The sequence below is a fragment of the Gymnoscopelus microlampas genome (assembly GCF_963454915.1).
Source record: "Gymnoscopelus microlampas genome assembly, chromosome: 7".
In the NCBI taxonomy this organism is placed as follows: Eukaryota; Metazoa; Chordata; class Actinopteri; order Myctophiformes; family Myctophidae; genus Gymnoscopelus; species Gymnoscopelus microlampas.
In genome coordinates this window covers 53,761,921-53,834,009 of record NC_139944.1, presented here as the reverse complement: position 1 = coordinate 53,834,009, position 72,089 = coordinate 53,761,921, and the positions used below count along the sequence as shown (strand labels likewise).

Sequence of the window (72,089 nt, the reverse complement as noted above, 5' to 3'; positions counted from 1 at the left end):
ATATCACTATCATCTAAGATGATCTAGCTGATCTACATTCTCACGCCTAATAATACCTGCAGCGGTTCCGGTAGGACACAAAAAGAATCTCCTTTGTGTCTCCTATCGGAACCGGTCATCAAATTATTGTCTTAGGAATGTGACAAAAACAAAAAAATATCCATGAATTCAAGTCTCCATGGGGTGACTAATCCATAGAAAATACGATTTTTTGGGGGGTGAACTATCCCTTCAAAGGTTTGAGAACCACTGTTTTCTACACGAGGGTCTCCAGTCCTACCAGGTGCAGCTCCTGGACGGTCTCCAGTCTGGGGGGTGAGCAGGGCTGGGTGAACGTCCACTCCTGGCTGGTGACACATCCTCCTGGAAGGAGGAGAAAACACAAACACAGAGATAAAACACACGGCTTATCAGAGGAAGAACAGCTTGATGGTTTAAAAACAATGGTGGACTGTAAACAGAGTACGGTACATTTACTTGAGTACTGTACATACGTATACTTAAGGGGTTTCACTGTTCTTACAGAGTATACCACATCTAGCATGAGATCACCACCTACAGTACAATGTAATCGGGCGTAACGCCAGCGTGAAGTCACATCTTTATCTAATCCATTAAGACCGGGAAAGCATCTGTGTCATTTTAAGATTTATTTGGCTGTTCAAAAATAGCAGATATACAAGCTCATATATCTGCTATTTTTAGAGAAATCGTGGAAGATTTGTGCAAATCTTTGAATATATATATATGTTTTAAAGCAAACATTTTTAACTCCGATCTTCTGGGGGTCCCTGGAACAACTGGCCAAATACATATCATTTTGGTGGTCCTTGACATGGAAAAGTTGGAGCAACACTGACGTAGCAACATACTGTTAGGATTTAGAAAACAGTTTTAGATATGTATTTGGCCGCGGACACCCCATCTCAAAATGTTTTGTTCCAGGGACCCCCCAGAAGCAAAGATTTGAGTTACAAATGTTCGCTTTAAAAAATGTATATATTCAGAATTAGATTTGCACAAATTTTCAAGATTTTTCAAAAATAGCGAGGATTTAAGTGACATTTCACGGCCCAACCCAGTGCCTATAAGACCATTCTTCATTACAACTGTTGTAATACAGACTAAGAATTGATATAGTCGAATCTGATTGGCCAAATGTTGCTTATAGCCGACTGGTAGTCGAATCATGCGCAAACATTTGCATGATTCGGCTGAGAGATTGGCAGTCGAATCAGTCTGATTTCACTAAAAATCTCAGTCGAATCAGTCTGATTTGACTACAAATCTCAGTCGAATCAGTCTGATTTGACTACAAATCTCAGTCGAATCAGTCTGATTTGACTACTAAAGTATAATAAAATGTAGAGGATCATTCCATTTGGGCTGTGGGGGTGCTTAATGTCTGATTTAACATAATACACTTGCTTGGTTTCTCCCCAAAAATGATGATATATATCCTATTTTTGGCAAACCATTAGTTCATTAATATAAGAAATTAGGCCAATCTCTCAGTGAAATCATGCAAAAAAAAAAAAAAAGATTGCATGATTCGACTGAGGGATTGGCAGTCGAATCAGGCTCACTAATGGAGGTCAGGCCTATACTGTACTACTATAACGTTCAGATTCAAGGGTTAGCGTTTCCATTTGTCCTCCTGGTTCATTCTAGTTCATGTCAGTTCGTTCATGTGCCTGATTGTACCCGGAAAGAAGATTCAAATAAGAGTATTAGCGAACCAACTACTGTAGCATACACTTCCCACCCCAAGTCATTGTTTTTCATTATAAAGATGTTATATCTATACGGAGCCCCAGAGTGGCCTGCAATTGACAGAAAAAAATAATAACTTGTGGCGTATTTCGTGGCCTCGAAATACTATTTAGTGACCACAAGTTATTATTTTTTTATGTCAATGGCCACTCCAGGGCTCAATATATCTGACCGGTGCAAAAAAAAATAAACTGTTGTGTTTGTGTATGTGTGAGTTTCACAGCCGAGTCCGAGTGGGACTCAGCTTACGATAAAAAATGCATGTGTTGGAGAGGACTGGTTCCCTGAGCTGAACGCCAAGCTTTACAAAAAGAGGATCACGTTCTTAAGCTCAGGATGAAGCAAAAAAAAAGGAAAACATGCTTCAAAACTTTACTTTGCAAGGAAAGCAATAACAATCTCTCATGGAGGTGCACTATACTGTACAATATATATAATGTAGGTCTCACTCACACTTTCCACCAGAAAGTGTACTAAAAAACAATAACAGTACCTTCACCTCAGGGTCACTAAAACCCCCAAATCCCCAGAAAACAAACCATATTGAGGACATGACCTCAAGTGTCCTCAGTGCTACTGTAGATACAGTCCACAAGTCAAGACACATTTATTTATAATCCATTAAAGGTTTCATGACGTTCAGTTTTACCGCACATTAAAAGTCTTTGTCATGGTCCTTCCAACGTGTATAGAAAGTTTTAACAAAAGATTCCACTCCATTGATCCATGGCAGGTGTTTTTCTCTCATATTTCTAAAGCCTTTTCAACTGCAATGAAAAAATAAATCTTTGCCTGCGGGTGTCGCTGGTGAGGGATTTTGCCTGTCAATCATCGAGGATGAGAGTGGGCGGGATTAATCGGCTGTGACCTCACTGCCGAAGGGCCAAGCTCAGATTACTTTTCAGCCTAATTATTCAGAAAACCCCAGACCACAGAAAATCCACTGAATGTTCAAAGTTCCGATTTTTTGGATGTAATTGAGGTCATAAAACCCCCCAAAAAACATAAAAAATAAAAAAAAGTGAAAATGAATGTCATAGAACCTTTAAGACCTGAGGCCGATTCTACAAATGTCTTCTAAATCCTAACAGTTTTCTGAAAAACTTACGTTGCTATAGCCCAGGGTTACTCAAATGCAAATCTTGAAGGTCCACAAATAATTTTTTGAATAAGACAAAGGTCTGTTTATTAAAGTCGGTCAATCAAGCGAGCCAAGCTTATACAAATCGGATCCCCTCCCAACCAACCAGCCAACCAACTTAACAATACTGGGGTGCAGACTGCAGAGTATGAAAATGTCATTTTTCACTTTGACAAATATTCCCCTCCAAAGATCCTCTGTTAACAATCAGGAGAGGTATTGTGTTGTGGCACACTAAATTAAGAACACTTTTCATTATCAACCCAGACCAAAAGGACCCTAAGGAAGGAAGGAGGACAAATTGTAGTGCTGTTCTCCAGCTAAAGTTGAATAACAAACAAATCTCAGAATAAATGTAATAACTATTGCACACTGTGTCAAACACTGACTGCTTAATGAGAAAAATAGCACCTTTGGTCTGTTACCAAGACTTTAACTTTGTTAGATCTCAGAAAGAAGTAGTTTTATTTTTTCTTATCTAAAAAAAATAAAGAAACCTCAATAAAACAAAATACATCTTTTTAACAAAGAAAAATACTATTGCGTGTATAAATACTGTCCGTGGTCATGGGGCGGTCATAGCTGAGTGGTTAATGAGTCCGCCTAAGGAGCCAGAGGCCCTGGTTGCCGCAGGTTCGATTCCCGGCCAGGCCAGCATATGTGTCGATGAAATGAAATTTGTCCCTGAGCAAGACTCTTAACCCCAAATTGCTCACAGGTTCTCATTGGAAACAAGACCGCAAGGACTTTCATGAACGACCTGTTAAAAGGAATTATCCTTATCCTTATGCTTGTGTGTTAATCAGTTGCTAATTAGTTGCAGGTGTTTGTGCTACACACACACACACACACACACACATTCGGAGGGCTGCATTTGAAAACTATAATTTGCCCAGGGTCCGCAGAGAGGTGTGCCGCGGTCCGGTCATAAATAATAATAATAATAATAATAACTTGGATTTATATAGCGTCTTTCAGAAAACCAAGGACGCTTTACAGTACACGCAATATACAAATTAATTGCCAAAAGCTTGAGTAAATAAGTGTCTCTTCAGTGCGGACTTAAAGGAGTCCAGTCATGGGCCGCTATTGCGGACCTATGCTAGTATAGCCCGTATACATGGGCAACTGGCGGCCCGGGGGCCACATGCGGCCCCCACCTTCACTTAATTCGGCCCGCAGGTTAATATCGGAATAATGATATATTATTGATTTCAGCTGTTACAATTCAAAACCTGCAAACATGACCCGCTTTAATTACTTCAGTCTATATTAGTAGCTTAATGACTAGTATTACAATTCTATTGTCTTTTTTATGGCCAATGTATTTGTATTTAAGTTCATAAAGTTAACATAAGTATAACTAGATGCATTTGAAATTAAATAAAAATGTTATTTTTCAGGATTCCAATTTGAAAATAGCAAAAATAGCAGATCTACAAGCTCAAAACGCGATGCAGCGCGTTTTGAGCCCCCCCCCCCCTCTCAAAATGTGTTGTTCCAGGGACCCCCAGAAGCAAAGATGTCAGTTAAAATGTTGGCTTTAAAAAACATTATAGATATATTCAAAGATTTGCACAAATTTTCACAATGTTAAAAAAAAAAATGCAGATCTACAAGGTTGTATATCTGCTTTTTTAAAAACATAGTGGTTAAAGTGGTTACAATGATTGTGACGCTGTATTAACTACTTTAGCTGGGGACCCCCTAGGGTCCACGAACCCCACTTTAACCCATTAAGACCTGAAGCCGATTCTACAAAATAATGTCTTCTAAACAGTATTCTGAATAAGTGTCTATATCAGTGGTTCTCAAACCTTTTCATGTAAAGGACCCCCAAATATTTGGCCGCGGACCCCCATCTCAAAATGTTTTGTTCCAGGGACCCCCCAGAAGCAAAGATTTTGAGTTAAGCAGATCTACAAGCTCGTAGCGCGGCACTCGGTGCCGCGCTATGAGCTTGTAGATCTGCTATTTTTGAATAGCCAAAATGGGTTAAGAAACAATGTGATAAATATAGCTAAAATCTAAAATGACACAGATCATGCTTTCCTGGAATGGATGGGATAATAAAGCACATTTCAAAGTGTGCTACTGTAGCTATGAATCACAAATACAGAAATATTTGGATATAAACAATGTAAGACGCGTACTGTAGCGCTCAGAGGCACAAATAAACACTCAGCAATAAAAACAGCGAGAAGCATAAATAAACAGTTGAAGCAATAAAACAACCAGTGATTAATAATATCCACCACATCAGGGGGGGACCCAGAGGCTTTAGTGTATTAAATACAGTCTTGGGGTGCCACATAGTCTACACACACACACACAAAAAGAAAGGTACCGACTGGAACCGAAACTGGTTCTTCGGAGTGATGCCATAGAAGTATACTTGTATAGTGTGCAGGGACGCAGTGGGGGGTTTAGACGTATCCAGTTCCATTGGGGGGGGGGATATCACCCCCACTTCTGGGACGAAGAAAAAAGAAAAAAAGAGAAAACCTCCGACGAGTCGGTGGTTTTTCACGGGTGGAAAACGGAAAGCTCGTCCTAAAACACACTGCCCCATTTCTTTTTCCGCGGACCGAGGCTGCCGGATTAGACCCAGGGCGAGGGTGTTTTAGGACGACGGTTCTTGTTATCCATTTCTGAATGGAGAGGTGCGCGATGAGAGACGTTTCCACACATCTACACTTCATGGAGTACATTTATTTGTACCGAATTAACCGAATGAAAGTAAGAAAACCCGAAATAAAAGGGGGAAAAAAAGGCACAAAAACAAAAATTTTCGCAAAGTACGGACGGAACTCTGTCCACTTCGGTTGCAAAATGCTCTCTGCGTCCCTGATAGTGTGTACTTGTATAATAATACAAGTAAAAGCGACGCGTTGTGAGCTTGTAGATCTGCAATTTTCACTCGTTTGGGTCCCAGGCAAACGTCTGATTTCTCTTTTGGGTCTTGAGCTAAAAAGGTTGAAGTAAACTACTTCAGGGTAGTCTCACAGCTCTATTGACAGATTCCACATCCTCTGCATCACGTTCAGCAGCTTGGCCCGCAGAACTAATCGATCCACTTTTTATGATGACAAAACATGAAAGGTTAATGGAGACACTGATTGAAATTGTCTTTGATAAACCTCATATATTATGTTGGAAGCATCACACCACACACAGTGATGGGGAAAAGGGTGTAAATCAAAGTTTTTGGACGCGTTCCTAAATGCATTTTTATGACCGTCTTCAGCCTAAAAATGATGCTCAGCCGCGTGAAACTCAACGGAGAGCGGCAGAGTGAGAGAGAGAGAGAGAGAGAGAGAGAGAGAGAGAGAGAGCACGTAGACACACCGCCTCCCTCCCTCCTCCGCTCAGGGAAGAGATTAATGGCCTACGTTTTGTTCTTTGTGGTTTAAAACAATCTACATAAACTCTTGAGAGACGAGAAGGTTCTTTCGGGACCGAAACCACAATTCATGAACAGGAAAAAAAACGATATCGTCTCTGTCGGGGAGAAACCTCATATATGTCCAAAACTGTGACTTTTCAGGATTCAAATAACGAAAATATCAAAAGTATCAGATCTACAAGCTTGCGGATCTGCTACTTTTGTGTGACGCTGTAGTATATGATCAGGGCCTCCGCGCCTGTGGAACAGCCCTTCCTATCGATTTGAGATTACCGCATACCCTGGACTGAAAGGCCAGGGTACTGAAAGGTCCAGACACACGGGACGTAGAGGGGTCGTGGCCTCGTGGGATCACTGTGTGGGCGGCTTTGTAGATGATGGCGCTCAAGTGGTTCCACCAACGCTTGAAGTGGTTCAAGTGGTTAATTCAATTCCTTTCTATTTAGCAAGTAGGCGGCCATTATTTAATAAGGTCTGAACAATGTCCATTTGCTCTCTGTTCAATTTGTTCAGATGTTTCAGTTGTCTCACATGAAAGGACACGTTATTATCTCGGAGCACTTTGAGTATTCAACCATGAATAAAGTTCAATAAAGGACATTTATTATTAGATTAGTACCTTGGGAGTGCCTCTCAGAATGTGTGTGTTCTCGTCTGATTGAAACTTCAATTTGGGTTTTGTTCTATGAATTTAATTTAAAGTGAGTTACTGTAAGATTCACTTTGCAGCTTTCTTCAGAACTTCCTATGTCAGTGGTTCTCAAAGTGGGGTCCGGGGACCCCCAAGGGTGTCCTTGAAAGGGTTCCCAGAGGGTCCCCAGGTAAACTATTGATAGTTATTATTGATTTACCAAATTGACCCTTAAAAGGTCTGTAACTCTAAGAGTGTACACATGGACCATGGAAATGGACCATTATGGTTCCATTTGTACACTCTCATTGTGAGTTATGAGGGTCCGTGGTCCTAATGCATATCTCTGCTGTCGGAAACCAACTATGTTCAAAATATACACTTTTTCAGGAACTGAAAACATTACATTACATTACAATCATTTAGCAGACGCTTTTATCCAAAGCGACAATAAGTGCATTCAACATAGGTAGGGAACGAAAACTACTAATCACCAGAAGTCTTAAGTGCATTCTCATCTAAAACAAGCAACTAAGAGCATACCTAGCGCTAAGGTAAAACTGCAATAAATCAGCTACCTACTTTCTTAAACAGATGAGACAAATCATGAAAACAATCATGTTTTTAAAACAACACAACACTGCCTCATTATAAGTTGGTATGGTAACTTTATACATGGTCAAATAATTGAATGTGTTCTTATATTATCATCACTTTACCCACATACAGCTCAAGTGGAGTAAGGAGGTTTTTGACCGTTAATGTGGAGATAGTTGTTTTGTCCATCATTGATTAGAATGACCAAGTCAGACGGGGAAAAAACCTGAGTTGGAGTTACTGTAGGTGGTTTGAACGACAGTTTGGGGATCCGATGGAGTTTAGTCAGAAGACCTTTTTAATACTTTAATACTTTTTTTTATTGGTTCAATATTTGTAAAACCCACACACAGACGTAAAAAATAGAAAAACAGAGATAGGAGGTTTGCGCTCGACACTGAAGATATCAAACGGGGTCTCTTTGAAATGTAAAAGTTTAACCAGTTTTTACTCTCCAAATCCAAACCCAGAGGCAACCAGCTGTGGACACAGGGAGACATACTGTATCGTTGCTGTTGGGCAGAAGCCTCTTACGATGACAATGTGTTGTCATTGTACTGACACCGTAGACTGGCCTCCAAGTGGCTATGATAATATACTGAATGAGTAGTGCACCATAAGTACTTTTATTAGTCATATAATAATAAAAATAAACATTATTCGTACAGTATAGCACCTTTCCAAAACAAGGTTAGAGGAGCAGGCTTGTACATGGCACGATTGCCTCCGCCATTGGTGTGTGTGTGTATGTGTTTGTTTCTGTGTGCATAAATGTATACTGTATGTGTGAGTGTGCGTGTGTGTGTGTTTGATCTCAGTAAAGGCTACTGTTATTGATATATATATATAATTTATCACCAGCAGTCAATGCACAGAGGTACAGCAACAGCAGAAACTACAAGGTTTAAAACTACAAGGAAAGCTAGCTTGCCTTCCTGCTGCAGATCACACCGTCTCTCATACAATATTAAAACATTATGCGGTTTAAGAGGATATACAGGACAGTAGTCACCTTTACAGTCAAAGCCAGATTACAGGTCCTTCCTTCCAATGTTTCTCTGTGGTTCCCTAATACGTTTCCTCCTCATTGTCTGCACCATGACCACACTCCAGTCACTGAACCTCCGTCACATAATCTGAATGACTGTCTTTAAGGATGCTATTATACAGCTTGGTTACAAGTGTAAACTGCTTGCGTTCATATTTGGAAGCCCTCTGTAATGTCCATAAATCAGTTGTGAGAGGCCTGCAGATTGCAGGAATGGCCGAGCCAAGAGCTGATATAAGGCATTGGCTAACATTCTGTTCATTGTCTGTGATAATTGGCAGTCGCCACATTATGGAGGAGGCGGTGCTTCCTGTACCCGTGATCTGTATCCTGAAACACCTGTTGTTGAGTTTCACCAAGTTTGTGCGTCTACTATTGTTTGTGTTCAACAATTTCTTGTTAAATATGAACGCAGATAAAGATGTTAAATGTGTGCACGTGTGCGTGTGCGTGTGTGCATGTGTGTGTGAGTGTGTGTGTGCTACTGTATATAAATGCAACATTTATCATTTACGACGAGGAGCTAGCAGATCTAATAGCAGATCTACAAGCTCACAACGCGTGGCGATGCGACGCGTTGTGAGCTTGTAGATCTGCTATTTTCAAATAGCCTAGGTATAAAATAGGGCTAAAGTGGTTAATGTATGTTTTATAATGTAATAATGTATATCTGCAAAGTAGCTAGTAACTAAAGCTGTCAAATAATTGTAGTGGAGTAAAAGTACAATATTTGGATCAGAGATGTAGTGGAGTAGAAGTAAAAGTACTGGAAATTGGAAATACTCCAATAAAGTAAAAATACCAAAAAATTGTACTTAAGTACAGTATACTTGAGTAAATGTACTTAGTTACTTTTTACACCACTGTATTTACTGTAGAGCTATAAGCAGCGTTGTCACGCAACGAGCAGGCCAGAGTTATGATGGTTGTGATGGTAATGATCGGTGACATCACCTCGTTGTTCGCTCGGCGCTCTACGGTCAATGTTCTAATATACGTGCCGTCTGCTAAACAGAGCCGCTGGGCCCTAGAGACTCCAGATCCACTGGTAGATCCTTTAATCCAGTAAGACCGGGAGGAACGCATCGGTGTCATTTTTAACATTTTTTTTTTTTTTATTATTTCAGGAAAATGTGTGCAAATCTTTGAATGTATAATTATGTGTTTTAATGCAAACATTTTTAACTCCAATATTTGCTTCTGGCGGGGGTCCCTGGAACAACATATTTTGAGATGGGGGTCCACGGCCAAATACGTATAATTTTGGGGGTCCTCGACACGGAAAAGTTGGAGCACCACTGATATAGAAACATACTGTTAGGATTTAGAAAAACATTTTAGATATGTATTTGGCCGCGGACCCCCATCTCAAAAAGTTTTGTTCCAGGGACCCCCCCTGACTCCCCCACAAATGCGTTCCCGGTCTCAATGGGTTAATGATACAGCAGCCGAGACAAATGGAATTACATTTCTGCAACACGTGACATATTTCTCTCTGCTGTGCTTCAGCTCCACAATCTGAACATGGGACCAACAATAAAATGCCATTTTAACACTGGATTAATAATAGTGCATTTCAACACACAGTTAAACACACGATAAATAAGTGACATCACATTGCGACTGAACCAGTTTGTGGAAGAAGTATACAGTAGCTATACTCAGGGTTTTACTTTAATAAAAGTAGCAATAGTATAAAAATACTGTTACAAGTGAAGGTCCTGAATTTTGAAATTTGTCGAACCGTTTCAAAAATTGCATCGCAACGCGTTGTGACCTTTTATAACGGCTGTTTTCGAATAGCCAAGAGAGAGAGACACACACACACACACACACACACACACACACACACACACACACACACACACACACACACACACACACACACACACACACACACACACACACACACACACACACACACACACACACACACACACACACACAGAGAGGGAGAGAGAGAGAGAGAGAGAGAGAGAACCAGGTGATTTACTGTTATTGCCTGGTTTTTATTAAAAAGCCAATGCCTACGTCTCGTAGTAAAAAGTATAGCCTAGTAATTCATTAAGGACATTATAGTTGGTTGGTTCTGCACCTTTTCTGAATCAGGGCCCACTTCAAAGACTCTCCTCTATTATCAGCCCATCTACAGCAGAGACGCTTATCTCATTCCCCCCACAATAGGCACAAACATGGGGCTGAATTAATTCTGCTGTTATGCCACTAGAATATAGAATGTGGAATGCCCTACAACATTGGTTCTCAAAGTGGGGTCCGGGGACCCCCTGTAGTAACTCTGAAGACCCCCTAGGGGTCCCGGACCCCCTGTTGAAGACCCCTGGCTTAACATGTACATGTATCACTTTGGGGGGGGTTCCTTCGGGGGTCCTTGTCATGAAAAAAGGAATTGAGAACCACTGGGTCCTGGAATGTGTCTGAGGCCTAGCGGAGCGTATTACAGAAAACCTCATGTTGGCACAGAGCTGCACACGGCCTGCACTTTATATTTGCATTAACATTTTATTCACACAATATTCCTAAAACAAAGTAGAATTATTAGCTAAAGGAGAGTTAATGCATTCAATGAATAAAAACATAAGCTCCCACCCAGCACAAAGGGATTATTGATTTCAGAATGAATGAGTATTTGGCGTTAGAAAAGGGTGAATTTTTTTAATTTATTTTTTCTACCAGGCTTGTACAATTATAGAGGAAACAGTGGGAATGCATTAAAATGCAAAGGTTTGTACTAGTCTTAACCCATTCAATCCGGGAACGCATCTGTGTCATTTTAAGTTTTCTTTGGCTTTTCAAAAATAGCTGATATACAAGCTCATAGCGCTATGAGCTTGTAGATCAGCTATTTTAGAAAAAAAATCGTGAAAATGTGTGCAAATCTTTGAATATACATATATACATTTTTAACTCAAATCTTTGCCTCTGGGGGTCCCTGGAACAAATTATTTTGAGATGGGGGTCCACGGCCAGATACAAATTTGGGGTGGTCCTTGACATGAAAAGGTTTGAGAACCACTATAGCAACTATTCTTTTTAAACTGTTCGGATTTAGACGACATTTGTAGAATCCCCAGAAGCAAAGATTTGAGTTACAAACAAAAAATCGCTTTATATGTATATATATTCAAAAGAAATGTGCAGATCTACAAGCTCATAGCGTGGCACTCGGTGCCACGCTATGAGCTTGTAGATCTGCAAATTTCTTTAATAGCCCAAAGTATAAAATAATGGTAAAATCGAAAAATTGCACAGTATGCGTTCCGGGATTGAATGGGTTAAATGAACTGGATGCAGAGGGGGGAGAGGAGGGGGGAGAGGGGGGGGGGGGGGGGGGTAGCGTGGGGAACAGACGCCCCTGAACACCGGCAGAGAAGCTGTGACTCAGTATTAATAACATCCTGCCTGTGGCCCTGTCTACAACAGTCATGAAGATAAATGCACCGCGAGGCAAGAATACACAACACAATGACCTCGCTCCCTGTAGGGGCGGGGGAGTCACACAAATAACCTAGCAACTTCCTGTAGAGGTGGGGGAGTCACACAAACAACCTAGCAACTTCCTGTACTCATACAAACAACCTAGCAACTTCCTGTACGCATACAAACAACCTAGCAACTTCCTGTAGAGGCGGGGAGTCTTATAAACAGGGGTGCACATAACTGGTGCACAGGTGCGCATGCGCACCCAAAATAAATAATGCGCGGCACATTAGACGACGCGAGGCGCTTTTGCGTACCAACAGCTGGTACAGGATTTTTTTTTTTTTTTTTTGCAAAAATAAAAGCCTGGGGATCGAGGCTAGGAATTTACTTCCTGAAGCCACACTCACACAATAACGCTAAAGCACGCGTCGGCCCCATGTACAGCCATTAGGCGCAGGGGGAGGGGACGCATGCTGCACGTGATTGTGTGATTGTTGCCTCGCATCGCCTCGCCTCGCATCGCAGCACAGGGCACCAACCTTGAGGGGTTCACCAAACGGCGTGAGAAAAAAAAACGGCATTTGGAAGCAGAGCATCCTTTTTTTCTCGCACAGCCCCCCCCCCCCTCCGTTGACAAAACGGGACGGGACCATTTATTTGGTGCGCACCAAGCCACATGTCCAGGTGCTCTTCTGAGTACTAGACCTAAAAAGTTAAGTGCACCCCTGCTTATAAACAACCTAGCAACTTCCTGTAGAGGTGGGAAGTAAACAAACCAACATACAGTATAAGTGTAGGCTATACAGGGTATCGGCACATTACAGTTACAATTCAATGACTTTTAAGTCTAGACCTTTTTAATCCCTCTAAAATAAAATAAATTCTAATAATTCTGCATCAAAAGTAATCATCAAGCTTTGGGCCTTGTACAGTATAGTGTCAACACGTAGGCCTGCCAAAGTATCTGGGTGAATATACACTATAATATCAACAATTAATATATGAATGAATATATTGTCTCTGTCGGGTGGAAACCTCATATGTCCAAAACTATTAACTTCAGGATTCAATTAAAAAATTAAAAAATAGCAAAAGTAGCAGATCTACAAGCTCGAAACGCGGCGCGAAGCGTCGCGTTTCGAGCTTGTAGATCTGCTACTTTTGATGCTTTGTGTGACGCTGTGGTATAATCAAATAGGGTCGTTAATTTAGGAAAAAAACCAAACAGTTAGAATATGGAGATGAGAGGTTGTACGTGGTTATACTTTGGGCCACGCCCACCCAGCCAGCGCTCCGGCGCCACACACCACATCGCTTCTCTCACGCTTTGCTGTTGCCATGGAAACTCCATTTTCCAGAGAGCCTCCTGTTATGTCTGGCTCTCTGTTCAACACACTAAATGCTCTCAATAGATACAGCCGTGTGCGTGCGTGTGTGTGCGTGTGCGTGTGCGTGTGCGTGTGCGTGTGCGTGTGCGTGTGCGTGTGTGTGTGCGTGCGTGCGTGCGTGCGTGCGTGCGTGCGTGCGTGCGTGCGTGTGTGCGTGCATGCGTGCATGTGCGTACGTGTGTGTGTGTGTGTGTGTGTGTGTGTGTGTGTGTGTACGTGCGAGAGCTAGAATGAGAGAAAAATTGAGACAGACAGGAAGAGGAAAGGACAGGAAGAGAGAGAGGGAGGGAGAGAGGGAGAGAGGATGAGAGGGAAAGAGAGAGAGAGAGAGAGAGAGAGAGGTGGATAGAGAGGGAGAGGGAGGGAGAGGGAGGGAGAGAGATAGGGAGAGAAGACAGAGACAGAGAGACAGACAGACAGACAGACAGACAGACAGACAGACAGACAGACAGACAGACAGACACAGACAGACAGACAGACAGACAGACAGACAGACAGACAGACAGACAGACAGACAGACAGACAGACAGACAGACAGAGATAGCTGATGCCCAGTTGAAACCATTTGATATGTAAAACATGTGAGGGAGTTATGAGGATGAAAAGATGGATAAAAATGTTGTCCTCCCTTAAAACTCATTTAAAAACATTCATAAAATGAATGAATGTTGACAGGGTCTGTTTTACAAGTGGGTTTGTCTTTTTTGTTTCTTGTACAGATTATGAAAATGGAGATTGTAAGCTTTCAAATGATGTCAAACATGGAAATCTGACAATAATTGTGCAGAAGATGTGCTTAGTGGAATGAGTTATGTTTATGTGTGAAGACCCCGGATAGACAAAGTTATCATTTGTAAACAGCTAATGGAGATCCTAAATAAACCAAACCAAAACACATACACTTTGAATGAATGAGTCAATCAATTAATGAATAAATAAAACCCCATTAAAAGACACCCGATTTCCTTGATTTGCCACATTTGTGTCTTGCCACACATTCTATGAGACAGATGTTAACTCAGACCTGAGGCCCATTCTAGAAAATGTCTTCTACTGTAAATCCTAACTGTTTTTTTGAAAAAAACTATGTTACTATGTCAGTGGTTCTCAAACTTTTTCATGTCAAGGACCCCCAAAATTATATGTATTTGGCCACCGACCCCCAGCTCAAAATATTTTGTTCCAGGGACCCCCAGAAGCAAAGATTTGAGTTTAAAATGTTCGCTTTAAAACAATATATATTCCAAGATTTGCACACATTTTCACGATTTCTCAAAAATATGTTTTAATAGCCAAAGTGTAAAATAATGCTTTCTAGCTCAAATGAAAAAGTGACACAGATGCATTCCAGGTCTTAATGGGTTAACTGAGACCTGAGGCCCATTCTAGAAAATGTCTTCTCAATCAGTACTTCTCAAACTTTTTTTGTGCCAAGGAGGACCCCCAAAAACCAGGGACCCCAAGAAGAGAAGAGAGATTTGTGAGTAAAATTTGTTTAAAATCCATGGCCAAATGTTACTTGCATCAAAGCAATTATGTTGTGTTTCTGCATCAAATAGAACTACACCTAGTATAAGATTCCATCAAAGTCAAGAATATTTACACGACCCTCTCTGGTATTATATCATTTTTTGTTTGAGCTGTTGGAAATAACTAGGCCAGGGGGTCTGGGACCCCTAGGGGGTCCTCAGAGTTACTACAGGGGGTCCGCCAAATCTTTATGTGATATGATTTTCTTTTTACCTTAACCACTTCAACCCTAACATCCCTTTTCTGAGGAGAACTTTAGCCAAAAATAGCCGATCTACAAGCTCACAACGCCTCGCAGCGCGAGGCGTTGTGAGCTTGTAGATCGGCTATTTTTGGCAAAGAGGTATAGGTGTAGAGGGAAAAAAGAGCAGACCAAGTAAACAAAAACAGTTTAATCTAAAACACAATTTTATACAATATAGAGGGGGGTCCCTGCTTGGTTGTTAAAGTCCAGATGGAAACAACATGACTGAAATGATTTGGATTAAACTGATTGGGAATATTTTTTTTATGAGAATCTTTTTTTTATCGTTTTGAATTAAACAAAATATCGAATTGTGGCCCCAAGAATCTGAATCGAATGGAATCGTGTGATAGCAGAAGATTCACAGACCCTACAACTCATGTCCAGTTTACTGAGTACAACAGGGTGTGAGTGGTAGCCTATAAAGCATTGACTGAATGAACTCCATCTTATAACCCATTAAGACTGGGAATGCATACTGTGTCATTTTAAGATTTATTTGGCTATTCAAAAATAGCAGATATACAAGAGTGCCGCGCTATGAGCTTGTATATCTGCTATTTCTGAAAAATCTTGCCAAAATCTTTGAATATATATAATATATATTTTTTTAAAGCAAACATTTGTAACACAAATCTCCTGCTTCTTAAGATTCTACAAATGTCTTCTAAATCCTAACAGTTTTTTGTTATATAATATCAGTGGTCCTCAAACCTTTTCATGTCAAGGACCCCCAAAATGATATGTATTTGGCCACGGACCCCCATCTCAAAATACGTTGTTCCAGGGACCCCCCAGAAGCAAAGATTTGAGTAAAAAATGTTCACTTAAAAAATGTATAATATATATATTCAAAGATTTGCAAAAATGTTCAAGATTTAAAAAAAATCAGATCTACAAGCTCATGCTGCTATTTTTTAATAGCCCAAGAAATCTTAAAATGACACACGTGCTGCCAGTCTTAATGGGATAAACTACTCCATCTCATTAACTCCATCTCATGAAGCACCGAGCAGGAAGTGGCGGCTGTTTTCTGAATCCCCCCCCACCCCTCACTCCCGCCTACTACCCCCCCCCCCCCCCCCATCTCCTGTCCCCCCCAGAAGAAGAACACAGCTCCAGTGTGTCACCCAACCTTTAATTATTCATGTCCCACTTTACTCCTGACAAATTATTCAGCGCTTACACAAATACTACATCCTCCATCACACTTCTTCCACCACATGATGCCAGAATGTATACCATTATTCACAGAGTGAGGTTTTAAATATTTCATGAAGCAACTTTTGTTTCTTTTTACCAGACATGACTTATTTTCCCGCGTTTTTGGGTAAAGGTGGTTCGTTCTGTCATGTTTATCATTATGCCGACTTCTCAGCACATAATATAATTGTACATCACAGGCTCACAGTACATTTAACCACATTAAGACAGGCACTTATATCATTATAGGACAGAGGTCTTCAACAGGGGGTCCGGGACCCCTAGGGGGTCCTCAGAGTTACTAAAGGGGGTCCGCCAAATCTTTGTGAGTTTTACATTAACCACTTCAACCAAGCATCCCTATTCTGAGGAGAACTTTAGCCAAAAATAGCAGATCTACTTATAGATCTGCTATTTTCGGCAAAGTGGTTCGGTATAGGGGGGGAAAAGAGTGAAAGTACAGAGTGAAAGGTCAGGTTTACTAAGTATTGTTTTTAGAGCATGGTTAAATGTCTGGAAATACACATGAACATGAATCCAACATGATAGTGCTGTGAAACAAGTCTATGAAGCTGCCTATGAAATCTATGAAAATAAAAAATACTTTATACAATATATAATGGGGGGGTCCCTGCTTTCTCTCTCTCTCTCTCTCAGCCAAGGGGTCCTTGGCCTGAAAACATTGAAGACCCCTGTTATAGGAAAAGAAAATCTAAATTTTTATTTATTTAGATTTTATTTTTATTATAACAGAACTACAAGCTCCCCCCAACATATGGCGCGTATTCAGTTTACATACAATGAAAGGATTATCCGCACTCTCTTCAGTTATATTCTTCATTTATGTTTTTAAATAGGTTCACAGCAGCAGCAGTCTATTCTAGAGCAGTGGTTCTCAAACTTTTTCATGTCAAGGACCCCCAAAATCATATGTATTTGGCCGCAGACCCCCATCTCAAATAGTTTGTTCCAGGGACCCCCCAGAAGCAAAGATTTGAGTTACAAATGTTTGCTTAAAATATATATATATTCAAAGATTTGCACACATTTTCTAAATGTTTCAAAAAATAGCAGATCTACAAGTTCATAGCGTGGCACTCGGTGCCGCGCTATGAGCTTGTATATCTGCTATTTTTTAATAGCCAAAGTTAAAGTGGTTAAAATGATCGTGATGCTATCTTAACACATTTTGCTGGAGACCCCCTGGAACCCCCCCCCCCCCCCCCCAAGGACCCTTGGGGGCCCCCGGATCCCACTTTGAGAACCAACGATCCAGAGAAACGGACGCGTTTCGACACGTCTGCCTTCCTCAGCGTTTCAAACTGTTCAGTGTGAAACGCTGAGGAAGGCAGACGTGCCGAAACGCGAATATAACTACTGCTAACTACTTTAAGAATACAACTGAAGAGAGTGCAGATAATCCTTTCATTGTACTGTATGTATCCTCAAGAATCTGCACCCAGTTAAAGGAGGAGTTCACCCAAAAAATGACTTTATGACCCTATGAAGCCTTGAATCCATGGATTATTTTTTGTTTTTGTGGCATTCCTAAGCTAATAATTTGATTCCCGTCTCCTACCGGCTAATGTATCCGGTAGGAGACACAAAGTAGATTATTTGTGTCTCCTACCGGAAATACACACGGTCATCAAATTATTGTCTTAGGAATGCCACAAAAACAAAAATAAATCCATGAATTCAAGGCTTCATGGGGTGTGTAATTGATAGAAAATAAGTCATTTTTTGGGTGAACTCCTCCTTTAAACTACAAGAGACTATTCCTCAAGACTCCCCTTGAGTAGAGCACGCTGCACGCCTTCTCCTGACGGTATTATCCGGTATAGGAGAGTTGCCTTCATTGTATTCAGTTTACATGTACATTTACACTCAAAAGGACCAAAATAGAAATAAGCTCTCACGCTTTTTTTTGTGTTTCTTCCTTTTGACAGCTATATGTGCAGATATAATGTTCATGTATAGTCGCTATGTATAGTCAGAAACCAACTATCTCCGTTTTTCAGCTTATACAATTTCTGCACAGCTTTTTAAAGGTGTAGTGAAATGAAAAATATGTTTTTCACACTTTTAGAGCATATCCGTGGTCATCATATGGGCATACCTAACAATAGATGCAAAAAGAAAATGAAAAAAAAAAAACATTTTTGTGTATTTTTATATCTAAAGTCCCTAAAAAGCCAATCTTAATTACTTCCTGTAAACGAAAACGTGCTGCGTGATGACATAACGCAGCCTTCATGAATATAAATGAATCTTGATTACATGCACCTGTTTGATTCCCATAGCTGCACGTTCTTCAAACACAGCTGATGTTAATTACAGAGATACTCCGTTCTCATTGAAGATGAGTGTATTACTCATTTTAAACTTCATCTGCACACTAAAATATGTATCTGAAAACATTATAGGTTAGAAATAAGCCAGGTAGTAGCAAACGTGCTTCACTGGCCGTTTCTCTCTCACTTGTAAACAAACACTAGCCGTGTTGCGCACGGCTGAAGTGATTGAGATCCAACGTCCCATAGCCTGAAGGGATGGGACCTTCTGATTGGTTTAGATCGGTTGAGCCGACGTTTCAGACTGAACCTTCAAAATAAAATGACCGAAAATGTCACTGCAGTGCATCTTTAAATCAGTGCTATCTGTGTGTGGGTTTTACAAATATTGAACCGATGAAACGTATTAAAAAGCTCTTCTGACTAAACCTCCTAACTCCATTGGATCCTCAAACTGTCCCTCAAACCAGTGGTTCTCAAACTTTTTCATGTCAAGGACCCCCAAATTGACACTTATTAGCCCGCGGACCCCCATTTGAAAACATATGCCAAGGACCCCCCTTAAGAGAAGATTTTTACGGCTCTTAGCAGTGATTCTCAACCATTTTAATTTGAAGGACCCCCAGTTTGACATGCATTAGGCTAAGGACCCCCATTTAATGGCATTTATATCTCTGGGACCCCCATTTATATTGTAAAATCTATGTTAGTGTAACTCTGAGAGTGTACAAATGGAACCAAATGCACCCGTTAGGGTCCATTTGGTTCCATTTGTACACTCTCTGAGTTACAGACCCATAAGGGCATTTGGTTCCTGACTATCCATCATTTAGCTGGGGACCCCCTGGAACTCCCTCAAGGACCCCTGGGGGTCCCCGGACCCCACTTTGAGAACCAATGCTTCAAACCATCTCCAAATTAATGGTCAAAAAGCTTCTAACTCCACTTGAGCTGTATGTGGGTAAAGTGATGATAATATAATGACACATTCAAGTATCTGACGATGTATAAAGTCGGCATACCAACTTATGATGAGGCAGTGTTGTGTTGTTTTAAAACAGGGGTCTTCAACGTTTTCAAGCCAAGGACCCCCTAGCTGAGAGAGAGATGAAGCAGGGACCCCCCCCTCTATATTGTATAAAATTGTGTTTCATATTAAACCTTTTTTGGTTTACTTGCTCTGCTCTTTTTTCCCTCTACACCTCTATACCTCTTTGCCAAAAATAGCAGATCTACAAGCTCACAACGCCTCGCAGCACGAGGCGTTGTGAGCTTGTAGATCTGCTATTTTTGGCTAAAGTTCTCCTCAGAAAAGGGATGTTAGGGTTCAAGTGGTTAAGGTAAAAAAAAAAATCATATCACACAAAGATTTGGCGGCCCCCCTGTAGTAACTCTGAGGACCCCCTAGGGGTCCCGGACCCCCTGTTGAAGACCCCTGGTTTAAAAACATGTGTTTTCTTTTTTCATTTCTTGAAAATTGTTTATATTTCGGACAATATTTCTGCCCGACAGCAGAGATATGCTCATGTTTACATAAATATTCTCTTCTGGGGGTCCCTGGCACAAACCCTTTTCAGATGGGGGTCCGCGGCAAAACACATATCAATTTGGGGGTCCTTGACATAAAAAAGATTTGAGAACCACTGCTACAGTATATATATGGCATACGATTGAGAACCCATTAAAATAAGTGTTCAATGCTCATAAATCTCATGTTATATTTCCCTGGGCGGCCTGACTGTTTGAGAGTGTAATTTATATATTTAATGCCTTTAAATCTACAACAACTTCCCTTGTGTGGTTTGTTCACGTTGACGAGGAAATGACATAATCCTCCACCATGGCACAGAGGTGTTTCTGTGTGTCATCTTTTCCCTTTGATTGAATTAAATCTCAGTCACTACTGCACTTACATCAGCTTCCACTATTGTCAATACAAGTATTCTCCCACATAAGGCCTCCAAGGATACATTAGGACATTGGTTCTCAAAGTGTGGTCCGGGGACCCCCAGGGTTACTTGAGGGGGTTCCAGGGGGTCCCCAGCTAAATGATGGATAGGAACCAAATGGACCCTTATGGGTCTGTAACTCTGAGAGAGTACAAATGGAACCAAATGGACCCGTCAGGGTCCATTTGGTTCCATTTGTACACTCTCAGAGTTAAATTAACATAAATTTTACAATATAAATTGGGGTCCCAGAGATAGAGATGCCATTAAAAGCCTAATGCATGTCAACCTGGGGGGTCCTTGAAATTAAAATGGTTGAAAATCACTGCTAGAGCCGTAAAAAAATCTTCTCTTATGGGGGTCCCTGGCATATCTTTTGAAATGGGGGTCCGCGGGCTAATAAGTGTCAATTTGGGGGTCCTTGACATGAAAAAGTTTGAGAACCACTGCATTAGGATACATTAGGACACGGTACATTGTATCCTAAAGGCACTGGTTCTCCAACTTTTCAGGCCGCAACTTGACTCGGTTCCACAGATAAACATTGTGAAAATAGCCCGAACTACAAGCTCGGCTCTACAAGCTCACAATGCCCGCATTGCAAGGCGTTGTGAGCTTGTAGATCTGCAATTTGGTATAATTTTGGTATTAAAAAGGTCTTAAAGGGACTACACCATGAATTTAAAAAAAAATATATATATTTAATATCATATTGTTTATGTCCCTCAAACGTTTTTCAAAAGGTTTGAGCCTAAATCAAGCCTCAGATATACTCATTCCAACTAACTTCTCCCTGGCTTATAAAGCACTTTCACCTGCAATACCACATTGTCCTGTTTGGCACGGGGCGCTATTTTTTTGGGGTTGGAACTGAAAAACAGGAGGAATTGTTCCCTGACGTGACGTAGGCAGGGGGACCAAATCAGTTTGGCCTGTTTTTAGACCAATTTACAGAAAACCCCAGATTTGCTGTGAAAGCCTGAGTGTTCAAACTGGGGTATTTTTGAGGATAGAAGAGAGGGAGACCAAAAACACACAAAAAAAGAAGAAAAAGTTAAAATTCATGGTGTAGTCCCTTTAAAAGTCATGTAATTGTCCCTTTATAAATGTGCAGAGACCCTGTATACACTTATACTGTATGTTGGTTTGTTTACTGTTGAGTGAGAAAACAATGTTGTACATTAAGCTAATCATCTGGGGACCCCCCCCCCCATGGGATACTTTGTATCCTAAAGGGATACAAAGTACATTATAAACACGAGGGTTCAATTTCCTGATATTGATTATTAGGCCCTTTTGGGAGCAAGGAACACTACTCCACTTAAAGGTTACTTAAGCTCTGTTAAGTGGTGGTCACTTAGAACACTGTCAACCTGGCGCATGGCGACACATTGTTGACCGTAGCTTGTAGATCAGTAGCCTGGTAAACCCTCCCTCCAGAAATCTCATTTCCATTTGATTTCAGGAGTGAGTCTGGCATGAACGCCCATTCTGCAATATTGGCTGTGGGCTGGAGTTGACTGACAACCCCTTCAGCCAATGATCGTTTTTCCCCTTCAGCCAATCAGCAGTTCATTTTTACTACCTCCAGACTATGTGACGCAACGGGACTTTTGAGACAGCCATGCCCAAAATAGGTTGCCTTATTCGGATACATGCGTGTCACTCCCCGCCCCTGCCGGGTCTCTAAATTTATATTTTTAAATAGGCTCTGTCATAATTAATTGACCACATATATGAAGTTAAACAACTAAATTCTATCCAAACAATATCTTAATAGTACATTCCGTGCCTCAAAAAAGAAGTTTGAGACCGTTTTAAAAACAAAAGTAAGAAGTGAAGGCACTCGCAGAACAACAATGGCTGCCGTTCGTCTTTTTTCGGCGTCACTCAGGCTGCACTCGGCTTCATTCGGGCTCACTCGAACTCGCCACCTGATTGGCCAACTGTCGCTGTCAATCACAGAACGATGAGCGACGACGCTGATAGGCTCGTCAGTTTGGCGTACAGAGCCAATATTGCAGAAAGGGCGTTCATGCCAGACTCACTCCTGAAATCAAATGGAAATGAGATTTCCGGAGGGAGGGTTTACCAGGCTAGTGGACCGTAGCTTGTAGATCAGCTATTTTGGAAACATTTCGAACAGGGGCTTAAGAGGTTAACTGTCCATGGTCCACAAATCAGCTGTTTAATATTTTAAAGGGGGTCTGGACTGCATGGTGGTGCCTGAGTCAGCTTTTCACACCATCATTAAATTCTTACAAATTACAAATCTTTACTCACTGCCTTCCACCCGTGGTGGAAGAAGTACTCAAGTGTTTTACTCAAGTAAAAGTATCAATACTGCAATTTAGAAATACTCTAGCTGTTACAAGTAAAAAAGGCCTGTATTCAAAATGCACTTGAGTTAAAGTACAAGTATTGGGGTCAAAACGTACTTAAAGTACCAAAAGTAAAAGCAGTTATTGTGCAGAATGTCCCATTTCACAAGTTAAAAATGTATACAAAATATTTTCAAATGGACAAAATATATAATCTAAATCTACAAAATACCTAGTAACTAAAATGTTTATATAATTGTAGTGGAGTAGAAAGTACAATATTTGCCTCTGAGATGTAGTGACTGAAGAAAGTAAAAAACACCTCAAAAAACGTAAGTACAGTACTTGAGTACATGTACTTAGTTACTTCCCACCACATGCCTTCCACCCCACCACCACTACAAGATCTTCAGATAACGTGTATTTTCTAAATCGCTCGTCCAACGTCCATGGAATCCTGCAACATTGTGACGATGACAGCCCACTGTGTCCTATTTAGCCGAATCGATATGACGTGTGTGTGTGTGTGTGTGTGTGTGTGTGTGTGTGTGTGTGTGTGTGTGTGTGTGTGTGTGTGTGTGTGTGTGTGTACAAATTACACCATTCTTTTGTTCTTCGGTTTGCTGAAGCTAATTATTATTACAGTATAGACTACCTGTCTCTTTCACTAAAATAATGCCGGTCAAGTTGAGGATCCTTAAGAGACATTTAGACCCAATTAGCCTCGTTCAACAATCACCAGTTTCACTCAAACTGTGCTGTATAAGCCTTTAAACCATTAACACCAGGAAAGCATCGGTCATTATAGATTTGAACCACTTTAACCATTATCTTATACTTTGGCTATTCAAAAGTAGCAGATCTACAAGCTCATAGAGCGGCACCGAGTGCCGCTCTATGAGACGCCTCGCAGCGCTTGTAGATCGGCTATTTTTGGCAAAGAGGTATATAGGTGTAGAGGGAAAAAAGAGTAGACCAAGTAAACCAAAAAAGGTTTAATCTGAAACACAATTTCATACAATATAGAGGGGGGGTCCCTGCTTCATCTCTCTCTCTCAGCTAGGGGGTCCTTGGCCTAAAAACGTTGAAGAGCCCTGGGTTAAGACGTACGTACAAAGATTGAGAAACGTGCCACACTGACAGTAAAAAAGCATAAACAGGCATCATGACAGAGCCCTGCGTACAGTACAGTATTTCCATTATTTGACGTGTTTATAACAACTGAGACACAGAGTCACAATATCTTTACATTTAGGCTACATCTCTTGTATTTCATACCGCCTGCGTTTGGGGAAGACGGCAGCAAGACGCAGTGTATATAATCCGAGACAAATTCCCTGCAAATGTGTTTAGCCGATAAAGTGGCTTGATGGTCTGATTCTGAGTGATTTGTACACTTATCAAACTTGTCAGCAGCATAGCCATAAAATTGTCACTATCCAATATCCTCTCTGTCGGGTGGAAACCTCATTATGTTCATACAGTAACTGTTACTTTTCACGATGCAAATTAAGAAATATCAAAGGTAGCAGATCTACTGTACATGGATCTGCAACCTTTGATGCTTTTGTGTCTAACGCTGTAGTGTGATCAAGTATAGGGCGTTCATTTATGAAAAAACACAAAAGGTTAGAATATGGAGATAGGAGTTTTGTACCCCACAGCGACAATATTAACCCATTAACTCATGCACTGCCACTGACGTAATTGACGTAATTAACCAATACTGCCACTGACGTAAAAAAAGTTTTTGTTTTTTTTATTATTATTTTTTTTTCCAAATTTGACCCAAAGACCAAGGAGATATGATTTTTCGAAGATCTAGACTCCCATCCACTTCCTTGTTAACTTAAAACTTAAAAAGTCTGTATCTCGGCTCCTGAGTACTTTTTTTTTCAATGAAAAATCTCTGGCAGTGGGCAAACGCGGAAAGCAATAATTGTGGCAGTGAATGCGTTAAAACCTGAGGCCGATTCTAAAAAAAAAAAGTAAATTATTATTGTTTTACATAAAAAATATAAAAATATAAAAAAATATTGAAAAAAATGTATATATAAAAATATGTTGTTCCAAAGATCCCCAGATGCAAAGATTTGAGCTACAAATGTTCGCTTTAAAAAATATATATATATTCAAAGATTTGCACAAATGTTAACGATTTTTGAATAGCCAAAGAAATCTTAAAATGACATGGCTGCGTTCCCGCCGGTCTAAATGTATTAAACTCCATTCCTCTCAGAGTCAGACATTAGCTCAGTAGTTAATACCTCGACTCTCAACCCGCCCGTCTCTCACCAAGCACTTGGCTCCCTCCATGCTAATTCTAACGGCTCTGTAAAAAACCTTAAGTGTCTTCTTTGACACAGCCCTTAATTTTAACAAACAAGTTAGTAGAGTTGTAAAGGGACGTTTTTATCAGCTTAGAACTACAGTATAGCCACGCCGAAACACACACACACACACACACACACACACACACACACACACACACACACACACACACACACACACACACACACACACACACACACAGACCTAGTCAGTAAGCCATGCTTTTATCACCTCTCGTTTGGACTGCTGTAATTCCCTATATATCTGGGACTGCCCCAGTCCACCGTCTCCTGTTTACAGATGGTTCAAAATGCTGCTGCTAGACTCATTACTGGAGCAAAGAAAGGAGAACATATCACCCCTGCGCTGACTGGCACGACTGCACTGGTTACCAGTAACATTTAGAATTGAGTTTAAAGCTTTGCTCCGAAGTTTTTAAAGCTCTCAACGGTCTAGCCCCCTCATATATACATTTCAAATCAGCCAATCGGTGCCTCCTGCCACTAGCATATTTAGATCAGTGGTTCTCAAACCTTTTCATGTCAAGGACCCCTAAATTAACGTGTATTTGGCCGTGGACCCCCATCTGAATAGATTATGTGCCAAGGAACCTATACAAGATTTGTGGTATTCCAACAATATTCCAACATTTTCAAAGAATGTCAAGATTTTTGGAAAATAGCCGATGCATATAGGGCCCTGGGGGTCCACGGACCCCACTTTGAGAACCACTGCATTAGACCACGGACAACCATAACTCTGAGAGTGTACAAATGGAACCAAATGGACCCGTAATGGTCCATTTGGTTCCATTTGTACACTCTCAGAGTTACAGCCACATAAGGGTCCATTTGGTTCCTAGCTATCCATCAGTTTTTACGGGGACCCCCCGGAACCCCCTCAAGGACCCCTGGGGGTCCCCGGACCCCTACTTTGAGAACCACCGACTTAGATCATCCACTCAGAAACTCCCAACAAACCTCATAACCAAAGGTGATCTCCGTGGCCACACCTATACTCTGGAATAATCTCCCATCCCACATCAAAGGGCAAGACCACTTTGGTATAGAGGTTTGGGTTGTGTAGTTATAAGAAAAATCAAAACTGGCACATCCGCTGGACGGCCAGGACCAACAGTGGATTAATATAGAACTAATAAAAGTCTGCACACTGTCATTTCTAAGAAGCTCCCAGTCAAGGCTTTATTCGTAGATTAACGTTTTGGACAAAAGGTCTTCTTCAGAAAAGACTTTCTGAAGAAGACCTTGTGTCGAAACGTTAATCTACGGATAAAGCCTTGACTGGGAGCTTCTTATAAATTATTTATGTAGTTACCTTGCCATGATGTAACTCCAAAGGTGGACAAGAAATCAAAAATAATTGCTCCATTGATTAGAAAATAAGTTCCTCATTGACTTACATTGTACAGTGAAACAGCTCTCTCAAAGTCACTCTTTTAGCACGTAAACGAACACAAACAAAGCTGATTCAGACAATATAGAACATCACCACATTTATAAAAAAATTAAAGGTAGGGTAAGTGATTTACTTTGGTTAAAATAAGTGTTAAATAGCTCTATATTGTGATAGTACTCATTGTTGCTATAGAGTGTTTGTTTAGTAAAAGGAGTCTCCCATGTCTCTCCAGCTCTTTATTAAACAGAAAATGCATTTTCAGTGCTCTCTCCTGATTGGCTTAAATGTTGTCACCTACCTGAAAATGTACATAATATTCTGTTTACTAAAGAGCTGGAGAGACCCCTGTGACCGAACAAACGCTCTGTAGCAATGATTACTATCAGAATATAGTACTTTTTAAGCTTTTTAACAAAAAAAATGTAAGAAGAATTTACAAGCTCACAATGTGTCGCAGCGTGAGCTTGTAGATCGACTATTTTCGGTGTGCTTCCATAGAAGACGTGCTGCCTTGTATGGAATCCAAATGACTGAAATATGTCGTAGTGACTGAGAGCTTTAATCCATGCGTGATCAGCTCTGTGTGGTGTGTGTGGTGTGTATGGTGTGTGTGTGTGTGTGTGTGTGTGTGTGTGTGTGTGTGTGTGTGTGTGTGTGTGTGTGTGTGTGTGTGTGTGTGTGTGTGTGTGTGTGTGTGTGTGTGTGTGTGTGTGTGTGTGTGTGTGTGTGTGTGTGTGTTTGTATTACTATACTTGCGAGTACCAAGTATAGTAGAATTTGAAGAAATATTCATAGTGAGGACCGTTCTCCTGATCCTCACAAGACAAATGGTTGTTTTATAGTTTAAAAAAAAACATTATTAGAGATACGTTTACAATTAGAAGGCACTTCTAAACCTTCAGGTTAAGATTACACATTTAGAGGTTAGGTTTAAGGATCGGAATTAAGAGTTAATCATGATTTATACTTAGTTGCGCGCCAGTGTCATGCACCGAAAAATAGCCGATCTATAAGCTCACAACGCGTCGCAGCGCGACGCGTTGTGGGCTTGTAGATCTGCTGTTTTTCGGCTTTAGGCCTACTGTTAAAAATGACAATTATTTTCTTAAATGGCATTCATAACATGGCTGTCCGAAAGCGTTGATGTCCTCACAAGTATAGTAAAACAAACGTGTGTGTGTGTGTGTGTGTGTGTGTGCTTGGTGCCTTTTAGAAGGCCTTACCTTCTTCCTCACTGGATCTCCGCTCCGCGGCCGTATAGCTGGGTGACGCGGCCGTGCTCTTGGTGAAGATCCCGCTGATGAACTTGAGCATCTTGCGGTCGCGGTGCGGAGGAGCGGCGCCTCGCTGGATGGTGGTTCCTCCGTCTTTTCCCCTGGTCTTCAGGTCATCAGACAGACACGGCAGGTCACTGTTGTCCAACGTGAGGCTCTTGCCTTTCTTCTGAGGCCTGCTGCTCGTCTGGAAGACTGCGGGAGGCTGGTGGGACATGGAGACGGTCTTGAACTTGTCCCCGACGCCCGTACCGTCCCTCGTCATCATACCTGCATGGAATAATAAAGCAATTAACAAAATGTGTTATCCTCCTTTTAGCCTTAAAGGTGTAGTGAAATGAAAAATATGTTTTTCACACTTTTAGTTATCCGTGGTCATCATATGGGCATACCTAACAATAGATGCCAAAAGAAATGAAAAAAAAACATTTTGTGTATTTTTATATCTAAAGTCCCTAAAAAGCCAATCTTAATTACTTCCTGTAAACGAAAACGTGCTGCGTGATGACATAACGCAGCCTTCATGAAAATAAATGAATCTTGATTACATGCACCTGTTTGATTCCCATAGCTGCACGTTCTTCAAACACAGCTGATTTTAATTACAGAGCTACTCCGTTTTTAATCTCATTGAAGATGAGTGTATTACTCATTTTAAACTTCATCTGCACACTAAAATATGTATCTGAAAACATTATAGGTTAGAAATAAGCCTGGTAGTAGCAAACGTGCTTCGCTGGCCATCTCTCTCTCACTTGTAAACAAACACTAGCCGTGTTGCGCAAGGCTGAAGTGATTGAGATCCAACGTCCCATAGCCTGAAGGGATGGGACCTTCTGATTGGTTTAGAGTCGGTTCAGCCGACGTTTCAGACTGAACCTTCAAAATAAAATAACCGAAAATGTCACTGCAGTGCGTCTGACTGTACCACGTGATGTTTACATTTCTGACTAATAAAGTATCCAATCAATCAATCAATCAATTAATCAATCAAACAAACAATCAAAACATGAAAAATTAACCCATTCAATCCGGGAACGCATCTGTGTCATACTAGATTTCTTTGGCTATTCAGAAGTAGCAGATCTACAAGCTCATAGCGCGGCAATCGAGCTTGTAGATCTGCTATTTTTTTTAAATCGTGAAAATTTGTGCTAATCTTTGAATATATATATATTTTTAAAGCCAACATTTGTAACTCAAATCTTTGCTTCTGGGGGGGGGGGGGTCCCTGGAACAAAACATTCAGAGATGGGGGTCCACGGGGCAAATAAATATCTAAAAAAAAATTCTAGATCCTAACAGTATGTTGCTATATCAGTGATGCTCCAACTTTTCCATGTCAAGGACCCCCAAAATGATATGTATTTGGCCGCGGACCCCCATCTCAAAACGTGTTGTTCCAGGGACCCCCCAGAAGCACAGATCGGAGTTAAAAATGTTTGCTTTAAAACATATATTCACACATTTTCCACGATCTAAAAACAAAAATAGCAGATATACAATCTCATAGCGGCACTCAGTACCACGCTATGAGCTTGTATATCTGCTATTTCTGAATAGCCAAATAAATGTTAAAATGACACAGATCTTAATGAATTAACAACCCTGACCTGTGAATCCCCCGCTGCTGATGGAGTGAGGCCCGGGACGGATGAGGGTCCCCCGCGCGCCGTCGCTGTCCGCCCAGGACGCCCTGTACGGCCCGGCGGTCCCGGCGGTCACTATGGGAGACTGGTTGCCCCGGTCCCTGCGGTCCAACGTCTTGGTGGGCGGTAACGAACCTGGCGGTAACCCCCCCTGACCGGGCTCTCTCCTGTCCCTAGGGCTGATGAGTCACCATTACACAATGTAAAGTTGACCATTAATTGTCACACGAATGATTGTGATTAACAATTGAATTGTGTTTTTGTGGCATTGAACATTGGAACATAATGAATACAAATTACATTTCTGTTTGTCTTTTAGGCTCTATGCACAGCAGCCACATTGTGAAGACATTCACAGGTGTTACCAATGATACTAATGAAGGCTCTGTTCCATTCTGGTCAAACAGAGTCAGGGTGCTGATATTGTGCATGTTGGCTCACTGGAAACACTCTGCTACACCAGTGGGACTGAAATTTGGGTCCAGGAACCCTCATGGTTCCGAATGGCCCCTAGCAGGTGTGTAACTCTGAGACAGGTCCATTTGGTTCCATTTGTACACTCTCAGAGTTATGGGGGTCGTGGAAATCTGAAAAAAATCTGAGAACCACTGTGCTACACTAAATGGAACAGAGCCTTCATTAGTATCATTGGTAACACCTGTGAAGGAAGTGATAATATGGCTGCTGTGCATAGAGCCTATCAAAAGATGCACTGGGCAAATATGACAAATAACTTAAATATCGTCACCTTGCTAAAATAATGGCCTATGTCTTTTTTTTTTTTGCAGAAAAAAATTAACCATAACAAACTATATGATATTTCTAAACCATTTCACCCAAAACCTTTATAGCAATATTATGAGTATTGACATAATAACGCTGTCTGTCAGTTACAGTATGTTACATAAGATGATTAAATGACTTCTCATGCTGCGTTCACACGGGCAGATACAAAGATACAGGCTACCATTCATTTGTCAATGGAAGCCAGTCGACATGAAGATACAAAGATACATCCGACGTTTGTAGATCTGCTACAAGAGATACGAATTGAAGATGAGCTGCAGGTTCAACTTCCAGATACAAAGATACAGATTGAAGTTGAGCTGCAGGTTCAACTTCCAGATACAAAGATACAAAACTGTAGCTCCGATGACGGACGCACGTACGTTTGATGACGACCACGACCGTGTTGAGCAACACAGATACAAAGCGACAGAACGACATGTATGCTGTGTCTATTTGTATCTGCCTGTGTGAACGCAGCATTAGGCCAATTTGTATTTTTACTTGGGCAATTGTAAACCTGATTTAGGCTAAATTATTAATGGAGTAAGTGACTAATGGAGTAAGTGACTAACCCTGCGTTTTAACAGCGGGCAACTCCGGGCGATGCCGGGCGATATCGCCCAAAAAGATAAAGAAAATCCATCTTTCATCGCCCCCCCGCCCACTTCGCCCGATCGCCGGCTCTCATAGACTTTCATTATATTTTTGGGCGACGTCGCCCAGAGTTGCCCGCTGTTAAAACGCAGGGTCACTCCAGACTTAGGCCATTTTTTTGGCCTACGTCACATTGTCTTTGTGACCTAGGCCATACAATGGCCTAATGGTCACCCTCTTGAGATAGGCCATTCTACTGCTGGGGTGGGAACAGCGTGATCTTCTTTTTTTTGTTTGTTCTTTGTAGCCAATTCTTTTTGTAGCCCTTTTTCTCTAGTTTTTTTTTGTCTTTAGTTGTTATGCCAATTGATTCCTCCCCATACACCTTTCTGTGTTGTCACTGCTGTCGTATCCTACTGACTCACAAATTCACAAAATTACACTTTCCTCAAAAGATTATTTTAGGAAGGTGACGATATACAAAGAAATGAGTGACATATTTTAAAAAGTTTCTACTTTACAAAAGAAAAATCACACCCAGTGTGAAGTGGGCGGTGTGTGGTCATCACAACATGACTCACTTAAAAAAAAGAATGAATGACTTTTTGTCCATACTGCTATTCATAGGGCTGCACATGTGTCATGTGTTTCGCTAGCCAATCACAGTCCTGAATTTGCAAAGTCAACCAATCACATTAGAGCTAGTGGTGATGACACTAGCTGTAATGTGATTGGCTGACTTTGCAAAAGTATAGATTTGCATTGACTGTGGAAGGGTTAGGGGTGTAGACTGCGTTGTAGACTATTGGCCAATCACGGTGCAGGATTGGTCAGTGTCCAAAACTCACTTATAGGGGGCGGTTACACCGCCCCAAAAAAGAAATAGCAGAAATAGCTGATCTACGAAGCGTATACGAATACGTGTTGTAAGCTTTAAGATGAGCTATTTCCGATTTGTTTTGGAAAATACATTGCAAAACACATTTTTCAACATGGAAAACGATTACACCATTAGACGACGATGTTTGTGTGACAGCGTCTTTACCTGTCCCACCAGCACACCGTGGCGGTGTCCCCGCCCACGCTGCCGTGGTGGGCGTGGTACGATGACCTCATCAGGAGGTCCGGCCGCTGCAGGGCCACCTGCGATGTCGGGATGGACACCGGGAGGCTGCACCTCTGCCGGCTGGCGTTCAGTTCAGCACCATCCTGCGATGACATCGAGACTGGCAGGCTGCACCGCGACCGGCCGGCGCTCAGCTCCACGCCGCCCTCGCCCCCATCGCCCTTTAGGAACAGCATGGGCGGCGGCCCGCTGTAGAGCTCCGTCTTCGGGCGCAATATTCCATCAGATGCCCGGGGTCCGCCCTCCCTACGCAACCCTCCCCCTCCCTCAGAGTAAGCTCCTCCCACAGATGCTTTTATGGGGTCTTTGACGGGTGGAGGAGGGACAAAAGACGTCTTTTTTTTACTTCTACCGACAAACGTGCCGTCTTTCAGGGCTCCTCCTCCTCCGCGAGGAGTCTGTCTCATCTGAGGCTTGTCTCTGTCCTCCTGGACGGGGGTGGAGCCAAGCTGCTTGACCTCCTGAACGTCGGGGGTGGAGCCAAGCTGCTTGACCTCCTGGACGGGGGTGGAGCCAAGCTGCTTGACCTCCTGGACGTCGGGGGTGGAGCCAAGCTGCTTGACCTCCTGAACGGGGGTGGAGCCAAGCTGCTTGACCTCCTGGACGGGGGTGGAGCCAAGCTGCTTGACCTCCTGGACGGGGGTGGAGCCAAGCTGCTCGACCTCCTGGACGGGGGTGGAGCCAAGCTGCTTGACCTCCTGAACGTCGGGGGTGGAGCCAAGCTGCTTGACCTCCTGCACCTGTTGCTCCTCTGCCCTCAGCGCCATGGTGGGTTCTCCTGCCATCACCTCCTCCCCGGGTGTAGCTCCTCCCATCACCTCCTCCCCGGGTGTAGCTCCTCCCAAAACCTCATCCCCGTGTGTAGCTCCCCCCAACACCTCCTCCCCGTGTGTAGCTCCCCCCAACACCTCCTCCCCGTGTGTAGCTCCCCCCAACACCTCCTCCCCAACGTGTGTAGCTCCTCCCAACACCTCCTCCCCAACACGTGTAGCTCCTCCCACCACATCTTCCACGTGTGCAGCAGGTATCTCCTCCTTTTCAGCATGTATGTCCTCAGGACCACCCTCATCCTCTCTCCCCGGGGAGAGAGCGGTGGTGGGGGTGGTGGGGGTCTCCTCCTGTGGCCGGTCGTGGTGGTGGTGGTGGTCCCCCGGCGGACCCCCCTCCTCCTCCTCCTCCTCGTCGGACAGGGCCTCCACCTTCACCAGGGTGAGGGAGATGAGGTAGGTGGTGGTGCGTTTCTGTAGGTTGCTCATGGTGGCGGCGGAGCGGCAGCGGCACGACGACGTTTCGGCTACAGCGACGGCTGCTCGATCCCGGACCACCGGCCAGAAGAAGAAGAAGACCCCCAGCGGCCGCAGCAGACCCTGATGACCACAGCCGCCATGGTGAAGTGGGAAGAAGAAGGAAAGCTGAAGGGGGAGAAAAATGGAAAAGGGACTGTTGATTTTGACAGCAAATTTTTGTCATAGTCTTTTGAATACAATTCTGTTTAGTTTCAGTCATATTTTAGTCATCAAGAGCCAGTTCCACCATCTCACACTATAGATCAAACTTAGCCTAGTTATAGCTTAAATCAGGGGTCTTCACCGTTTTCAGGCCAAGGACCCCCTAGCTGAGAGAGAGATGAAGCAGGGACCCCCTACTCTACATTGTATAAAATTGTGTTTCAGATTAAAGTTTTTTTTTTACTTAGTCTGCTCTTTTTTCCCTCTACACCTATAGCCTCTTTGCCAAAAATAGCAGATCTACAAGCTCTCAACGCCTCGCAGCGCGAGGCGTTGAGAGCTTGAGAGCTTGTAGATCTGCTATTTTCGGCTAATGTTCCCCTCAGAAAAGGAATTTTAGGGTTCAAGTGGTTAACGTAAAAAAAACTAAATCCTATCACACAAAGATTTGGCGGACCCCCTATAGTAGCTCTGAGGACCCCCTAGGGGTCCCGGACCCCCTGTTGAAGACCCCTGGCTTAAATGGCTTTTTAAAAGCCATTTAAGCTATAAGTTTGAACTTTGTGTGAGGTGGTGCAACTGGCTCTGAAATGTTTACTTTCAGTCTAGTTTTAGTCCACTAAATATTGTAAGATTTTAGTCGACTAAATATTGTAAGATTTTAGTCGACTAAATCTACAGTTGATTTAGTCGACTAAAATCTTACAATATTTAGTCGACTAAAATGCCATCAAGGCAGGCCGTGATGGCATCGAAATGATTTTTATTTAGCTGCATGCCGAAAATAGCCGATCTACAAGCTCAGGGTGAGTCTTGAGGGTCAGTCGTTAAATGTCTGAAATGAACTATATAAAAATAAAACATTAATTCACACAACACTGGTGATAGTCAATGAAGCTATCGTATTGCAGATTAAACCTTTTCATAGATTGCACAAAGATAGTGGGGGATCCCTGCTTCATCTCTCCATCTCTCAGCTAAGGGGTCCTTGGCCTGAAAAACCTTGAAGACCCCTGCTCTGTTTGAAAATAACAGAAAACACGTCGCAGCTTGTAGATCAATATTTTAGAAAATGATGAAAAATGTTTTGCTTACAATGACATTGGCAAAAATAGGGACACCAGGTTGAACGTGTTTAAGATGCAACAGAAAAAAACATACTTTTTCAACGGTAGGCTGTTACTGCATTGGTTCTCAAAGTGGGGTCCGGGGACCCCCAGGGGTCCTTGGGGGGGTACCAGGGGGTCCCCAGCAAAATGTGTTAATATAGCGTCACAACCATTTTAACCACTTTAACCATATGTTATACTTTGGCTATTCAAAAATAGCAGATCTACAAGCTCATAGCACGGCACCGTGCTATGAGCTTGTAGATCTGCTATTTTTGAAAAATCCCTGGCACAAAATATTTTTGAGATGGGGGGGGGGGGTGTCCGCAGTCAAATACATATCATTTTGGGGGTCCTTGACATGAAAAAGTTTGAGAACCACTGCTGTAGTGGAATATGAAAAAGCAGATGCACTTATGAATCAAGGCTAGGTGGCCTACTCTCCTTTCGAATCCTCTACCGTACATTCATCTTTTTATATGCATAGTACTATGACTATACCATAGTCCAGGGGTCTTCAACAGAGGGGGTCCTCAGAGTTACTACAGGGGGCCGCCAAATCTTTGTGCGATATGATTTTTTCCCCCTTTTTTTACATTAACCATTTGAACCCTATAGCATCCCTATTCTGAGGAGAACTTTAGCCAAAAATAGCAGATCTACAAGCTCATCACGCCTCGTGAATAGGTTTGGTGTAGAGGGGATAAAAAAAGAGCGGACCGAGTACAGAGCCAAGGGTCAAGTTTACAAAGTATTGAGGGTTTAAGGGTTTCAATTTCTGAAAATACATTAACATGAATCCAACATAAATATGAAAAACATGAATCACGAACACTGATGATAGTTGCTGTCAAACAAGTCTATACGAAACTATTAAATCTGTGAAAAAGTTTCTTAAATCTGCAACACAATTGTATACAATATGTATAGTGTGGGGTCCCTGCTTCATCTCTCTCTCAGCTAAAGGGGTCCTTGGCCTGAAAAACGTTGAAGACCCCTACATACCCTATAGTATCTGAGACTCATTCATGATCATCTGCTTTGCTATTCATTCCAACACCAAGAAGAACCTTATTAGATTCTCCAGAGAATACTGATTTAGAGAGAGTCTCTAAATGAGAATACAGATGTTTCTTTATTGGGGGTCTCTAATAGAGACCCCCAATAAAGACACATCTTTATTCTGTGTCAAAGCTTGTGTCAGACTGAAATTATGCAACAGTCTCTAAATGAGGTTGGTCCTCATGTTCTCTCTCTCTCTCCATTAAAGACTGTGAACATTTAAAGTGAATGAAGCTCAGCCTCATTCAATGTGCTTCTGCTTCTTAATCCTACCTTATTATCACCGACGACAGTCTGTCCATTGTGTCCAATTCATTCAATTCAATCACATTGTTTTATCTTCCATCAGATGGAGCATCAAAGGGAATATCAGACCAGGCAGAGCGAGGGGGGGGGGCACGGAGGGGGGGGGGGGATGAAAGCAAATTAGGGTTAAAAGACTAAACCCTTTTTTAAAAAAGGGGGAGGAAAAATTAAAGGAAAATCGTTCACATGTCACGAAGCGTGTAGCCAGCAGCCATCAGCTGGATGGAGTCAGTCAGATCATCTCCCAGGCATCGACAGCATGCGATGCAAAGACGCGCTAATGTCATGCAGGAGGAATCACGTCTGAACGGCGTGAGGGGGGGTCCGCGAGGGAGGGGTCCGCGAGGAGGGGTCCGACGGTGAGGGGGTCCGTGAGCCAAGGGGGTCCGTGAGGAGGTCAGCGAAACACGCTGCAGAAACATCTGTTGTTATTCATCCTCCAGGCGGTGAGATGAAGGAGAGAGAGAGAGAGCAGCCTGCAGGGTGCATCCATAGACAGTTATAATATCATATTTATGCTGCACCGTTATGAATGAACTGTTATGAATGTGATCCATGCACCGTGCAGCAGGGATCCACTGGATCACACAGCAAACAGCCTACAGTCCTGTCTTGTCTGAGCCCGTAGCATGCCGTGTATAATGTGTATATCCCTCCTCTGTGGAGAAGCGTCTCCTCTCGGTCACCGCATCCTCTCTCTCTCTCTCCCCTCCTCAGATGTGTCTCTCACCCAGTCTATGGTCTCATCCAATGGTAGCCATGGAGCACACGACGGTCGTCTGTCTCATGACCGTCATGGATGAACTTCAAAATAGTGTTTGCACTTTCTCCGTTTAGAGTCCGTACATCTACATAAACGTTCACATTTCAAATATAAAGTGCTTACCTCATGGCCACGGATGTTGCAATTATGTACGGGTCCCTCAGAAGTACCCGTATCTTCCGTATTGTTCAATAAAAAGCATTTTAATCCGATCGGTTGCCATTTTCTCCGTATTTTCTCCATATCCTATGCTTTCAACTACGCAATCCCTATCGGTTGGGAGGTGTATTGCATTCTGATACATTATGAGAAAATGGCCACCAATCGGATTAAACATGCTTTATATTGAACAATACGGAAGATACGGGTACTTCTGAGGGGACGTATACTGTTAACATCCCTGGCCACGGCAGAAGAACTTTATATTTGAAATATAAAGGTTTATGTAGATGTACGGGCTGTAAATAGAGAGAGTGCAAACACCAGGTTGAAGTTCATCCATGACTGTCATGATATGAAAGCCATGTTTCAAGGCTAATCCAATAGGTTCTTTGCATATGACGTTCGTTCTGAGGTTCCAAACCGGCGCGTTTTTCTTTCCAGATGGAGGGCGGAGGGCTCAGGGCTCAGGGGCTCAGGGGCAGACAGAGACAACTGAACGACCACCCAACACTGCCTGCAGCAATGCAGGTCTGAGGTAGCCTTGGATCATATCATATAGGTGATTTTATTGAGTCTGACTTTTGCTTTCGAAAGCAAAAGTCAGACTCAATAAAATACATCTATGATAGATAGTCTTTATCCAAGGCTACCTATGGCAGGGCTGCCATAGGTTATTTATTTTTATTATTTTTTATTATTTCGTTTTTCAGTTATTACGCTTTTAATTAATTGAATTGCGAAGTGCTGGGTTTTTGTGAAAATATTTTTTGGATTTTCTTTATTTTAATAAAATATATTATATATTTAATATTGTTATATATCAACAAAAACATAAAACAATACTAAAACAATAATTATATTTTGTATTATTATATCTTTTTAATAACATATTAGATAGATTAGATTAACTGTTGCACCCTGACTATGATCTGCCAAATAAACTATTGAAGAAAAAGTTTTATCTTATTTATTTATTTATTATTATTTATTTAATGTTATTAAATGTATATGTTTTTATGAACGATTAAATCAATTAGTTCAGTTACTGGCACCCCTTGTATCCGTCTCCACCAGGCCGGGTTGTCTACCCAGGACTGTGTCAGTCACAATTTACAATTTAGTCATTTAGCAGACACTCTTTATCCAGGTAAACATTAAACAGTACTATACACATACATCAAATGCATAGAGACGGTGTAGTGCCTCAGTAATCTAGAATCATACTGTAGGACGTAAACCAAGAAATCATCAAGTCTAAACAGTATAATATTAAAAACTATAAGATGCCAGGTCAATAAATGAGCCCTGGCATCCAAGCAAAAATATTTTTGCTACTTTTGATACGTATATAAGAGGTCTGCCCGACAGTAAATGCAATGTGGTCCTCTGGAGAGAGTGTGGAAATATAGTGGCCCTCTACATCAGGGGTCTTCAACAGGGGGTCCGGGACCCCTAGGGGGTCCTCAGAGTTACCACAGGGGGTCCGCCAAATCTTTGTGTGATATGATTTTTTGTTTTTACATTAACCACTTGACTCCTAGCTAGCATCCCTTTTCTGAGGTGAACTTTTGCCAAAAAATAGCCGATCTACAAGCTCACAACGCCTCGCGCTGCGAGGCGTTGTGAGCTTGTAGATCGGCTATTTTTGGCAAAGAGTTATAGCTGTAGAGGGAAAAAAGAGCAGCAAAAATGTATCTGAAACACAATTTTATACAATATAGAGGGGGTCCCTGCTTCATCTCTCTCTCAGCTAGGGGGGCCTTAGCCTGAAAACGTTGAAGAGCCCTGCTCTACATCATCAAAATTGCATCACCCCTGTTATACCAGATGGTATATTGTAAATATGTATTGATGGACCCTATATGTATCCTCCTCCCACGCGCGCGCGCGCACACACACACACACACACACACACACACACACACACACACACACACACACACACACACACACACACACACACACACACACACACACACACACACACACACACACACACACACACACACACACACACACACACACACACACACACACACACACACACACACACACACACACAAACAAACAAACACACACACACTCTTTGAGTGGCAGGTACACCCACGCATCCACTCAGAGACTTCATAATTATATGTGCCCATGCAGGGACACATTAGTCATGAACTCTATACATTCAAGCACTCACCAGCACCACATGAACTCATACATACCTCAATGGAGACAAGCTGTACGTTTTTTTTGCCTTATCCTTCTGAATATGGTGGGTCAGATGTATGTTCCATGTGACATGACCAATAAAGATATCAATCAATCAATCATTTTTTTTTCAATTCAATATTTTTTTTTGTCTCAAGACACTTTACATGTAGAGCAGAGACCCGACAGTCCCACCCTGAGCAAGACATTTTGCGACAGTGGCAACGAAAAACTCCCCCTTAACTGGAAGAAACGTCAGGCAGACCCTAGGCTCTAGGGTGGGGGCCTTCTGCCTCGACCGTGTCGGGGGGAAAGAAGAGATCCATGAGAGACAGAGAGAGAAGAGAGACAGAGAGAGATACAAGTAGTAACAATAACAATAGTAGCAAATATAGTAGTGTAAGATAGTATATGATAATATAATATAGTACAACAATAATGTGTATACTATATAATGGTATAAGAATGTTAAGATAATATACAGTAGTAGTGTAGTGGTATAGTGTAATGTCAATCAGATCAGTTCATGAAGTGTGGTATTTTTCAATTATAGCCAATTGGAATGGAATATGAAAAATCAGACCGATACGTCTTGATCACAATACTCACCGATTTGTGTGAGTTTTGGACAAAATATGTAGGAGTCGTCGCAAAAAGTGTGTTTTGAAGAAAAGTCAAGATGGTGGAACATCTGGCGTGGGGAGTTTCACTTTTTGCAGAGTTGCACTTGCAGTGTAACAGTTGTACAGTTGAACCAAGGAATCCAGGGGAAAAGGGAATTATAGGCAAAAAGTAGTGGAGTGTATTTCTTGGCCTGCTGGCAGAGTGCATTAAAAGTTTGATGCTGAGCAAAAACATGATCTCTGAGGATAATATCGGAACCCCTGGGCTGATCGGGTTCATCAGGACTTCCTTGGCCCGTGATCAACCTTTACTCAAAGTTTTATACCAATCTGTTTTCAGTTTTTTTCCCCCTTACATATCCTCCTAACAGACAGAGTAACAGCGGCAGCTAATAAGAAACTCCTACTCTCTTAAACTTGAATATCTTCAAAGCCTGATCCAGCCCTATACAAGCCCTCCCGCTCACTCAGATCAGCTAACACAGGGAAGCTGTCAGAACCTTCCCTAAAACATCCAGGACAACGCTCCACACGTCCCAGACTCTTCTCCCTTCTGGCTCCCAAACTGCATGTGCACTAACTCCCCATTGAAGTCAGAACTGCAGACTCACTCCCAATATTCGGCCGTAATCTGAAGACTCACCTCTTCAGTGAGTCAGTATGTGTTTTTCCTAATTGTTTTATATATGATTGTATACACTGTAATATTATTTTTCTAATTTCATGTTTTGCTTTGCTGTCTGTTGTTTTTAATCTTGCTCTGTGCTGCACTTTGGAACTTTGTTTGGAAAGGGTGCTATACAAGGAGGGCCAAAACCTTAACGAGGAATATAACAACACCTCTTGATTTGACCAACAATAGAATAAGACATCTAACAAACACTGGACTCCAAGTGCCAAAGTGGCCAGCGAGCCCCCCCCCCCAGAACCATGAAGTTGTTTTGTAGAGACAGTATTTAAAACTTTAACCAAGCCTAAAACAGAATAGAGTTAAAAGTAACAAATTCCTCAATATTGTACTTAATTCCTCAATATTGTACTCAATAATAATTTTTGGAGTGAGTTGGGCAAGTGTGTGGAGTGAGTTGGGCAAGTGTGTGGAGTGAGTTGGGCAAGTGTGTGGAGTGAGATGTCTGGAGTGAGTTGGGCGCGATTTGGAGTGAGTTGGATTTGGAGTGAGTTGGGCGGTTACCCTATACGAATATAATTCATTATCATTATCATTCAGACTCCACCTCAGCCCTTGCCCTAGTCTTGACGACTTTGCAGGTTTATGAGGTTCAAGTGTAATTTATATAGCATGTTATTATGTAGAGACAGATGGCAGGTTAATTTGTTGACCTGGCATCCTATAGTTTGCATAGTTTCGATGTAAAGATGATTTATTTCTTGATATTTTACTGTTTAGACCAGGGGTCTTCAACAAGGGGGTCCGGGACCCCCAGGGGGTCCTCAGAATAACTACAGGGGGTCTGCCAAAATCTTTGTGTGATGGGGAACATTAGCCGAAAATAGCAGATATTTGTGGTGTTAGAATGTTTCAAAAATATTCCAAATATTCCACATTCTATTTCAAAATTAGCCTACAAGCGACCTACAAGCTCACCACGCTGCGAGCTTGTAGATCGGCTATTTTTGGAGAGTTGTTGTAGAGGGAAAAAGAAAAAGCCAACGGGCAAGTTGACTAAATATTGAGGGTTAACTGTCTGAAAATACATGTTTAAAATGAATCCAACATATTGGAACAAGTCTATATGAACCTACAGTATCTATGAAATCTAAGAAACGTTTTAATCTGCAACACAATCTAATTCAATATGTAGTGGGGGCGGTCCCTGCTTCATCTCTCTCTCAGCTAGGGGGTCCTTGGCCTGAAAAATGTTGAAGACCCCTGGATTAGACTGATGATAGGTTCTTGGTTTACCTATGATCCTAGATGACTATTTATCTATGCATTTGATGTATTACCTCGTGTTTACCTTGCTTTCTGTAAATCGCTCTGGATTAACACTAAGAGCGTCTGCTAAACGCTTATATTGTAAATTGTACAGTGGGATTCCTCAGGTTTGGATGAAATGTGTTTTTTACTGTACATAATAATGCATAAATGATTATTTTGTGATTATTAGGACAGTTTATTTATTGGTCTTTGCAGCACTGGTTCATGACAGGTTTTGCTCTTGGAATGACGGGAAAAACAACTTGGTACAAGTACACTTCACCCTCACACATCATCGTCTCTGTCGGGTGGAAATACCTCGTATGTCCTAAACCGTTACTTTTCAGGGTTCAAATTTCAAATCGACAAGCTCACAACGCCTAGCTTCGCGGCGCGTTTTTCGAACTTGTAGATCTGCTACTTTTGTCGCATTTGTGTGACGCTGTAGTATGATCAAACAGGGCGATAATTTACGGAAGAAAAAAAAGGGGGGGGGAAGTTTGAATATGGAGATAAGGGGTTTCTGCCCCGACAGCAACGATATCGTCACTGTCAGGAGGAAACATTGTATACTACGCCCCAAACCGTTACTTTTCAGGAAATGAAAAACGTTCCAATGTAGTCATTACATATTTAGTCTACTTTTAATTTGCTAAATATCTATAAAACTCAAGAGACTTGAACCACTTTCACTTTCAAATATCTTTTCAAAAGTAGCAAAACATATCCGATCTACAAGCTCACACAGCGAGTTATTTTTGAAATATGGAGATACAAGGTGTCTGCCCGACAAGAGACGATATTCGACAATTACAACATTTAAATGGTATAATGTGCACATTCTCACTATTCAAGGGTAATACCAGTTTGTTTCAGTTGGTATTTTTACTGTTATTCTTTCCTCTATGAGAGTGAATAAATCATGGGTTTGTTTCCCCATCATTGTTAACACAGACTCTTTCATCACTGCCATGGGTTTCCAGTATACAGGGACGTGCACAGATAGACTCTAGGTGGTGCTAAAGCACTTGCCCTTTGCCCTCTTGACCAGAAGTGCCCTTTTGGAAAGAAAAAATATATATATATATATATTTTTTTTCAGTTTACAGCAGGGGTCTTCAGGGGGTCCTCAGAGTTACTACAGGGGGTCCGCCAAATCTTTATGCGATATGATTTTTCTTTTTACCATAACCACTCGAAACCTAGCATCCCTTTTCTGAGGAGAACTTTAGCCAAAAATAGCCGATCTACAAGCCCACAACGCCTCGCGCTGCGAGGCGTTGTAGAGGTAAAAAAAGAGCAGACCAAGTAAACAAAAAAAAGTATAATTTACTTGAGCACCTGCCCCTCAAAATGTCTGTGCACGCCACTGGTTTGTTTCCCCATCATTGTTAACACAGACTCTTCATCACTGCCATGGGTTTCCAGTATAATATGGCAGATTTCAACTCTGCCACACAATTCAAATGTCTCTATATACTGTACATGAATACATTACATACTAAAAACCCACTGGCATAATTGCAACTGAAGACAGTGGCATACTGACCACCCCCCAAAAAAAAAGGAATACTTTCATTATGTTATAACAACAGTCTATGCGTACAAGTGTCCTCTAAAGAGATCGCATTCACCCATTCAATCCGGGGACGCACCTGTGTGTCATTTTAGATTTCTTTGGCTATTCAAAAATAGCAGATATAGCAAGCAGCAAGCCCATATAACAAGCTCATAGCACGGCACCGAGTGCCATGAGCTTGTAGATCTGCCATTTTGGAAAAATTGTGAACATTTGTGCAAATATTTGAACATTCTACAAATGTCTCCTAAATCATGTTGCTATATTAGTGGTTCTCCAACGTTTTCATGTCAAGGACCCCCAAAATGATATGTATTTTGGCCACGGACCCCCATCTCAAAATATTTAGTTCCAGGGACCACCCAAGAAGCAAAGATTTGAAAAAATATACATTCAAAGATTTGCACACATTTTCACGATTTTTTCAAAAATAGCAGATCTACAAGTGGCACTTGGTGCCGCAGCTATGAACTTGTATATCTGCTATTTTTGCATAGCCAAGGTATATAAAACATGGATACAGTGGTTTACACAGATGCGTTCCCGGTTCGAATGGGTTCAAAAGTGAAATTGACAAGACATAAAATGACACCTCATATTGATATGGTCCTTATATAGATACACTGGAGACACATAGCAGAGAGCATTCAGCTCAGATATGGCTGCTAAATGTCTTAACCACTTGAGCCCTAGGTCAGTGGTTCTCAAACTTGTTTTAATTTTCAATCCCCCCCATAACTCTGAGTGTTACAGGTTAATTTGGTTTTGTACACTCTCAGAATTACACACACCTCAAGGAACCCTGAGGGTCCCTCTCCACTTTGAGAATCACTGAACCTGGGCTAGAAGGTTTGGAAATCTTGGCCTATAATGACATGACCCGAAATAGGAGATAATGTGGTTAATAGTAACCAAAAAAAAGAAGCTCCTATCAAGGCAAAGATTAATACAGATACCAACAACACCGGTACTGCCTTTCATGATACAAACAAACAAACAAACAAGCAAATAATAATCAAATAATCAATTACGGTATTCTAAACGTTTCCAAAGTAAAAACAGAACCTTTCAGTCCATTCTTCTTTTTTTCATATTCCTTTTTTTTTATCCCAGACATCAATCAATCAAAGGAATCCATTTTGGGTGCAAAGTGTGTCTGTAAAAGGTTATATTATGTATAACGACAAATATTCCAACAGCCACGACCCAGGGTCGTTGAATCCTTTGAAAAGGCGTTAATGCCACTGAATGAATGAATGAATGAATGAATGTAGTCGCGTCTTACAAAAACACACACATTCCACGTTACGTTTGCTGACGTTTCAGCCGTTGCTCTGAGTCACTGTGTCTTCATCCTGGAAATAAGGATGTTCTAGAGAGTTGAGGGCAGAGATTCTTCTCAAAGGGTCAAAGGTCAACATTTCCTGTGGGAAAGAAAAATATTCGTTTAGAAGAGGCGGGTTTTCTACGCTTAAAAACCTCAATTAAACAATTTGAATATTGCATGTTTAGCCTGTGACGCACAATTCATTTTCCCCTAGCCTTGGGGACAAAGACATCACCATCAATTAATATGAACTACAAAAAGGTTTTGTACTGCAATTGTTTCTAATACTAAGTATTTGAAGAGTCTGTAACGTTCAAGTACGTTAAACCGTTTTAAACCCCATGCCTCTTTTTTGGTTATATGGGGGAAAATTTTGAAAGAAGAAAAAGATAATTTTCCTAAATAGTGTAAATAGCAGCAGATCTACAATCTCACAATGTGACTTTAGATCAGCTATTTACAGTATTTGTCGTAGGACAAGGTACAAAATTGTAGATCTGCTATTTTTGAAAAATCGTGATTTTTTTTGTAAATCTTTGAATATATATATATATAGAATATATATATATAGAACTTAAATCTTTGATTCTGGGGGGTCCCTAGAACTAAATATTTTGAGATGGGGGGTCCATGGCCAAATACATAATAATGTTTGGGGTCCTTGACATGAAAAAGTTTGAGAACTGAAAGTGTTTCAGAAAACCGACATTTGTGGAACCGGCCTCAGGTCTTTAATGGGTTAAAATTCACCCCATACAGTTTTTAATTTGGTTCAAATGAATGAATAATAATAACCCTTACCCGCAGTAGCTGTTCCCCCAGTTCGTTTATGTCTGGAACAAAGTCTGTGATTGGTCGAGGAAAATAAGGGGGGAAGTTTTTTCTTTTCAGCGTGACGTCGGTTGGCCACTCCTCTTCTAGTGGTAATCCAATGAGACTGAAGTGACAAAGCACACGTTACATACATGTTACCGTTACATGGAACATACACTGAATTAAGACAATTCAATGATTATTTTGTTTTGTTCAGTTTGTTTAATTGTATTGGTCATACTCACTCAAATATCTTTCCCAACTGGTCTACTTCTGATTCTCCACAGAACAAAGGTCTGAACAGAAGAGATGTTTACATGTTAATATGTTGAAGGATTAGAGCCCTATAGGCCGTGGTTTAAAAAGTAAAGCATTTGTTATAAAAAACGAATCTTGCACACACACACACACACACACACACACACACACACACACACACACACACACACACACACACACACACACACACACACACACACACACACACACACACACACACACACACACACACACACACACACACACGAGCATCTCAATGCTGCAACAAGAACCATTTAAATTAGTAGTCTCTCGCCCAGTTTTCCTTTGATTTCCTCTGTCCGCCTTCACTCTGTGCCCACACCTAATTAACACACCTGTCTGTGCGTCCTATGTGCACACAGCCTGTGCACGTCAATCAAATGCCCGCCACCCAGTGTCTAGACGTAATACTACAAACTAACCCAAATAACACGCCGACACCAAAACCTAAATAATATCTCCTACAATACGAATGGACTGGCAATGCCACGTTTGCACATGTATGGTGGACTGATTAGCATTTTGTTCATAGAACACGTCACAATGCATTGACTGAGGAAGGGCCACACATTTATTATACATTTATTATACGTTTAACTATTATTGGACTCCTAATAGAATGGCTAGTTAGGCATGTAAAAATTGATCTACTGTACAAGCTTACAACGCGTCACGAAGTGACGCGTTGTAAGCTTGTAGATCAGCTATTTCTGCAATTTTTACATGAATAAAAAAGTCTAAATATATCAATAATGTCTTTGCATATTTCAGTTATTTGTCATATCAGCCCCATGTGCAATTTTTTATCATGAAGCCTAAAAGGCTGTGTGGTCCCAGTGCCAGGATTTTGCGAATTTTCTTACCTTTTCAAGTAGTCACAGAATATTTATCTCCAGTATGATCGATCCCCTGATGGTTGCTAATCACGGACGGGTTCACTGTGCTTCCGTGAAAAAAATCACACCCTGTGTGAAGGAAGCGGGGCTTTTGGGGCGGGGCTTAACTAATTTCAGTTCGTCCCTATTGGTGGTCTGAGTCCACTTACCAAATGTGTACTTGGTAGCATGCTGCAAACTGGAATAATGGCTGTTTAAAGCCCAGCCAATGGGCAGACAGAGGGGGCGGGGCTTAAGTAATTACAGTTCGTCCCTATTGGTGGTCTAAGTCCACATACCAAATTTGGACTTGGTGGCATGCTGCAAACTGGACTTACGGCTGTTTAAAGCCCAGCCAATAGGAAGACAGAGGGGGCGGGGCTTAATTAATTTCAGTTCGTCCCTATTGGTGGTTTTAGTCCATGTACAAAATGTGTACTCCATAGCATGCTGCGAACTGGAGTTATAGCTGTTTAAATGCCGTGCTCAAACGGACGGGCACAACATACGGACGGACATACGGACGTCAAGTGTGTGTGTGCGTGTGTGTGTGTGTGTGCGTGTGTTTGTGTGTGCGCATGTGTGCAGTATTGGCTTGTGTGTGTGTGTGTGTGTGTGTGTGTGTGTGTGTGTGTGTGTGTGTGTGTGTGTGTGTGTGTGTGTGTGTGTGTGTGTGTGTGTGTGTGTGGAAGTGGCGCATGTGTTGCTACTTTGCCGTGTTCAAACATACGGACGGACATAACATACGGACGGACGGACACGCAGACATAGTCAAATGTAGAGCGGCTGGCACCGCTAAAAAGAAAAATGCGATTCCCGTTCGCTTGTTATACCCAGTTGAAAATAGCATGTTTCGCTCCAAAATACATAGTAAAACACAGGAGCAGAGATTCAGAATATGTCCCTAATATTTTAACAGGGAAGTGAATGGAGCAGTAGATCTTTGGATCGCGTTATCTCCTGGTTCTTTGTGAAAAACGGGATAAAATTACATTGGTATAGATACTATGCTCTAGATGTGGAACATTTGTATAGAACAGTGCATCTGCATCTGGTGCAAACCTGTGACGGCAATTTTCAATCAATTTCCATTGTCCAGCTCACTCACCATTACATGCACAGGAAAGGGAGGGTCCTATAATTACGCAGATATACACAAACTAAGTCCAATCAATATTCAGTTCTTTTGAAGGACCAGTACAGAACGTACCAGTTAAATTAGCAGTCTCTCCAGTTTCCTTTGATTTCCTCCGTCCGTATGTTTGTGTTTCTCTGGTAGGAACAGTGTGCTGCCTTCACTCTGTGCCCACACTAATTAACACACTGTGTGTCTGTGCTTCCTATATGCACACCCTGCGCATGTCAATCAAATGCCCGCCACCAAGTGTCTACACTTAATACAGTATTATGTGTAGACACAGTATTATTAATACAGCACAATTAACCAAACTAACAAGCCCAACACCAAAACATAAAGACCAGCTCCTACAGAACCTATCAGTGACTCATTGTAACCCTGTGGATGGGAGCGTTGTCATCCTGGAAGAGAAGAACGGTCACTCCCATCATCAGGATCATCATAGGATAAAAGTGATCTCTCAGAATAACTTTGTATTGGTTTGTAGTGATCCTTCCCTCTAAGGCTGGGGTCTTCAACCAGTGGTCAGGGGACCACCAGTGGTCCTCGAGGGGGTTCCAGGTGGTCCCCAGTTAAATAATGGAGAGTTGGTAACCAAATGGACCCTTATAGATCTTTAACTCTTGAGAGCGTAAAATGAAACCAAATGGACCCGTACGGGTCCATTTGGTTTCATTTTACGCTCTCAAGAGTTAAAGCATTGTTAAACATCTGCATTACTTAATTTACAAGAAGTCTAGACAATTAGAGAATGTAGATTATTTTTATTTTGATCAACGTTTGCCTGTTATCTATCTCTCCTATGGAACCAACATCCATACAGCATGTGGAATTGTGGACAAAATCTTATCCAACGATAACACAAGTTTTGGGTCTGAGAGGCAAAATCTCATCAAACGGTGATCTGTGGCTCAAATGCCGAATAAATAATGGACCTTGATATGAAAAAGGTTGAAAACCACTGCGCTAAGGGGACAAGTGGGCCCCAAACCATGCCAGGAAAATGCCCCCCAAACACACACAGCATAACAGAGCCACCAGACAAGCATCCAGAGACTCGTACCGTTCTCTAGGTGTAAAACCACACATGCCCTCGCCCACCTATGGAGAAGACGGTGAATCTGACCCCATCACTTCTTTCTCCACTTCTCTGTAGATCAGCGCTTGGATGTTTTTTTTAATGCACCACTTGACTCTAAAATGTGCCATTTTGTCTTGGTAATGAGGCCAGGTTTATGCACCGCAACCCTCCAATAACATCCCTCTCTCTACGCCATGCATATAAGCATCACATCACGCGGTCATCAAGTGTGCGGCTTCACACCCACGTTTATGCGACCCTTATTTGTTGATGTCCTTTTCCCATAGATTGGAATGCAGATGTCACTTTTAGTAACCGTTCCTATGGAAACACACTAGCCAGTTGAGCAGTCGTTAGTTACATCTGACGCTCCCGCCATCTGTGTGCCACAATAACAGTCACTTCAATCTTTCTCATCTTTTGCCATCTTCTTCATCCAAAATTGAGGTCAACTGGAGCCTGCCTGACATTTTCATACATGCCAACAGAGCATCATGATCGGATGTTAAATTAGCTTAATTGTATCATGCATTATTCCACCGATATAATGGAAGCAGATGAATTTGTTATGTTTCTACGGTCAAGTTATTCAGGGTTTTTTTTATTTAGTTTGCCTCCCATCTCAGTCTGCACCTCAAAAGTGAAAGGTGAAACTCAGGAGAGGTACAGGTAAGAGTTTAACAGTCAAGAACTAAACCTAATAAAATACTATACAGCAGGGGTCTTCAACAGGGGGTCTGGGACCCCTAGGGGGTCCTCAGAGCTATACTATAGGGGGTCTGCCAAATCTTTGTGTGATAGGATTTAGTTTTTTTACATTAACCACTTGAACCCTAGAATTCCTTTTCTGAGGGGAGCATTAGCCGAAAATAGCAGATCTACAAGCTCTCAACGCCTCGCGCTGCGAGGCGTTGCGAGCTTGTAGATCTGCTATTTTTGGCAAAGAGGCTATAGGTGTAGAGGGAAAAATAGAGCAGACTAAGCAGACTAAAAACTTGAATCTGAAACACAATTTTATACAATATAGAGGGGGGTCCCTGCTTCATCTCTCTCTCAGCTAGGGGGTCCTTGGCCTGAAAACGTTGAAGACCACTGCTATACAGCATATCTCAACAGCGACTAAACCAACAATCTCTCTTTTAAAAATGTTTTATAAATCAGTGCTATTGAACACGTACGTCTGTGTGTGTGTGTTTTACAGATACTGAATACAATGAAAAGTATTAAAAAGCTCTTCTGACTAAAACCTCCCAACTCCATTGGATCCTCAAACTGTCAGTCAAACCATCTAACTTCAACTCAGGTTTATTTTTTTCCGTCAACTTGGTCATTCTAATCAATGATGGACAAAACAACTATCTCCACATTAATAGTGAAAACCCTCCTAACTCAGTGCCCATACCCCAGGTGGGGTTGGCGAAAGGGCCTACTCTGTGTGGAGTTTGCATGTTCTCCCCGTGTCTCCTAGGGTAGTTAATTCCCTCACAAAAACATGTAGTAATCCTGGTCACTATACTGCCTCCCCCATGACAGCCGGGGCGCCTGATGGAGGGGAAAGGAACTGGTTGGAATAACCTTTCCTTCCACGCACTACGTCCAACCGGGGAAACTCCCTCCTGTCAGGTGACAAGAAGGTTAGTTGGCTCTCATGCATTGGGAGGCATGAGCTCGGCTCTGGCCTCCCTAGGCTGGTGGGGGGAGTGTAGTGCCCAGGATCACTTAGCAAATTGGCACCGGGTGAAAAAAGGGTTACAAAATCGAGGGATACAAAAAAAAAAAAAAAACTCCTAACCCCACTTGAGCTGTATGTGGGTAAAGTGGTGATAATATAAGGACACATTCAAGCATTGTTTTTCCAATATTTTGCCAAAATTCATTAAAAAATAGCCCGTCTACAAGCTGACAACAATGCGTCGGATCAGCTATTTTTGTCTTTGTTTGCCAAAGTATAAAACTGTGATATATTATATATATATGTGTGTGTTATATTAACACATTTTGCTGGGGACCCCCTGGAACCCCCTTCAAGGACCCCTGGGGGTCCCCGGACCTCACTTTGACAACCACTGATGTAGACCAACATGACTCATGTCCGTGTGTGTGTGTGTGTGTGTGTGTGTGTGTGTGTGTGTGTGTGTGTGTGTGTGTGTGTGTGTGTGTGTGTGTGTGTGTGTGTGTGTGTGTGTGTGTGTGTGTGTCTCTGTCTGTCTGTCTGTCTGTCTGTCTGTCTGTCTGTCTGTCTGTCTGTCTGTCTGTCTGTCTGTCTGTCTGTCTGTCTGTCTGTCTGTCTGTCTGTCTGTCTGTCTGTCTGTCTGTCTGTCTGTCTGTCTGTCTGTCTGTCTGTCTGTCTGTCTGTCTGTGTGTGTGTGTGTGTGTGTGTGTGTGTGTGTGTGTGTGTGTGTGTGTGTGTGCGTGCGTGCGTGCGTGCGTGTGTGCGTGTGGGGGGGGGGGGGTTAGAGTGCTTCCTGACATTATAAGAAAAAAACAGTCTAGTAACATAATTGCTTTGTTTCCCATTGGCCCTGGGAGGCTGTTAAAAACAGGGTCTTGTTGGACAGGCCTACGTAGGTTACTGCTTTGGTTGCACTCTGTGAAGCATTTATTGTGGGTGGAAATGACTCAGACAGTCACCTAACGCCTGCTATTGTCTTCTCTGGCCAAGTGTTCACTTCTGCTTGCTATGGAAATATTACACAATTTAAAAAATATATATTTAAAATGAAAAGATGTGGCGGAGAGGTTAAGCTTACAGTTACAGTTGCATTAAGACATGAATAAACACTCTTTTGGGTATAACAATGTATTCATGAGTGCTTAAAGGGGGATTTAAACACCTAGAACCAAAATGTGTGAGTGTGCTGCCATCTACAGGGCTTAGGCTGACATTGGTACGGTGGTGTGCTGCGGTGTAAGAGACAGGTATGCCAGTGTGACCGTGGCACTAATGCCAATAATACAGCTCAATAATACAGCTCAGTACTACAGCTCAATACTACAGCTCAATGGCACACCTAAACCCAACACACACCCTGTGTGTTACATCACAGCGTTCCCGAGCTCAGCCTATCCCTTCAGAAGATATTTAACCTTTAGATGCCATAACTTGGCAAATTGGCACAGAGGTACCAAAGGTACAAGGACAAATATCAATGGGATTAGTATTTAAGAGGAACAGTGTCCGCAATATCCTCACACCTGTCTAACTACTTCTTCAAAGTGAGTGACAGCCACAACAACCATTATCTGGTACCACCCACATATAGAACAAACCAAACCAAACATAAAATATATGTGTGTTTGTGTTGATGACATGTATTATTGTGTTTCTTATGCTATGTTGATGAATTGAATACATAGGACCACAATGGAAACTCACAAGTCTCCTCTGACTGTCACATGCTGTTTACATTTCTGTCTAATAAAGTATTCAATCAATCAATCAATCAGTCAAAAAGTTTAGTCCCCACTAATGCTTTTAAGCATCAATATCCCGTTTTACATGTGATATACAGTATGATATGTGATCATCTTCTTTTCCTTTCGGCTGTTCCCTTCAGGGATCACCACAGCCAATCATCTGTCTCCATCACACCCTGTCCTCTGCCTCCTCTTCTCTCACACTCAAACTAACTTCATGTCCTCTTTTACTACATCCATACATCTCCTCTTTGGTCATCCTCTAGGCCAGTGGTTCTCAAACCTTTTCATGTCAAGGACCCCCAAATTGATGTGTATTAGCCCGCGGACCACCATTTGAAAAGATATGCCAGGGACCCCCATAAGATAAGATGTTTACAGCTCTATAGCAGTGATTCTCAACCATTTTAATTTCAAGGAATCAATGTAAATTTAACTCTGAGAGTGTACAAATGGAACCAACCAAATGGATGGTTAGGGTCCATTTGTACACTCTCAGAGTTACAGACCCATCTGGGTCAATTTGGTTCCTAACTATCTATCATTTAGCTGGGGACCCCCTGGAACTCCCTCAAGACCCCACTTTGAGAACCAATGCTCTAGGCCTTTTGCCTGGCAGTTCCAACCTCAGCATTCTTCTACCGATATACTCACTATCCCTCCTCTGTACAAAATGTCCAAACCATTTCAGTCTGGCCTCTCTGGCTTCATCTCCAAAACATCTAACATGCGCTGTCCCTCTGATGTACAGTATATCATGTGGTCATTGGTATTTTTCTCCTCACTCACTTGCGTCTGAACATCTCGGCGAAGATGCAGCCGGTGCTCCACATGTCTACAGGCGTGGCGTAGGACGACTGGAGCAGGACTTCTGGAGGACGGTACCACAGGGTCACCACCTGGAGAAAACACACAACCAACCGTCCATGAGTCCATGGAGAAACACAAGGATTTGGACAACGGTCTGAATATGTTGACAGACCATATTGTTGTGGATGCAGACACGGTGTTCAGGCAGGTGAAAACTGAACTAAAAAAAGTGTTGACCTGAAGAGAACGCACCCAAAATTAAATTGGTCCGAAATCACACTATACTGTAGTCACTGTCATAACCATCCTCTAACATCCTGCTGTGTTGAGAGACTTTTCCGCGACAAACAGAATACAGAAGCAGATCCTGAGATCACCTAGACCGGGCACTTGAACTTACTTGATAGCCTACATTTCTCATATGAAAAAGAACTAGACACTATTAGGATTACAATGACATTATCAGGGGTTTTAAAGTTTTTGCATTAGCCCGTTATAGTTTTAGTGTTTTTTCTTTTGTCTATCGTTTCCCTGTTAGTCAGGGGATATTAGAAAAGTATTGGAATACATTCCTTACCAAAAACAAATCTTCACCAATGTGTTTGTAAAGGTGTCTAGTAACACATCTCACAAAGACTGAAATTCAGTATCCCTAGGAGAATTTTTGACAGCTCCTTAAAGTTGGGGTACCCACCATAACCTTGGTTTAAAAAAAATCCTCCAAAATAAACAAAATTTAATTCTGTTTTAAGTAGCATGCGAGTAGCAACTAGGGTGTTTTTATGATTCTGAATCCATTGCAATCATTTGTTTTGCACCAAAACCACTCCTTGGGCTAAAAACGGCCCAATCTCAATGGGCTTTTTACACAAAAAGTATACATGGCTATGGCCGCTTTTAGCCCAAGGAGTGGTTTTGGTGCAAAACAAATGATTGCAATGGATTCAGAATCCATTCTGTCTTTCAATCCCACGTCATTTGCTTGCTCTGCCTGGCCAGCACCTCAAAATTGTACTTTAGCACAGCAGCACCCAAGTAAATATCGTCTCTGTCAGGGTGGAAACCTCATATGTTCCTCTATATGTTACCACGTTTCAGGACGCTAATTCAAAAATAGCAAATAGTAGCAGATCTACAAGCTTGAAACGCGGCCGCGTTTCGAGCTTGTAGATCTGCTACTTTTGATGCTTTCGTGTGAGGCTGCAGTATGATCAAGTAGGGGAGTTAATTTACCAAAAGAAAACGTTTAGAATATGGAGATGAGAGGTTTCTGCCCGACAACAATGATTATGCTCAGTTACTGTCCACCACTGAGTAGATACAGTTAACCATTGAATCCTGGAACGCATCTGTGTCATTTTAGCAATAATTTTTCAGACAAATTAAGACAATTGTTGAGACATTTAACAGTTAAAATTGCTTTTATATATATATATATATTCAAATATTTTCACAATAGTTTTTCTGAAGAATTAAGTCATTTGTTGAGACATTTGACAGTTACAAATGTTCGCTTTAAAAATACATATATTCAAAGCTTTGTCAAATATTTCACGATAATACGAGATCTACGAGCTTGTAGATCTGCTATTGTTGAATAGCCCAAAGAAATAAAAATAAATGACACAAATACGTTCCCGGTCTTAAGTCTTTGACTGCCAGAGTGACTGCGTGTATTTTTGTTGTTATTTTGTAATTTAATTTTCAAATAGCTTGTCTAGCTGCGGTTTTAAACACATACGACAGAGCTGCGGTTTTAAACACATACCACAGATCGACCAGCAGAGAGCAGTAGATTGACACCTCAATCACTCGCTGACTCGCTCGACCCCCCCCCCCCCCCAAACAGGCTCCAACAGTCTATACGTCATAACCGGATGTGACGTTTTCGACAATCGCTGATCGGGCTAAATTACGATGTGATACACGACTACGATGACTGTCCGTCACCCAGACTAAAGAAAATAGAAGTGGAGCTCTCTGTTCGTTTTTTATACCGTGTGAAAAAACGTGTTTTTCCCTATTCTGGCCTAAATTGACCGGGACGGAATCTGCGTCATGAATCCGGTCCCGGGTGAGTCTGAAGGAATCAGAAAGCGAAACTGATGATGAAAAATAAACAGAATAGCGCGATCACAGTAAAAAGTAAAAACTCGGGATTTCTCGTTCTGGCACTGAGGGCATTCAGAAAAAACTCGGGATAACTCGGGGCTTGGCACTGAGAGAGTTAATGGGTTAAACTATGACTCCGACATGTAAAATAAACTTGTTTGTACTGTAAGTGTGACTGTACGCTCCTCTTACCACGGGGGTCAGGGCCATGTGACAGCTGTAGATCCTGGCCAGGCCGAAGTCAGCCAGTTTCACCTGGCCCTGGCTGGTCACCAGGATGTTCTCTGGTTTCAGGTCCCGGTGCATCACACGGTTCGAGTGCAGGAAGGCCAGACCACACAGCAACTGACGCATCAGGTCCTAGAGCCGCAGCGCACGAGCACACGCGCACGCACACACACACACACACACACAGACAGACAGACAGACACATACACACAATGATGTTTTGGTAGCCATACAGCCAACCAATTGAAGAAATTGCAGATTGATGTTAAAGTCGGACCATACCAGCCCTGACAAAAAAAAAAGGAAAGTCATTTTGTATTTTAAAACAAAATGCCCAGACGCCTTGAGGGTTAACGTTAGCTTTTATGAAATATCTGAGCTCATTAGGATTTTCCAGAAGATTGAACACGTATTCTATTGCTAGCTAGACCACTTCAAATACTCTTTAATCTTAAAATAACTAATGATCGAAAACGGGCAATCTACAGGCTCACAACACATCACGCTGCAACGTGTTGTGAGCAGTGTTGATTTCGTCGACTAAAACTATGACGAAACATGTCGGTCGACTGCCTTTTTTCACTGACAAAAACTAAATAAAAACTAAACTATGATGACTAAAACTAAGACTAAATATATTGACAATTTCGTCAACGAATGAAAACTAGACTAAAATGTTAGTGAGGGATCTAGTGGAGAAGAGATCCAGTAGAACTAAATGACAAGTCATTTTATGTTTAGTTGTGCTCGGGTGTTGCGCTCTGAAAATGGCAGATCTACAAGCAACGCTGCCACGCGTTGTGAGCTTGTAGATCAGCTATTTTCAGCATGCAAGTGTAAAATCAGCCATTACGACGCCTTCAAGGCACCGCCAAGATACATTTTAGTCGACTAAATCAACTGTACTAAATATCATAATCTAAATATCATAATCTAAATATCATAATCTAAATATCATAATCTTATGATATGACTAAAACTAAATAAAAATGTGTTGTCAAAATCAACACTGGTTGTGAGCTTGTAGATGACAAGATGACCTGCTTCTAGTAGGACATGCTGACTTCTATGGGATCCAAATGACTGTAATCAGTCATGGCGACTGAGAACTGTAATCCATGAAGTGCTATAAGATGAGTCATTTTCTCAGGTGTTCTTACTTTGACGTGGCTGGGTGCTAGTCCTGATGCCGGGGCCTTGTCCAGGTAGGTCTTCAGGTCTTGGTCCACGTGTTCAAACACTAAAGTGACTTTAGTCTCCTGGTCCGTCCTTTTGATCGCACACACATCCATGAGCCTGGAGAGTAGAATATAAAACACACACGTCCATTTGATTGATTGAATATTGATTGAATGCTTTATTAACACATTCCCTGCATTGACGGAGATCTCCGTCATAAAAAAAATATATATATTTATTTATTTATTTAAAAAATCCTGTTTTTCACACAGAACCAGGAGATAACGCGATCCAAAGATTTACTGCATGCATTCACTTCCTGGTTAAAGTATTTGGGAAATATTCTGTATCTCGGCTGCTGTGTGTTACTATGTATTTTTGGCGAAACATGCTATTTTCAATGGCGTATAACAAACGAACGGGAGGTCGAGATGACTTTTTTTCTTTTCTTTCGAAAGCACAGTGAAACCTTCCGTGATTAGCAACTATCAGGGGATCGATCATACTGGAGATAAATATTCTGTGGTTCTTGAAAGATTAGTCAGAATGCTGAAAAATGCTGGCAGAAGCTACAGACAGTTTACAGTTAACAGTTTGCAAAGACAAGCACGGGGAAGTACAGTTCAATACAAGGTCAGTTAAAGAGGACTTTAAACCCAAGAAAGCACTATGGCTTGTTTCCATTGGGGTCCTTTGTACTCAATTCATCGAAACGTTTACTGACAGACAAATATACATAACTATGCAAAAAGGTACATCCACAAGCCTGGAGCGGAGAGTATAAAACACACACGTCCATAGGCCTGGAATCGAACCTGGGACAAGTGGGCGGGCTCACTTAAACCACTCAGCCAATGCATGGCCGCCGCTGATATGGTTATTATGGCTGAGTCATATTGACAGGAGCGTGACAACGTGGTCCGTCCGGCCCGCCGGCCAGTCCTCCCTCAAATAAGTTTAGTACCACCTCCCGAGCAGGGCCCAAAGTAGACCCTCCTGGTGGTCCCCGGATCCCCCACATTGAGAACCAGTGGTGTGTACCGTATACCATTGATTCTCAAAGTGGGGTCCGGTGACCCCCAGGGGTCCTTGAGAAATTCCAGGGGGTCCCCAGCTAAATGATAGATAGATTGTTAGGAACCAAATTCGGTTCCATTTGTACACTCTCTGAGTTAAATTAACATTGATTTTACCATAGAAATTAGCATCCCAGAGATAGAAATGCCATTAAATGGGGGTCCGTAGCCTAATGCATGTCAAACTGGGGGGTCCTTGATATTCAAATGGTTGAAAATCCCTGCTAGAGCCGTAAAAAATCTTCTCTTATGGGGGTCCTCCTTGGTATATCTTTTCAAATGGGGGTCCGTGGGGCTAATAAGTGTCAATTTAGGGGTCCTCGACATGAAAAAGTTTGAGTACACTATGAAACTTCATCATAATAACTTTACTTGACTACGTTGGGATGGTCGAACTGGTCCAGCCTCTTCAGCAGAGCCACCTCTCTGACGGTGGAGATGGGCAGGCCGTCCTGGTCCGTCTGGACGCGCACGCTCTTCAGCGCCACGAACTGGCCGCTCTCCATGTCCCGGGCCTTGTACACCGTGCCGTAGGCACCGCCGCCGATCTCCGCCACCGGCTCGTACTGGAGGCCGGCGCCGCTCTGGGCCATGGCCAGGCTCATTACCACACCGTCTGGGACAGAGAGAGATGAGAGGGCAACTAGAGGGGAGGGGCAAATGGGACACAACACAAGAAAAATAATTATAAACACATGCCCGTCGGGGGATATGAGCACCCAAAGTGCGTCACGGATGGTCCGCTTGTTTCACGGATGTGGCAACGCCGCCGCTTGTTTCACGCACATGATTTGGCAACCCGGGAGCCAGCGAACACAAAAACGCGAATAAACAGCTGACATTTGGGGAAAGAGAAAAACGGGCTTCGGTGTTCCGTGCACACTGTAATGGTCAATGGCTGTGTGCAAATGCAGATCAATTGCTCCTGCCACTGACGAGAACCGGGCAGAAGAGATTTTGGGGACGCACGCACAGACAGACAAACAGACGCACAGAGCTTTGTAGAATTATAATAGGATAATGAATTGAAAAATAAACTTTTGTTTTGGTTGATTGGTTGAATACTTTACATGCAAAGGGTACAGAGGTACAGTTATGCAATAATGCTAAAGCTTTCTTGTGCAATATTTCACAATTTGGCCAATTTGGTAATAAAAAGGTCTTAAAAGTCATCATATTGTAACGTTATAAATGTGCAGATACCCTGTATACACTTATACTGTGTGTTGGTTTGTTTACTGTTGAGTGAGAAAACAATGTTGCACATTAGCAAGATCCACCGTCTCCGGTTTACTTCCTGTATCTGTGTGAAGTGGGCGGGGCGCCTTTTTAGGAGACAGGAAGCAGGTTGAAGTCTAATCATTTCAATGGGAGAGTGAACGTGTACACTGCTTCTGAACCATTCTTTAGCTCCATGGTCACTGAGCTAAATATTGGACCGGATCGTCACAAACCACATAATATTTACAAGATGTTCATACTAAAATGGCTTTTGTTCAGAGAGGCAAATCAGGAGAAATTGTACTTTTAAATCGACCTTTCTCTGTCTCAGCAACACACTCTCGCGGGATCTAACACCAGTAACCATATAATAGGACGTTCACGAGATTTGCTGTCTGACGCCGGCGACCATTTGTAGGATGTGTGTACCAAGCCCCCCCAGAACCACGGGAGAACAGTGACCACCAGGCTTGGGTCTGGTGCTTGGGCCTGGTGGTCAAATCTGAGAGTTTCTTACTTCCGGGTGCTTCAAAACGCCACTGAGCAATTTCATTGAAATGAATAGCTGGGGGGCGGGGCAATCCACCCTCTAGTTATATTATACCTCTATGGTGTGTACCATGTCGCCTCTAGTGGCTCGTATTGGGATGGTGTATCTTCCTATAGGGCATCGCAGTTGCGGCCACTTCCTGGTGCCACTGCAAAATACTCAATGCATTTTTCCCATTGACTTTTCCAAAAATATTTATATCAATTAATTTAAGCCTAGAATCAAGCCATCCAAGGATCCTGGTGAATCGTGACCACAAAACCTTTTTTTCTGTGTTTTTTTTTTTATATATTTAATGATATGATATACTATATTTGATAAATACCCTTTGTTTTGCCGTTTTCAAAAAAGTTTTTTCACAGAATCAAACGTTTTATGGTCATGATTCACCAGGATCCTGGATAGCTTGATTCTAGGCTTAAATTAATTGATATAAACACCGAGTGCCGCGCTATGAGCTTGTATATCTGCTATTTTTGAATAGCCAAAGAAATCTAAAGTGACACAGATGCGTTCCAGGTCTTAATGGGTGCTGCTAATCATCTGGGGAGCCCCCCCCCAAAAAAAAAATATTTGGGGACCCCCCCTGGGGGTCCGGACCCCCATTTTTAGGACCAATAGGCCTCTGACGTCAACTGTCTGATACAACGAACGATAGATAGAAGCAGCAGAACCATAACTTCTACAATCAAGACAGGGCCATATTCATAAAGCCTATGTTAAGTGTTGTCACATACATATTGTCACATGGATTATGATAAGTTTCCTGTAATCATACCTACTGCATGATGAACATGGGGCTATCATTCATTATTATGTATGACCAGTGGAGTGCCATTATAAACATGTACAGGAAGCTATTTGGTGGCAGTTATGGTTAAAAAGAGGCCTGTCTGTCAATCACAGATCCATAAGGGTATGGTCTGGTTGTCATGCACAAAAAAAAGGAAGCTATTAATTATGTATTTAGTTATTATGCCCTGCAAAGCATACAGTATGAGAAATGGGGCTAATGGGTTAGGCTAATCACCCCCCCACCCTCTCCTCTCTCTCTCTCTCTCTCTCTCTCTCTCTCTCTCTCTCTCTCTCTCTCTCTCTCTCTCTCTCTCTCTCTCCCCTCTCTCTCTCTTCCCCGCCCTCTCTCTCCTCTCTCTCTCCTCTCTCTCTCCCCCACTTCCCCCCCTCTTTCTCCCCCATCTCTCTCTCTCTCTCTCTCTCTCTCTCTCTCTCGACACGTGGTGCTCTCTTCCGTAGCCTTTGTGTTAATTAGATCAGATCATAATAATATAAATCAGTAACAAACAGAAACATTAGGTGACGTGGCAGCGTGGTGTTCCACATGGTTACATGATGATGTGTCAGTGGATACAATATGGATACAAAGCGACACAAACACACAGACACACTGTTGCCGATCACAAACTTAGCAACATTTACACATTGTTTTCTCTCTTCTTCCAGAGCCTCATAAACACACTGTTGCTCCTCCGACACCAGAGAGGATCACAACTACTAACACAGGACAATGTAATTGTGGACTAACAGCCTCAATACTTACAATAATAATAATACTAATAGTTTAGTTTGTCTACTCACCAACTCTTTTCTCTACAGTCAGTATGTTTTATGAAGCAGAGCTTCAGTTCTGTTGCTTCCTGTTGAACAGAACAACTCTTCTCAGAGGCGGAGCTACAATAGCCCTGAAACATGACTGTCATATCATGACAGTCATGGCGCAACTTGTTCCTGGTTTTGAAGATCTTTCTATTTACAACCCCTACATCTACATAAAGGTTCAGATTTCAAATATAAGGTAATGATCCCACGGCCATGGATGTAACACGTTGAAACGTTTGGGTCTAAATACCAGTATTTTATGTATTGGTCAATAAAAAAGTTTTTAATTTGATTGGCGGCCATTTTCTTATAGAATTATAATGTATCAGAGTGCAATACACCTCCCAGCCGATAGGGCTGCGTACTCAAAATCTTATGAAGGAATATTTTAGAAAATGGACACAGATTGGTTTAAAATGCTTTTTATTGAACACTACGGAAGATACGGGTACTTAGATCCAGGCGTTTTAACTTGATACATCCATGGCCGTAGGATCAGCACTTTATATTTGAAATTGAAACATTTGTGTAGATTTACGGGCTGTAAATGGCAACATTTCCAAAACCAGGAACAAGTTGCGCCATGACGCTTGTGACAGACGAGCGTCATGTGAACCATGGCTAGAGCAGAAGCTGAACAGAAACACACTGACTCCACTATATAATAATAATGACAAGTTTATGAATGAGAAATTCATTCAAACAAATACAATATTTGTTTTGTCTTCTTGTTTTTCTTATTTTTATTTTATTTTTATTTTTACAATGTTATTGTGTATGTGTATGTTTTTTTTAATGTGATGTCTGTCTGCTCCGTTTTTGTTTGATTGTTTATGGGCCTTTTATGTAAATGATTTGCCATACTGTCATGCTTTATATTATTGAAAAATGCCAATAAATATATTATTGAAAAACATGCATTTAAAAAAATACAATAGTGACTGTGAGTCCATCGTTATTAAAGTTGTATTTGCCTACAAATAACAGAACAAAATACCTTTATCCCCCCTTAAATTAAATTCAATTTGATATCATATCTTGTGACAATTTTATATTATAAATGATCAATAATATTAGTTTTTCGGTCCTCATTCATAGTCGATTGATTGATTGATTGATTGATCGATCCATCGATCCATCGATCCATCGATCGATCGATCCATCGATCGAACGATCGAACGATCGATTGATCGATTGATCGATTGATCGATTGATCGATTGATCGATTGAATCATATCGAATGGGGGTCCGTGCAGGGGTCCTTCAAATTAAAATGCTTCAGAATCACTGTAGAGTTTGACAACGTGTAGATTAATTCCAAAATCCACCTCTGTGAAAAATGTAGAATGCAATGGCCTGTGCTTCTGCAAGCTCTAAGTCTAACACGTACTATAATTCCATCCAAGACTGTAGAACATGTTTGTCAACTCAGATCAAAGAGTCAAAGGAGATTGAGCTAATATTGGAGCTATTGGATCTAGACTGACTGAATGAATTCATGTTCTATTCATCATGATAGAACATACTAGGCATAGATAGATATGGGGGGGGGGGTTATATTTGGAATCCCCCAATGCCTGCTTTGATTCGTCCTCCCACTTACAATGTTATTTGCTTATCCTGTAGGCTATCTTGTATGAGTTCTCTCTCCTGATTGGATGGAATTGGATTGAATTCTCTGTGTATTAAAGAGCTGGACAGATGGGGAGGGAGACTCCTGTTACAGACGAAGGGAAGGCGCGGGCGGGCGAACCACGTCATCACGTTCATGTCACAATGACTCAGCCATTTACCGGAGTTCCCAATGCATGTGTCTTCATCAGGCGCAAACAAATCAGTCAGATCCATATATGGGCACATCATTTACATGTGCAAATATGTGGATAATTTGTTTGTTTTCTTTTGGTTGATCTCCTCTTCCCCCTTGCCCCAGGGCAACAGAGTTTTGCACATACTGAGGTTTCTCACTGTAAAGGAGGCAGTAGGCCTAATAGTCCAGTCGGGATGTGATGAAGGCATGGATGACTGTCTCTGCAGGCAGCAGTGTGGGATAGTGTGGGACGGAGGCGGGCAATCTTGCAGAGGTGGAAAAAGGCTGTCTTGGTGATCTGGTTGAACACCAGATCTGGTGGATGCCCATATATGGGCAGCTCCATATATGGGCACACAAGGGGCATGTCCATATATGTGCATATACTGACATCAGGGATCTCCATGTAAGGGCTTAAAGGAACCACGCCGCCGATCCGACCGATACAAATATTCCCATATATGGGCATATATCGGTCAGAAAGGGCAGAAAGGGCTGTAAAGGTGCAGAATACAGAGGAGTTACAATGTCCTGTGACCTCACCATGTTCTGTGACATCACCATGTCCTGTGACATCACCATGTCCTGTGACATCACCATGTCCTGTAACAGTATAAGGTTCTGCGTCAGACTCAAAAGCCCAACACAAACCCTGACACAGACAGACATGCATCCTAACTTACAGGTTTCCGGGTGGTCTATGATCAATATGGTGAACCGTTGCGGTCTGCTTTCTGCCAACAAAGATCCAGTTCCTCTGAAAGGCATCGAGGTGGAGGTTGAGGTGAAGGACCACGTGGCCACAGTGACCTCCATTCTGCAGTACGAGAACAAGGAGGAGAGCCCCATAGAGGCTGTCTTTGTCTTCCCTCTTCCCGGCGATGCTGCCGTCTGTCATTTCAGCGCAAAGATCGGACAGTCAGAGGTCGTGGCGGAGGTGAAGGAGAAACAGGAGGCTCGGTGGGAGTACGACGACGCGTTGAGCTCGGGCCAGCAGGCCTTCCTGTTGGAGGAGAGCGAGCAGAGCCCCGACGTGTTCTCCTTGAGCGTGGGCAGTCTGCCTCCGGGGGAGAGCGCCTCCATCAGGCTGGAGTACGTCACTGAGCTGGCCGTGGAGGCTGACGACGGGCTGAGATTCTGTCTGCCTGCCGTGCTCAATCCCCGATACCAACCTCAAGGTGGTGGAGGGAGTGGTCAGCATCGGGTGACCTCTGTTCCAGCTTCTCTAGTGCCCTACAGTCTGTCCTTTTCTGCCCAAGTGACCTCTCCTCGACCCGTCTCTAAAGTGGAGTCCAACTGTTCCCTGGACCCTCTCCAGTACCTCAACACAGAGCAGACCCGGGCCACGGTCCGGCTGGCAGCAGGACATACGTTTGACAGAGACGTGGAGCTGTTGATTTATTACAAAGACGCCCACCAGCCCAGTGCTGTAGTGGAGGCGGGACAGGAGTCCGTCAAAGCTGGCTCTCTGATGGGCGACCCAGTGGTCATGCTGAGCTTGTACCCAGAGTTCCCTAAAGCTGTGATGTCATCGGCGACTTCATGCGGGGAGTTCCTGTTTCTGATGGATCGTTCTGGAAGCATGGATTTTGGCACCGGGCATGGTCAGACTCGCATTGGCAGTGCCAGGGATACTCTGCTGCTCCTGCTTAAGAGTCTGCCCATGGGCTGCTACTTTAACATCTATGGTTTTGGGATAAACTTTGATCACATCTTCCCCGAGAGTGTGGAGTACAAACAGGACACCATGGAGGAGGCTGTGAAGAAGGTTGAGATGATGAAAGCTGATATGGGAGGAACGGAAATCCTCCGGCCCCTCAAACATATATACAAGCAATCCTGCATCCCCGGTCACCCCAGACAACTCTTTGTCTTCACTGACGGCGAGGTTGTTAACACCAAGGACGTTATTGACCTAGTGAAGAAGAATGCCGGCTCTCACAGGTGTTTCACTTTTGGCATTGGGGAGGGGGCCAGCTCTGCTCTCATCAATGGGATGTCCAAGCAGGGAGGAGGTCATGCCCAGTTCATCACAGGAACAGAGAGGATGCAACCCAAAGTGATGCAGTCACTCGGCTTTGCCCTGCAGCCAGCTGTGGTGGATATTTCCCTTCAGTGGAACCTGCCAAAGGGAGTGTCTGTAACGCCTCTGTCTCCACCCATCACAGCCCTTTTCCAGGGTCAGAGGTCACTCATTTATGCCCAGCTCACTGGAGAGAGCTCAGGTGCCAGTGAAGGCAGTGTGAAAGTGACGTACAGGCTGGCAGACCAACCTTTTGAGTGCCAGCTCCACTTCAGTCTCACACCAACAGAGGCCACTGGACTGACAGTCCACAGGTTGGGGGCTCGGACCCTGATTCGCTCCCTGGAGCTAGAGCAGATAGACCAGCGAGGGCAGCAGGATGAAGCAGAGAAGAAGAAGGAGGTGGTAGAACTCAGCATCGACTCAGGAGTGAGCAGTGCCTTCACTGCCTTCATCGCTGTCAACAAAGGAAGTGTGGAGGCCGTACAAGGACCTCTGTTACGCAGAAATGTTCCAGTACCAAGTTCATTATTTGGAATGGGAAACCCAATAGGAATGGATCCATTGGGATGGGAGCAAGAAAAATGTACAAGGCTGCTCGGGACATCCCGATCAACCCAGAGACCAAGGCTAGACGGGACATCCCGATCATCCTTTCCACGTTTGAGATGCACAGAAAAAAGCCATAACTTTACCAAGATACCAAGGTTACGGTGTGAGCATCTAAGTCGTCAGCCACCCAAGGGTTACACATTAATGTCAGAGGAAAGCTGTAAAGCTTTAGATGGGTGCCGGGCTGTGCTTCAAAGTCGTCAGCCACCCAGAGTCACATTGCTGCAGTTGATTTCCCTCCAGAATGCCTCTGGCTCCTGGACTCTGACATCAACCCTGGAAAATGTACTGGGGAAGAGCAAGGACCAAGTGGAAAAGTCAATGCCTGCACAGGTGAACCAGGAAACGTGGACCACTGTTTTGGCTTTGATCTGGCTCCATGGTTTCAATATGGAAGCCCAGGATGAGTGGCAGCTTCTGGCTATGAAGGCAGTATCCTGGGTCCATGCTCAAAAAGTCCCAAATCTGATGGAGGTCATTGAGGCTGGAAATACCCTGTTGGGCTGCAAGGTGCAGAGAGATGCCCTGGGGCTGTGAGAGGCACGTCCTGCCTGGCTCCATCTTGCCTATCCACCAGCGGGGTTGGAACAAGGAATAGAATATTATGTCTGGCTTATTCTTATGTTTCTGTCAATGTGACTCTTTTCCAGCCTTACACCATTCCATTCAAACATTTATGCTACTGCATTAGCATTGTACAATGATGGTTTCCCAATATCATTACTTTTGATTGCTGTTTGAGAACACAATTGACTAATTCCTTATTTGTACTCCATACAAGTGCCTGCATTGATTCAGAATGGCCAATGAGAAAATATAAAGAGCTGCACTTGTGTAACTTGCCATTGTACGTTTTGCATATTATGTTATTCTAGAAAGTAAACCTTCAGACAAATAGATGCTAAATTAGAAGACCACACTCATAAAGAGTTAATGGGCACAAACATAAATACAATTTTAAAAATCCTTGAAAAGTTTTATATTTGGTTCCTTGATGGTATCGTGGTAATAGTTTAGGTATGGGAATATGAGTCCTTTCAGTGCACCCTTGTTTTTATCGAGTGTACAAATCGAGTGTACAAATGGAGAGTGTACAAATGGAACCAAATGGACCCTTACGGGTCCATTTGGTTCCATTTGTACACTCTCAGAGTTACAGAGCTGTTATGGTCATTCAAGGCTAGCTCTTTATGTGTTTCTAGTAATATTATTGTCCACTCATTTTGTATGTCTGACTGTGGCAAAAATTGAATTTTTACCAAAATGTCCACGACAAGCCAGCATGGCGATGATGGCCCCTGTAAGGAACAGAGCTGTGCTCAAGGCTGTAAAAACCAAACGTTTACTGATGCCTCAGTTGTTGTATTTGGATGTTGTAAGCGGTGCCGCTTGCCAAAAAGAACCCATCTGCTTGTGTAAACTTCATGGCCACGTGTTACGTGACTTACGTCACACAATTCTTCTTCTGTATCTATCTTTACTGCTGTGCTGTGGGCTGTGATAGATGTCCCCCCCCAGGGCCCAAACGTACAGGAATACATTGTTTCATTGTTGTCGGGCAGAAACCTCTTACAGACTATCTCCATGTTTTAACTTTTTGGGCGGTGTAGCCGCCCCTATATGTGAGGTTGGGACATTGACATTTGCTGCACTGTGATTGGCCACCCATTGTACCCCCCTAACCCTGCACTGTGATTGGCCACCCATTGTACACCCCTAACCCCTACACATTCAATGCAGATCTATACTTTTCTTTAAGTGAGCTTCCATCGCTGTGATGACCACTAGCTGCACTGTGATTGGCTGACTCTATTGGCTGACTCTATCCAGCACTGTGATTGGCTAGCGAGACACATGATGAAATAAACAACCTATAAATAGGACTATGCACTTAAAAAAAAAACACATTTATGTTTTTTAAGTGAGTCATGGGTCCGTGATGACCACACCGCCCACTTCAAACTGGGTGTGATTTTTTTTTTTTTTTCTTAAATTAACACCCTACTTCATCATACTACAGCGTCACACAAAAGTATCAAAAGTAGCAGATCTGCAAGCTCTGGAAGTGACACGTTTTGAGCTTGTCGATCTGCTATTCCTGAAAAAAAGTATCAGTTTTGGACATGAGGTTTCCACCCGACAGAGACGATATTTAATCACTTTATTATATTTCAGAAATAGTAAAAATAGCCAACTTACAAGCTCAAGCAAGCAAGGGGGTGTGTGTGCCAGAATCAATGAGTGAGTGAGTGAGTTCGTGAGGGGGTGTGTGTGTGAGAGAGAGAGAGAGAGAGAGAGAGAGAGAGAGAGAGAGAGAGCCCACTCACACCTTCCAACAAAAACAGGATAAGAACAGGAGAAATGGAAGAACAGGAGACTCCTGGTGAGAACAGAAGGGTTGGCAGGTCTGATAAGAGGCACCCATGGGGACACATGCACAAATCGGTGTTGGTCATCATCATCATCATCAGCAGCATTTTTTGGATGAATCAAAAACAACACATCTAACTATCTGTGTCCCTTTTGTGCTCATATATGGAAATCTCTGTATATATCTGTTTACCTGTGTCTCTTCCCATGGAGGTCTCTGCTGTCAGTCCCTTTTATGCTTGTAGGTCTGCTATTTCTTTAAGTCTACATTTTAATGCAGCAATGCATTGATATTAAAACGAAAATGTACTTTGTCATTTGTACTTAATATAGCTTGTTGTACATCTGCTATTTTCAAACAGCCTAGGCCTAGTCGCTTCATTCTTTTGGGCTTGTTTTCATATACCTATTCGCTTGTTTCTCTCGCGACATCTGGCAACACTGGTTAGGATTTCAGAGGAAACGAAACTTTTCAATAGCACCCAGCTGCGTCCGCGCAGACGAGACTTGGTGCGTGAGCGTTGATACGTGAGTGCTGCTGTGTGAGGGACCGGAAGTGCCTGTTTTTTTCTATATATTAAACACATTTCTCTCAATATTAATGTTGAAACTGATTGTATCAACGATCGTTTGTATAATTACGGTGGATATATACATTTATAACATTACAATACCGGAAGTGCGTGTTTTTTTGGTTATTAAACCATTTAACTCCCAATATTTATGTTAAAACGTACACACACACACACACACACACACACACACACACACACACACACACACACACACACACACACACACACACACACAGAATGTGTATACATTTATAATAATGATGTTTGAGCACTTTATATGTGTGTGTGTGCACATTTATGCATATATGTACATTTATAATAATGATGGTGCTCATCAACAAAAATTATTATCATTCTTAAGTTAATTAAAATAATGTTAATTATTGTCTGAGCCCGGAACTGTTATTTCTGATTGTGTTCATTATTTAAATGGATTATTATTGGTTATTAAACCATTTCACTCGCAATATTTATGTTAAAACGTATTTTACATAGATCGTATGCGTGATTACGGTGGATATAACTGCAAACGAACTATATTTACAACCACATATACATTTATATATATATATATATATATATATATATATATATATATATATATATATATATATATATATACAATTCATTATTATTTTTTTTATTTATTATTATTGTTATTTGTTAATATTATTTATTTATTGGCCTTATGTTATGTTAATAATTATTATTATTAACATAAGGCCAATACATGAATCGAATACATCAAGTCAGGAGGGCACTAGAGACATCTGGGCACCATATTGTTGGGACGACTGGGCACCTGGACATCTGGGCACCTGGACATCTGGGCACTAGGGACATCTGGGCACTATGGTACAACTGGGCACCTTGACAACTGGGCACTAGGTACATTTCGGCACTTGGACAACTGGGCACTAGGTACATGTGGGCACCTGGACAACTGGGCACTAGGTACATGTGGGCATGGGCACTAGGGACATCTGGGCACCATATTTTGGACGACTGAGCACCTGGACATCTGGGCACTATGGTACATGTGGGCACCTGTACAACTGGGCACTAGGTACATGTGGGCACCTGGACAACTGGGCACTGGGGACATGTGGGCACCTGGACAACTGGGCACTATGGACATGTGGGCACCTGGACAACTGGGCACTAGGGACATGTGGGCACTTGGAGAGGTGGGCACCAAAACCATCTGGGCGCTAGGGACATGTGGGCACCTGGACGAGTGGCCAATTATGGGTGGAGTTCCTGGGCGTGGTATGCTGTTCCAAAATTGGTTTATACGACTTTTTAAATGGTATATATATAATGGTAATAATAATAATAATAATAATAATAATAATAAGGATAATAATTATAATAATAATAATAATAATAATAATAATTACCATTATTATTGTTATTATTTGATGAATTATGATGTATTACTTTGTATTATTATTATGTATTCTTAGTAGTATTAATAATAATTATTAACATTAGGCCAATACATGTATCCACACAGCTTACAGCATTCAGTAACACTGGGTATAACTGCAGAATTAAATAACCCCTGTAGGCCTATTAATCATTAGCCCAAAATATTAGCCCAAAATATTATTATTGTTATTATTATAAAAAATAGGCCAACACATGCAATAGCACCCAGCTGCGTCCGCGCAGACGAGACTTGGTGCGTGAGCGTTGATACGTGAGTGCTGCTGTGTGAGGGACCGGAAGTGCCTGTTTTTTTCTATATATTAAACACATTTCTCTCAATATTAATGTTGAAACTGATTGTATCAACGATCGTTTGTATAATTACGGTGGATATATACATTTATAACATTACAATACCGGAAGTGCGTGTTTTTTTGGTTATTAAACCATTTAACTCCCAATATTTATGTTAAAACGTACACACACACACACACACACACACACACACACACACACACACACACACAGAATGTGTATACATTTATAATAATGATGTTTGAGCACTTTATATGTGTGTGTGTGCACATTTATGCATATATGTACATTTATAATAATGATGGTGCTCATCAACAAAAATTATTATCATTCTTAAGTTAATTAAAATAATGTTAATTATTGTCTGAGCCCGGAACTGTTATTTCTGATTGTGTTCATTATTTAAATGGATTATTATTGGTTATTAAACCATTTCACTCGCAATATTTATGTTAAAACGTATTTTACATAGATCGTATGCGTGATTACGGTGGATATAACTGCAAACGAACTATATTTACAACCACATATACATTTATATATATATATATATATATATATATATATATATATATATATATATATATATATATATATATATATATATATACAATTCATTATTATTTTTTTTATTTATTATTATTGTTATTTGTTAATATTATTTATTTATTGGCCTTATGTTATGTTAATAATTATTATTATTAACATAAGGCCAATACATGAATCGAATACATCAAGTCAGGAGGGCACTAGAGACATCTGGGCACCATATTGTTGGGACGACTGGGCACCTGGACATCTGGGCACCTGGACATCTGGGCACTAGGGACATCTGGGCACTATGGTACAACTGGGCACCTTGACAACTGGGCACTAGGTACATTTCGGCACTTGGACAACTGGGCACTAGGTACATGTGGGCACCTGGACAACTGGGCACTAGGTACATGTGGGCATGGGCACTAGGGACATCTGGGCACCATATTTTGGACGACTGAGCACCTGGACATCTGGGCACTATGGTACATGTGGGCACCTGTACAACTGGGCACTAGGTACATGTGGGCACCTGGACAACTGGGCACTGGGGACATGTGGGCACCTGGACAACTGGGCACTATGGACATGTGGGCACCTGGACAACTGGGCACTAGGGACATGTGGGCACTTGGAGAGGTGGGCACCAAAACCATCTGGGCGCTAGGGACATGTGGGCACCTGGACGAGTGGCCAATTATGGGTGGAGTTCCTGGGCGTGGTATGCTGTTCCAAAATTGGTTTATACGACTTTTTAAATGGTATATATATAATGGTAATAATAATAATAATAATAATAATAATAATAAGGATAATAATTATAATAATAATAATAATAATAATAATAATTACCATTATTATTGTTATTATTTGATGAATTATGATGTATTACTTTGTATTATTATTATGTATTCTTAGTAGTATTAATAATAATTATTAACATTAGGCCAATACATGTATCCACACAGCTTACAGCATTCAGTAACACTGGGTATAACTGCAGAATTAAATAACCCCTGTAGGCCTATTAATCATTAGCCCAAAATATTAGCCCAAAATATTATTATTGTTATTATTATAAAAAATAGGCCAACACATGCAATAGCACCCAGCTGCGTCCGCGCAGACGAGACTTGGTGCGTGAGCGTTGATACGTGAGTGCTGCTGTGTGAGGGACCGGAAGTGCCTGTTTTTTTCTATATATTAAACACATTTCTCTCAATATTAATGTTGAAACTGATTGTATCAACGATCGTTTGTATAATTACGGTGGATATATACATTTATAACATTACAATACCGGAAGTGCGTGTTTTTTTGGTTATTAAACCATTTAA

General features: G+C 42.0%; 2 protein-coding genes across 8 annotated transcripts; one reads left to right on the top strand and one right to left on the bottom strand.

Annotated features, from left to right (window-relative positions):
* Nucleotides 1-41,941: 41,941 nt before the first annotated feature.
* On the bottom strand, nt 41,942-61,124 carry cdk4 (cyclin dependent kinase 4). 7 transcript variants are annotated; one of them, XR_014601176.1, is made up of 10 exons: nt 61,059-61,124; nt 58,064-58,334; nt 56,597-56,732; nt 55,401-55,568; nt 53,076-53,185; nt 45,721-45,771; nt 45,464-45,599; nt 44,621-44,759; nt 44,075-44,200; nt 41,942-44,000 (listed from the first exon to the last, which is right to left on the bottom strand). XR_014601176.1 is itself a non-coding variant. In XM_084062712.1 (9 exons), exons 2-8 carry the CDS (start codon nt 58,294-58,296, stop codon nt 44,658-44,660), a joined length of 936 nt encoding a protein of 311 aa, XP_083918838.1. In that variant the 5' UTR covers nt 58,297-58,334; nt 61,059-61,124; the 3' UTR covers nt 41,942-44,200; nt 44,621-44,657. The 7 variants fall into 7 exon arrangements, 3 of the variants coding, with proteins under 3 accessions (XP_083918838.1, XP_083918839.1, XP_083918837.1); XR_014601173.1 differs by having other exon boundaries at nt 41,942-42,713; nt 43,159-44,759; XR_014601174.1 differs by having other exon boundaries at nt 41,942-42,722; nt 43,169-44,759.
* Nucleotides 61,125-63,598: 2,474 nt separating this feature from the next.
* On the top strand, nt 63,599-66,061 carry LOC311048648 (von Willebrand factor A domain-containing protein 5A-like; the record flags this gene model as incomplete). Its single annotated transcript, XM_084061911.1, has 1 exon — nt 63,599-66,061. The coding sequence occupies one exon, from the start codon at nt 63,599-63,601 to the stop codon at nt 66,059-66,061; it is 2,463 nt and encodes an 820-aa protein (XP_083918037.1).
* Between the last annotated feature and the right edge of the window lie 6,028 nt (nt 66,062-72,089).

Bases quoted from the DNA above. Each gene is read 5' to 3' on its own strand.
- cdk4 (XM_084062711.1), bottom strand. From the start codon at position 58,296: ATGAGCCTGGCCATGGCCCAGAGCGGCGCCGGCCTCCAGTACGAGCCG. The intron at 55,569-56,596 runs GTAAGAACACCT...CTGCGGCTCTAG, and splicing joins TAGCACCCAGCCACGTCAAA to GACCTGATGCGTCAGTTGCT. The intron at 45,600-45,720 runs GTGAGTATGACC...TTGTCACTTCAG, and splicing joins CAGTTGGGAAAGATATTTGA to TCTCATTGGATTACCACTAG.